The sequence below is a fragment of the Atractosteus spatula genome, chromosome 11 (genome assembly GCF_055471065.1).
Source record: "Atractosteus spatula isolate fAtrSpa1 chromosome 11, fAtrSpa1.hap1, whole genome shotgun sequence".
NCBI lineage: Eukaryota > Metazoa > Chordata > Actinopteri > Semionotiformes > Lepisosteidae > Atractosteus > Atractosteus spatula.
Genome location: NC_142716.1, coordinates 30025205 through 30087306, shown reverse-complemented (window position 1 = coordinate 30087306; position 62102 = coordinate 30025205). Strand labels below are relative to the sequence as shown.

Here is a 62102-nt window from a genome sequence, read left to right as displayed (position 1 = left end):
CCTCCAAATCAATCCTCATTGTAAATACCACAGAACTGCTTTCTCCATTTAAAGACATTTTTTTCCTTCAGCTCATCTTGTTAAAGTCTCTTGTTACTATTGCTCATGTGAATTGTATAGGCTCCTCACTCATTTAAAACCACTGATATACGTTAAATAGGCTATCAGTAGACTTTTTAAAACTGTCATTTTGTTTTTCTTAATGGAAATATCTTCAGCTGTTCAAATATGCTGATTATAACCTGTAATTAATTAAAATAAATATAAATCTTAAACAGAACTTGGTTCTTGTCTTATTGTGTGCAGGGTGCCTCAGACATAGATTTTGTATGTTTTATTCAACAAACCAGAATTGAAAGAACTTTCTAATGTGTAGGAGCTGCCCATGCCAAGATCCATTGATATTTATAGAGAAAAACGTGAAGGGATCAATTTCAGAGATGAAATGCAAAATGCTGGAACTGGATTGGTTCAGGTATTATTCGTTTCGGGACCCTTTTCTTCACAGGATGTGCTCATTCATGCAGCCAAAAAGCAGTGTCATGAAAGTGTAGTTTATTTCAGATTCTGAGGTTTTCATGCAAGTTTGCCATTGTATTTGACGTGTTACAATGGAGATGAGCTACTATTTATTCTCCATTTACTGCTACCTCCCCTGCCCAGCATTAGATTATTATTGTGAATTTTTAGTGTTGACTTCTGACTTGCCCACTGACCTTTAAAGCTGTAAATAACAGTTCTTGATGAAAAGTTTCTTTAAATCGCATCTGTGTACGGCCAGGCCTTAAAAAGTAGCAATGGCCAACCAACTTGGAACATTGCTGTGACCTTTATTCTGACATGGAAAGGATGAGGGCTTTCCAAGCTTTGTTCTACTTTCCCTGCAGGAGAAAGTTGTGTTTGAGTGCTGGAGAGTGATCTTTGTAATGAAAGCTGCATCATTCCTTCACTCAATGTCACATATGTCTAGCTAGTCACAGGCAAGGTGCCGATACTGTACTGTACCTTGATACAATCAAGGCTACCCTGCTTGATTAATTGTTTCCTTTGGCATAAGACTACAGATTCTTAAGACTTAAGACTCCAAGCGTGATTGTGAGTATGTTCTAAGAGACTTCCCAGCACTGAATGGGGAAAAAATATGACCGAGCGTAGCAATGCCAGATTTTCTAAAGCATTTTATCCGATAGAGGGTCGCAGGAGATCCACAACCTATCCTGGCAAACAACAGGCATGAGGTGGGATACACACTAAATGGGATGCCAGTCTATCATGGAGAGAAACACACAATCACATTGGGGCCAATTTTCCCAGAAACCAGTTAACCTACCAGTATGTCTATAGACTGAGGAAAAACAATGCTTCTGAAATGGTAAGGGTTACCCTTGTATAGAATACTGTAGTTAACCCTCAGTCTGCTCTGGATAAAAGCTTCTGCCTAATGACTTCTAAATATAAGCCAGGTCTCTGGAATCTGTGATATTTATTACTGTTTACCTTGAATTGTGTCACACATGGCTGTCAAAGCTGGGTGGTGAGGCTCTTGGGCACAGTGCAGGACTCGCAGAGTAAATCCCTTGGTGTTTGCGCAGTTTCTTTGCCATGTGTGTCTTCACTCAGACAAGAGTCAGGTACAGTATATGAAGTTTGTACAGTACATTCCAGTTTCAAAGAATGTCATCTGAAAACGTTTCTCTTTCTGTGTTAAAGAGTCACTCAGCCCCGTCATAATGTTTATAAATCTAAATAATAACCCTTGCCATTCTGTCTCTTTATTAGTATCAATATTGTGTGTTGCACCTGTAGGTTCTGCTTTGCCATGTTAAGGAACTCAGTTAATAATGATGCGAAGGACTGCGGTTTCAGTATAAATGAAATGTGTGTAATGTTTATACAGTATATTCCAGAACAACAGATAAAGGCAATAAAAGAGCATTGGAACCAACAGCATCTGCCAAAGTGTTTGATGCGAATGGAATTAATGATACAGGATTCCATGGGATGCTATTAGCCTTCAATGATCCTGGGTTTGTATTTACAGTATTGGGATTTCAGGGAATCGCATCAATATGTCCTGGGGCTTTACTTACAGTAAATGGACTACAGAAGTCTCTATTACAGTGCAGGGGTTTTATTAGCAGTTTAATGTCCCACGCAAAGCTATTTTTACAGATTTTTACTATTTAGTACAGGAACGGTCAGAAATCCATGAGGCTTTTTAAGGCAGGAGCTTAGGGGAAAAGGAAGAAGTCAAAATGTTGTTGTATATCTATGCCAGGGGTTTCATTAGGAACACTTCTATAAAATATTCTATAGGTTTATTTTCTAAATAATCACATCATGAACTCATGCAAAAAGGAAGCAAGTCAAGTCTAATGGATTCAGTCAAATGCAATAGGGTATATATAGATGGCAGTTATTTTAAGTCAAAGTATATTATACATGATTATTGGGTACTTGTCATATCTTTTACAGTAAATCATTATTCTGTTTCACACAGTGATATGCAACAAAAGCAAAGAGAATGTGAGGGAAAACACAGAAATGAAATCATTGCAAAGCTACTGTACGCATTGACAGACCTGACAAGTCTGTATGCTGTGGGTTTTTCACGTCTAAATTCCTGACAAGCTGAAAAACACGAAATATAAGGTTTCTCATATTGGCATTTACTTCTTAGAGTTACTAAACTTTTTATGTCACTCACACGAAAGACATCGTCATTAAAATTGTGTATTTTTAGCAAGAGGATGTACTGGTATTTAAAATGCTTTATGACACTCCCGCTCCCCGTTGTCCGCATTCCTCACAGCTCAGGTTAACCTACGTGTCAGGAATTTTGTGCTCTTATGCTTAAAGCTGAATATCTGGGACTCTGGAGCCTGTGGAAATACATGAAAATGATATGTAAATTATAATAAAACAGGGGTCAGTTTTAATTCGGAAGGCTTTAAGACCCAGAAAATAGCAGATACACATTCCACAGCTCACTTCTGAAAAAACAAAAACCCATTTACTGTACCACGGTGGAGTTCTACACACCTTTTCATTTCAGGAAGAGAGGAGGTTACCTGAGTATTGCATTTCTGGAATGCACAGGTCTTCGTCGCTGTTTAGTATACCTGAGCTCAGGTGAAACACGGATGTTTTGGACTTTACATTTTTAGACGCGGCACGAAACAGTCGCTGGAACCTGCAGTTGTGCCGTTGTCCTCTGGCTATTTAAATGAGTTTTGCAGCTTTGAGACGCACTTTGAAGAGGAATGCCAGCAAAAGGTAAGAGCTCTTTTCACTTTCAATGACGAGGCTCTACACAACTTTCTAAAATCTTTTAAAATGAACTTTACATGCACCACACTCTATCTGTGTCCCTTTGTTCCCCCCAGTATTGCCTATCTTTCTGCTTTGAAGTTTGCAACAAGCCCTATTTAGGTTCTGGGTGGACATCACTTTAGCCCAGGGCAATGTAACCAAGTGACGTTCTTGTGTTCCGTCTAAGCGAAAGGAAAAAAGTATTGGCGTTCAATAAAATTATTTTTATTTTGAAAGTAACATTTCACATTCCAACTGTCAGATAGTTATCAACACACTTCTACAGATTATTTATGGTTGTGTTGTGTCATAGAATTGTGGCTTTACAACTCTGCTTTGACAGGAAGTGTCTAATCCTCCTAAAGAGCCGCTGTCCTCCAGGTTTTAGAAATCACCATTAACATCATAATTACCAAAAACCATTATCAATTACCAAAGACCTCCATGGCCCATGATTTGTTAATTTAGTTGATTTAGTTAATTATCATCTACAGTTTAATGATTTACAGTAGAAATCATTATAAACAAATTTGAGTCCTCATGAATCGGTTTTCTTAAATGACCAGTGTATTTTCTTAATGAATCCATCATATACAGTACAAGTGGGCACAAAACATAGAAAATATTTATTTACAATGACATGGATTAGGAACCAGAACCTGGGTTGGAGCACTGCTTTGCTTTTCCTTCCTAGAGCTTTACAAAGAGAGAAACAGCTTGTTGCTATGTTTACTATTCTGAGGTCACTGAGACTGAGAAGTGAAGTTCTTCCTTCTCATTCACGTCTTCACCTAGTGTTTAATCAGAGGCAAACGATTAAATGCAAAGATGTCAGACACTGCTTCATTATGCTCTTGGGTTCTTCCCTTAAAAAGTGAAGAAAATTAATTTGTTTTGAGTGGCAGAAATGCGAAGGAAAATACTTCAAGAGCCATTATGAATTGACGCAGATGAATGCTTTTATTTACGTTTTGGATGCATTGATTAATTTATGAACAAGCATCACCAGGGCAGAATGGCTTTTTTAACAGCCCTTCATGAAAGAAATAAAAGTGTGGGGGGAAATGTATTTCTGCCTGGGATGAATTGAAACACTTAAAAAAAATAGGCTAATGAAAAAACAGGCTACTAGAAACATAAGGCAGAGGCTCAAGGTAAAGAGGTGTCGAAATAGGAAGTCACTTGTTGGAAAAAAAACTAGTGATGTGGCAGTGCAGGGGTGTCTGAGGACACGTCGTGACATCTAAATTGGTATGGACATTGAAGTAAACGAAAGGGTCAAGCCTGGTTTTCATCTGGCACTGACCAGCCTGTTTTCACCTTTGCATGTGGGCCTTAATCAACTGCTGCAAATTGACCTGTTTTCAGATTTTTGGCAAATGGAACAAGTAATGATTTATTCTGCCTTGGCAAAGCTCCCTTTTTGTCACCTCTTCAGAAATCCTGTGCCGCGATCTATGTCTGGGCCCCTGTTCCAAAAGAAATGGACTCTTCCATTACCTCTCGCATTTGGCCTGGGGTTCACTAAGTGAAGACCCTTATTTGTTAGCCAAAATTGCCAGGCTGATTTAGAATTATAGGCAATCACGATTTCAATTTCCAGTTAACCATTAAAAGCTTATGGGATTTTTATTTTACCTGTTATTATGTCTCTGTGAATGAAGAATAGTGGTTTCAACATAGATGTAGTTATAGAATATACTATCCTTTAAGGCCATCCCAGGAGAATATTACAAATAAAAGTCTGTTTTATCTTTATATTCCATTTTATTGGCTGCCTTGTCTGTTCATTTTCTGTTGTAAAATAAAATAATGTTGTACTCAGTTTAAATTGAACTTTTCTGTACCCTTGTTTTGTATATTGTTGACTAAAACAGCCATAAACAATTTTAGATAACCACAGAAAAAAAGAAAAATCAAATTAGTTGCTATTCAATGACAAATTGCCAGTATAACTTTTTACCACAAGACCTTAGAGGCACAAGGGGGAAATAGAACAGAATACTGTTTTGAGAGCTCAGACCTGGAATTCAAGTCACTACCACTTTTATACATGCAGATAAGAAGCCGGTAAAGTTAATTTCCTGCATTGCAAAGACAACCCTGATCTGAAGGTAAAAACATTTTAAAGTAATGTAAATTAAGCCATAGTTATTTTGATGTATGCCCTCAGATCTAAAACAAACAAACAAAAAAAAGTTTCTTTGAGATCCTTATGTGAATAATAAGCATTTTAGCGCTTGCACACTAACACACATCTAAAGCATTTTACATGATTGTTTTACAGAGAAATAGCCTGTTACATTATTTAGTGTTTTACATGATTAGCTAGCTTTCTGCTTAGGTTGTCCCAGGCTTAGCAAAAAGAGGTATACAGTAGCTGACATTATAAGAGATGACACAGGTGAGAGTGCCATTGTTTCACGCCATGATTTTCAATCCTTGTGCACTTCGAGGTGGCTGGTTTTGAGAATTATAGCACTATAATTAACATTGCAAATAACGTCCTAAACAAAAACTAATTCAGCATGTACTTCTATAATAGGATTAGCAAACTTATTGCCAATCTCAGCTTACAGTATATTTACTGCCCTATTGATTGTTTACTTATAAATGGATTTTTAAAATCCAATCGAAATTGAAAGTTTGTGAGGGAACTTTTGCATAATATACAAATATTTTAAACAAGCACAGAGATGTTGCCTTGTGTGGCATGGCAATTCATTTAAATTTTATATATACATGGTTTTAATCATGTTATTTCATCAGTGCTGTGAGAATGACACATGCACTTTGTCAAGCTTATCACTGACCATATAACTCTTAGAACCTGAACTCTTTTCTTTGCGAAGATGTTTTAAAGGTTTTCAATCTAACGTGATATGAGACCTTACATTTTCATTAGACAACCAATTCCTCACATACTCAGAACCCCTGACTAAAATTGGTCTTTAAATAGGTTTAGTCAGTCTCCTTCATTCTGCTGTAGCTACAGTATAGCACTGGGGGAGATTAACATTGCTTTTAAGCCTGGAGGAAAATATATTTTTTTAAGTTCTTGACAACTGGGTGTAGCGTGCCTTCTCACAAAACAAAATATGTGATCTGTGTAGCTGCAGCAGTCTATGACTTAAGAGGTTTAGCTGCCTCTACCAGAAGGGCTGGTTCTTCAGCATTTTGCACTGAAAACTGACTGATTGACATGGCTGTCAAATAAAGTAAGTTTTTCATCATTGGAAGTGATACGCCCCTGTTTCATGTAGATCTTTATTTTCGATCACAAGAAAGATAGTCACTAATCTGAACAGTACCCGGAGTTTAAGGAGAAGTGTCTGCTCCTTATTTAAATTATTTTTAATGTGCTGTAGGGCTCCAAAACAAGTATTCACACTCAGTGTATTATAGTGATTTAATTCCTTTAAACATTTAACTGTGATGAATGAATGTTCAATAAACTTGAAAATATTTGTCAGGTAAGTATGGAAAATAAAGAGGTGATTGATCTAGGACTTAAAACAGAAAGGAATTCTTTACACAATAAAGAAGGCTGTGGGGTTTAGCTGTTCAGCAATATTGTTGAAGCAGATGGACAGAGTCCATAAATGAATGAACTAGTAACAAGCAAATCAGTAAGGTAGCCTGAATAATATCCTGTCACTTGTCAGCCCTTTTGTGTTCTTACTATATCTTACACGTAATAAATTACTGCATAGTGTATTATTGATTGACGTGTGGTGTGCCATTGTTCAATATGTATTCAACTTTTTCAATTGATTTATATCAAGTCCAACTGGAAACCTATGACAATTCATGCCATATGCTCTAGTACGGCCAGAGCCTTGTTCAGCCTTGTTCAGCCTAGCATATTGAATGGATTTATATTTGCAGTGAAAATAACATATTCTTTTAAAGGGACTGATTTCCTTGGTGCTGATATTAAGTAGGCCAGGCTGCACATCTGAAACCAATGAATCTCTGTCTAGATGTCAGATAAATATAGTTCAACTATGCTAGTGGTTTCAGATTAAGCTGATCAGATGTGCATGCTATAAATATGGGTCACAATGGTCTACAGTCTCCTTTGATTAAGCTTTTCTCAGTGATTTTCTCAATAGACTTCAGATTTCTTGTTATACATAGACACAATCTTCACTAATAAGAGGAAGCAAATTAGCCCATCAAGCTCATTTGATTCAGTTTGCCTACAGTCCCATAGCCAACACAGATTGTACTGAAAACACTCTCCAAGCATTCAGTTCCATCTATTCATTCATTTCCTAACCACTTGACCCAATTCAGGGTCGTGGGGGAGCTGGAGACTGTCTGGCAAGCAACCTGGCAAAGTGCAAGGCAGTTTACAACCTGGATGGGACCCCAGTCCATCACAGGGTACTCATAGCCACACACATGCACACACTCACATTAGGAAACCAAAGCACCCAGAGGAATCCCACACAAACACAGGGAGAACATACAAACTCCATGCAGCGAGCGACTCAGGTCCAGAATTTAAGTCAGGGCCCCAGCGCTGCAATGCTAACCTCTTTGCCACCCACTGACAGGATCCTGGCCAGCTAATTCCAAGCCTCCTTTGGCAGTCTACCTACCAGTGCACCACTGCTTGGTGATTCCTTCTTACAAACCTCTTGTGAATTATATTGTTGTGTGTTGCTGAGGTCTTCTTTTGGAGTTGAAGTTGTTGAAACGATCAAAAGTTACTAGAATTAGGAATGGAGGAATTCCCCATGGGGAATGCTTTTAAACTGCACTGTATCTCAGCAGTTAGACAGCAGCGAGAGCTTATTAGTATGCTATTATCTATGTAAAGTGGTGTCTTGTAAACAGTCAAGGTTCAAATTGTGTTAAACACAGCTATTGAATGATGCTGTTGTGTGGGCACATTTGTCACTGCTGCTGCTTCCACACTGGTAAAACCTCATCCACATTAGTTCTTGTTGAGCCGTGGCCGTTGACACAGATACGATGTCAGTGAATGAGAGAGCCTGAGACGCCCTGTGTTGTGAAGATGACACATGATACTTGGCTGATCAAGTCAGACAGCAGTGCATTGTACGTTATAAGGGGACAGTGACGTTGTGTGTAAAGACAAAGCTAAGGGAAAAACCAAGGAAGATAATGTTTTAAGACTGGAATAAAAAAACGCCTTGTGAAAGAAAGTGACAATATGAGAGCTTTGAAACTGTGGAGACAGTGGGCTCTATTGCATTTCTGTTGTCTGTTATTTTTGTCATTCAGGAAACCTGAAATATTAGCTTGTTTCATGGCAGTAGAGACCTTTTGATCTTTATGAACTTTAATAAGTGTTGTGTGCCCTGTTGCTGGCAGTGATGGTGAAAAGATATGGCTGTTTATTAAATGTGCACCAAAAAAAGCAATGGACACCATGTTTTTGGAGAGATGAGCAGGCAAGGAGGGAGAGAAACTGAAGTAGCATTCATTGTATGAAATGACATGTGTTTACATGTATGCAGGTTTGTGATCAAATTAGTAGGACTAAAACAGAACTTAGCAGTCAGTGTAGTATGAGACTCACTTAAACCATTTACTCCTGTAGTTATTTGTCTCCATGTCGGATAAAACTCCAGATCAGGCCATAACATTAAGATACGAATGTCATGTGAGGGTAGTATGTCATGTCCATCCATCCAATTTCTAATACCCAGTACAGGGTTGCAGTGGAGCTGTGCCTATCCCAGCAGGCAAGGCAGGATGCACCTTGGATGTGATGCCAATCCATTGCACACATTGTTACAAACACACTTACTTATGCCAGGGCCAGTTTTCCCAGAAGCTGATTAACCAGCCAATATGTCTTTGGACTTTGGGAAGAAACCAAAGCACCCAAACCCACATGAACACAGGGAGAACATACAAGCTCCAAACAGATTGCTCCCCAGGAACTGGATCCAGGGCCCCAGTACTACAAGGCAGCAATGCTAACCACTGTGCTACTGTGCCACCCTGGGTAAAATTAATGTCTGTAGGAATTCAATGTTAGTACTTTTTCACAGTAGGAGAAATGGTATCATGATAAATTTTAATTTATTCTGAGAAATGTAAAAAGCAAATATTATATATTATATATATTGTGCTTTGATCTGTGTGAATGTTTGCAGTTTTTAAAGGTTGGGATAGACTATAGTCTACTGTATATACAATAATTCGTTCTCCACAGCAAGTGAGATTTCCTTTTGAAGTTAAGCAAGAGAATAACTACTTTTTGTTCAGGAATTCTCTTACTGTGCTTGCTTTACTTTTGGAAAAAGATGGTTGTTTAAAATAGGAAACTTTAAAACAGCATTCCCTCCCATTCTGTGGTTATTGATATTGATAATGAGCATGGATCTTGAGAAATTAGGCAAATTTAAATTTTTTCTCTTCATCAGATTACATTTTTTGTAGTTATCTGAAGTTTTGTTTGCTGAAAGACTCATAGGTACCCTATAAGAAAATGTGTTTATTTTTTTTTATAATGTCATGTCCTGTCAACAACAGGCCCACACTGTCATGCGTCACACTTTCTTGTTTTTTTAGGCTCTTCAATGCTATTATTTAGTTTTTGTTGTAACAATGCAGTAGGATGAGTCTGTGGAAACATCCGGTGTTAATCTGTGGGAAAGTGACATTATCTCTCCTTTTCTCTTTGCTGTCAAAAGACACATCCCTTCTACAGATTGTGTACTAAAGTATTGTGATATTGTAACATACATTGATGAATCACAAGGACATGCGAATGCAGTGAAACTGGTGGATTAAAATCGGGGCAGGTGTACAGGGAAGAACAGAGAAGCTGGTGCCTGGACTTTAGCCTCCTAGAGAAAACCTAAAACAAAGAGATATGTTAAAAGGCTGCTTTGTCTTGGTTCCCAACGAATAAAGTTCTTCATTTTATAGCTCAGGTTGAACCCTAGAGTTCAGACGACACTGATTTGAGTCTGAGATCTTAGTCCCCAAGCCACTGTGCACAATTGGCTGAGCATTGCTGGTATTGGAATGGCTTGTGTCAGCTAGGGTGTACTCAATACTACTGGACTTGCTGGGTTCTTGCATGCTTTGAATGTGGTACATCACTCCTGTAGCACAATTGTGCTGTGCCGGTTTTAGAGCATTAATATAATTGTGATTAGTATATTTTTCTAATTTTTTTCTTTCTTGTTTTATACTCACCCAGTTGGGATTCTCCGATTGTTTCTTTACATGCTGGCTGTTAGAAATGATTTCTCTACTCTACAGAGAGGATAAGAATGGGCAGACAAGCTCCTCTGAGCTGCTCACACATCTGGCCTCTTGTGTTTTCACACACTTCATGCTTTTCAGCACACTCCTGGAGGGTAAGCGCTACTAGAGAAGTGACACATCTCTCACTGACCTCACAACAAGCCTGCTGGTGCCCAGGAAATTACAGTGATTGCTGTTTGCTTGACATCTGAGAGCTCTGGGAGACTAATCCTAAACGTTTCTTTTGATTTTTGTGTCATTTGTCCTGTGTTGAAAACATACTGTAACGCCCTCGCCTGGTGGTGAGGAGGAAGCGCCCCTAGGCGCTCGTAGTACCGCGGGGCATGCTGGGAGTGGTAGCCAGGGAGAGTATGAGGGTCAGCACGATGACCAGCGGCTGACCCTACCTGTGTAAATAATGTCCTAGTAATTCGAGTGCCCTGTGTAGTCCTGTAAAAGTGTAGTGTGTTGTTAGGTAATTACCACCCTAAATATGTGTACGTGTTCCGTCAGTCTCCTCATGTGTGTGTAGATCCTGTGTTTGGTTTTTGTGTGGTTGTCAAATAAAGTCAGTGTTTTGGCTGGTTAATCGCGTCTCCACTGTTCTTTAGTTCTGAAAAGAACCTGCAACGCTACATTGGTGTCAGAAGCGGGCAGAATGAGCAACTCGTGGCAGACATTATCCGACTCTGTTAAGCGCCGGCTGACGCTGACAGACGCAGAACCCATCGGCAGCACTCATAGGGAGCTTGAGCAACTCCTGGGTGCGACAGGTGGCCACAGCCCTTACCAGGGCTACCCAGTAGTGGCCCCGCCAGTAGAATTGGGGCGGCTGCCCCGGAGAGAAGATGCCCTCCCTGCCGGAGCCGATCAGCGATTCCCACACCCATCGGCGCGGGTGCGACCAGGTCGCTACGATGGTGAAGCGCCTTGGGAAACCTATGAGGCGCAGTTCCAGCTCGCGGCCCGGACGAATGGCTGGAGCCGGGCGGAGATGGCCGGCCACCTGGCGGCGGCGCTGGAAGGAGCGGCCTGCCAGGTGCTCCTGGACGTCCCGGAGGAAGACAGAGGCGACTACGCGGCGCTGGCGGCAGCCCTCCAGCTGCGCTTCGGTGTAGAGGAGGCGCCGGACTTGATGCGGGAGAGGCTGGCCCTGCGGCGGCGCCGACCAGGGGAGCGACTGGGCCCGGTCGCCGCGGATGTCATGTTCCTTGCCCGCCGAGGATACCCAACTTTCCCCCGGGAGGCGCAGCGGGAGATGGCTCTCCAGGCCTTTCTCAAGGCCCTCTCGCCAGAGGAGCTGCGGCGCCACGTGCAGCTGGCCGCGCCAACATCGCTGGAGCAGGCCTTGGCCCTTGCTACACGGGCTGAGACCGTGTTCGGGGTGACTGGAAGCGCCAGCAGACGCAGTGCGCCCTGCCGGCTGAGCGAGACGGCGACGGAGGGATCCAGCGAGGGGGAAGAGGAGCCAGCCCGGGCAGCGACCCCCGCGGAACAGCCCCGCACGCTGATTTGCGACCGCTGCGGGAAGAAGAGGACACCGAGCCCGGTTCTGCCGGGCACCCGAGCCTCGTCCTCCCCGATCGGCGTCGGGAAACGGGAACGGGGCGGCTCAGCGCGGGGAAGGCCGCCCTTGAACACCTCAACCCCCGCTCCGGAGAGCGCTGTAAAAACCGGTGCCCCTCACGCCACCGTGGGGCGAGTCGGCTGTAGCCGAGGCCTGTACCTCCAATGCCGAATCGAGGACCAACCCTGCCTGGCCCTACTCGACACCGGTTCTTCGGTGACCCTACTCCGACCGGGCGTCCTCCCCGACACCGAGGGCACCAACCCCCCAGGATGGGAGGCCTCCAGCCTGCGGCTAAGGACTGTGACGGGACAGCTCGCTGCAGTCCGGGGGAAACAGGTGCTTGCCTTCCGTCTGGGTGCAGCGACGGTGCGCCACCCCTGCTACCTCGCACCCATCCAGGAGGACTGCATTCTGGGGCTGGACCTGCTGCAGCGAGTGGGGGCCAGTTTGGACTTGGACCGGCAGGAGTTGGTGTGGCAGGGGGAGCGACTGCACCTGGTGGAGGGCAGGCCCGGCGAAGGCCGAGAGACGCGGGCTTGCCGGAGCCGGGGGAACAAGAGGCGGCGGCGGCGGCGGCGGCGTCAGTCGCCGGGGCAGACCAGGCCTGTGAGCCGGGGAGCGAGCGTGCCGGATCCTGCTCCCGAGTCAGCCGAGGGGCCAGACAAGGCGGCGGCGGCGGGGGCCGAGCGTTGCGTGGAAGCGAGGCGCGCCGTGGAGGACCTCTTCCAGCGGAGCTGCGAAGGCCTCGATCAGGACCAGCGGCAGCGGCTCCAGGAGCTACTCGCCCAGAACGAAGACCTCTTTGCGGCGAGAGATGAGGACTGCACCCGCACTGCCCTGGTCCAACACGAGATCAACACCGGCGACGCTCGGCCCATCCGCATCCCACCGGGACGCATGATTCATGCCAAGCGGACCGCCGCCGAGGAAAAGATCCGGGAGATGGCCGCAGCGGGGGTGATTGAGCCCTCCGCGAGCCCGTGGTCGGCGCCAGCCGTACTGGTCAAAAAAAAAGACGGCTCGTGGAGGTTCTGCGTCAACTATCGCAAGCTGAACGAGGTCACCCGGAAAGATTCCTACCCCCTGCCGAGGATAGATGACGCCCTGGACTACATCACCGGGTCGACCTGGTTCAGCTCCCTGGACCTCCGCTGCGGCTACTGGCAGGTACCGCTTGCTCCCGATGCTCGCCCGAAGACGGCCTTTTCCATCGGCCAGGGCCTCTGGCAGTTTACTGTCATGCCTTTTGGCCTGTGCAATGCCCCGGCGACGTTCGAGAGGCTGATGGAGAGGGTGCTGGCATCGGTCCCGCGGAACCAGTGTGTGTTGTATCTGGACGATCTGCTGGTCCATGCCCGGAGTTTCGATCAGGCCTTGACGAACCTCCAGGCGGTGCTGGCCTGCATCCGCCGTGCTGGCCTGAGGCTCAACCCCCGCAAGTGCGAGCTCCTGCGGCGGGAGGTGACCTTCCTGGGACATGTTGTTGGACCGCGAGGGGTGGCTACGGACCCAGGTAAGGTCGCCGCAGTGAGGGGCTGGCCGACTCCACGCACCGTCGCGGAGCTGCGCAGCTTTCTGGGGTTGGCCTCATACTACCGGAGGTTCGTCCGGGATTTTGCCAGCATCGCTGCCCCGCTGCACCGCCTCACCGACAAGGGCCGCCGTTTTGACTGGGACTCGGGCTGTGAGACTGCCTTCGGCCGGTTGCGTGAAGCTCTGGTGGGGGCCCCCGTGCTGGCCTACCCCGACCCGCGGTTGCCGTATGTTCTCGATACCGACGCGAGTGACTCGGGGGTGGGCGCGGTGTTGGCGCAGGAGGGGCCGGATGGGGAGCGCGTAGTGGCCTACTATAGTCGGGCTTTGACTAGGCCTGAGCGGAACTACTGCGTGACCCGTCGCGAGCTGCTAGCGGTGATGGCGGCGGTCCACCACTTCAGGCCGTACCTGTTCGGGACCCGGTTCCGGCTGAGGACCGACCATGCGTCCCTCACCTGGCTGCTCCACTTTAAGGAGCCGGAGGGGCAGATGGCGCGATGGATAGAGATCCTGCAGGAGTACGACTTCACTGTCGTGCACCGTGCGGGGTCTCGCCATCTCAATGCCGACGCTCTCTCGCGGCGCCCCTGCGAGGCCGCGGACTGCCACCACTGCGCCCGGCGGGAGCAGCGTGAGGGGGCTGTCCGCCCCGTGGCGGGGGTGAGCACCGCGGCCACGGCCCGGGAGGGGCCGCTGGGGGTGGGCCTGCCAGACCTGGCGCAGCGTCAGGCAGCTGATCCTGACGTGGGGCCGGTGCTCCGCTGGAGGGCAGCAGGAGTGCGGCCTACGCGAGAGGAGCTCGCCCCGCACCCAAAGTCCGTCAAGGCCCTCTGCGCCCTGTGGGAGGCCTTGGAGGTAAAGGACGGGGTGCTGCGCCGGGGGTGGCGGGTACCCTCCAGTGGCGAGGTACGGTGGCAGCTGGTGGTGCCTCGGTCGCTCCGCGGGGCGGTGCTCCGAGCGGTGCACGGCCAGCCGGGCGTGGGGCACTTCGGCGGTAAAAAAACCCTGCAGCGTCTCCGAGGCCATTTTTATTGGGGTCTTTGCCACCGGGACGTGGAGCGGTACTGCCGAACGTGTGCGGTGTGCGTGGCACAGAAGGGCCCCCCCGAGCGCTCCCGGGCCCCCCTCCAACAACACCAGGTGGGGGCTCCTATGGAGCGGGTGGGAGTGGACGTTTTGGGCCCGTTTCCGCGCACTGAGGCCGGGAACCGCTACGTCTTGGTGGCCATGGATTATTTTACGAAGTGGCCGGAGGCCTACGCCCTCCCGGACCAGAGTGCCCCCACGGTGGCCGATGCACTGCTGGAGGGGATGTTTGTCAGGCTGGGGGTGCCGGAGGAGTTACACAGTGACCAGGGGCGTAACTTCGAGTCCCAGGTCTTCGCCAGAGTGTGCCAGCGCCTGGGGATCACTAAGACGCGGACCACACCGCTGCATCCCCAGAGCGACGGGTTGGTGGAGCGGTTTAATCGGACGCTCGCCACCCAGCTGGCCACCCTGGTGTCCCGGCACCAACGGGACTGGGACCGCCACCTCCCCCTTGCGCTCTGGGCGTACAGGACCGCGGTCCAGGAATCCACCGGGTGCACCCCGGCCTCGCTCATGCTGGGCCGGGAAATGCGAACACCGGTGGACCTGGTCTTCGGCCCGCCGCCCGGAGACGGGTCGGCACCGCCGGCTGGACCGGACTACGAGTGGGACCTGCGGCAGCGGATGCAGCGGGTGCACAGCTTTGCACGGACCCACCTGACACAGGCGGGGGTCCGGCAGAAGCGGTACTACGACCTGCGCTGCAGGGGGCCTGCCTTCCAGCCCGGGGACTCGGTTTGGGTGTACAACCCGCGGCGCCGCAAAGGCCTCAGCCCTAAGCTGGCGCCGTCGTGGGAGGGGCCCGCTGAGGTACTCGGGGTGGTGGGCGAGGTCTGCTACCGTGTCCGGTTGCGAACACGGGGGAGAGTGGTGGTCCTGCACCGAGACCGCCTGGCCCCCTACCGGGCCCGGGAGGAGGAGCCGTGTGGGGAGGCTCTGGAGGAGCAGCCGGGGCTGGAGCCGGCCGATAGTGGGGCGTCCGTGGGTCGCCAGCCGTCACCGCGGCGCAGCGGCCGCTCACGCAGGGTTCCGCAGCAGCTGGCCGAATACGAGTACAGCCTGAGGGGGGTGTTCGACGTCGGCGAGACGCCAGACGCTTCAGGTGGGGGCAGTGTAACGCCCTCGCCTGGTGGTGAGGAGGAAGCGCCCCTAGGCGCTCGTAGTACCGCGGGGCATGCTGGGAGTGGTAGCCAGGGAGAGTATGAGGGTCAGCACGATGACCAGCGGCTGACCCTACCTGTGTAAATAATGTCCTAGTAATTCGAGTGCCCTGTGTAGTCCTGTAAAAGTGTAGTGTGTTGTTAGGTAATTACCACCCTAAATATGTGTACGTGTTCCGTCAGTCTCCTCATGTGTGTGTAGATCCTGTGTTTGGTTTTTGTGTGGTTGTCAAATAAAGTCAGTGTTTTGGCTGGTTAATCGCGTCTCCACTGTTCTTTAGTTCTGAAAAGAACCTGCAACGCTACAATACATACAACATTCAGAACTTGCTGTAGTATATTCTAAGATTGATCCAAGACTCCAGCATAGTGCTGCTTCTTGAAAGATCACAGTGTTCTTGGGTGCAGATGCTTGCCTTGACAACACCGTTCCAAACATTTAGGACTCTGTTTATAAAAAGTGATTCCTCATGTCAGTATTTTACTACTGTGTTATGCTTTGTACAGTATTATAGTAATTTTAGTGAGTTTCTATCTCATTACGCTACCAGTTGCATTAACCTTGAAATAAGAACTATGGACTCTCTGAGAGTGACCAAAGTATTCAATGAGACAGAGTGACAGGTTATATACTTTACCAAGGCTATAGGTCAGTGGCACCAAGGAAATTTGCTTAAATTGCCATAGAAGTGCATACATTCAATAGACTGTTTTAATCTGTTTGAAACATGAATTGTCCTGTCCAGTTACCTTTTTATAGTTCTGTATTAGGTATGGGGATGAAAACTGGTTTTCATCTGGGAAACTAGGTTTAGCCAAGCTAAGGGCAGCAGTGCTCCTTAGCTCTTCACATACTGTAATTAATTTAATAGAAAATTAAGACCCAAATGCTCATCAGGTTTTGAACAGAGATGAAGGTTGCCCAAGCAATACTCCTTCTCCAGCTCCTAGCATAGGAGGATCTAGCACTATTTATAGACTTACTGGATAATGGTATGGGTGGGTCATGGTGGCAGTCTGTTGCAAAAGTTTCCTACACCTGAGTCTTTGCTTTCTAAAAAAGCCCCCTCTGCACCATCTTGTACATGTCAGATCTCATACAACACATACTGTACAGCCCCAGCATATCTGAGTTCCTAATGTCCAGGCCAGGCATGAGAACATTATAGTATTATATCATCAAGGTATAACAATATGCTTTTATATTTCTAACATCGGAAACCAATGAAATATTTAAATGATCTTGCCCAGCTAATCTGTTTTGAATTCATATAAGAAGAGCTAGAAAACAGATAACAAATGACACTTTGACAAGCCCTGTTCCTTATATCTGGATTACGTTGTTCACTTCACCACTAGCATTTTGACTGTTTTACAATAAGAAACTGATTTCTGATCTGCCTGCTTTTGTTCAAAACATCTGGGCCTGGCATCAGTGACATTTACCCACACTGGGAACTAATTAAATGCAAATTCAATTGTCTGGCCATTTGTCTGAACAAATACAGTTTAATAGGGAGAATATCACCAGCAGGCTAGCATTTCTGTTTCACTTTTAGACATTTGGTACAACTTGGTAAAAGACGGACCTGGTCTTCCAGGTACTTTTGTTTCGTAGCTTGCAATTACACTACAGTTAAAAGTGATAATAGAATTATGAATAATTTTGAAATATTTCGAGGTATTCACCCTTTTTGTATGTATTCATACATTACTGTAAATGTGAAATGTAAAGAAAATATAAAGAAAATAATGTTGGTATATTTATTTCATTTAATGATCAGATGCTTGTATTTCTGCTGTTTTTGCATGTGTAGTCCAACACTTAATCAGGTTAATCTTAAATTACTATTTTTTTCAGAGCTTTATGTGTTTACTATTGTATATTATTACTGTTGTTATTAAAAATAATGTGTGCAAAAAATATTTCCTATTATTTGGCAGTGAATAGGTTGTTCCAAAGATAAGATCACTTTATTGGCCATATACAGAACAATTTCTTGCATTAGGAATTTGTCTTTTCACATACCCCAGCTTGCTCTCCATGAGACACACACAGACAGGGAGAGAGAAGCTTGGGGTCAGAGTGCAGGGTCAGCCATTTATATGGCACCCCTGGAGCAGTTGGGGTTAAGGGCCTTGCTCAGGGGCCCAACTGAGTAGGATTCCTCTGCCAGCTGTGGGATTTGAACTGGCAACCTTCCAGCCACAGAGCCACTGCTCCACCCGGTGATGAGCTTCACTCTGAAGTGCTGAGTCATCACAGTTGCCTTTATGTACACATAAAGGTGACACACTATGTCACAGAAAACAGCCCAGATAATATATTGTCTTAATAATACAGCATGTAAATAATATAACATGGAAGATACACTTTTTCCATTGGGTCAAGTGAACAACATTTCACCAGCCTTCTCATCCTCCCATAGTATTGGATGAAAAAGTCCAAAGTAAGTTGCATAGGGTATATTTTAATTTGAGGGATGAAATTTGTCAATTGACAGTTCTTTTATATTTTAGGTCTCCAGCCCCTGATGGCAACAGTCCTAACACTGGAGCCCCCCATATCATGTAAGTTTGTCATTATGCACAGTAGATGTATTTCAGATAAAATGCACACCAACAATTTTTCTTTTTCTGTTGAATTCACAGATTACAGATGTCCCTCTGTGTGTCTTTTATTTTATTTACATCTTTGAGTGATCCTCTGTGGTTTTGTTGCCTAACCTACATATTTCTGTTAAGAGACTCCAACAGACAGCCTTAATTTCTTGCTTCTGTTTCAGGTTACATCTAACAAATGACAATGAGTCAGAAACAACTATTACTACAATGGAGTAGTACTCTCTGTTACATACAGTGTGTTTTGTTTTTCTTTCGTTAGCCTGGAAAGGACATTTATGCATTGATGTTTGTGCAACAGGTTTTCTGTCTTACATATGAATTGCTGGTCAGGAACAAGAATATTTTGTGCATGATAAGACCTGTCCATTTTCTGAAAACATCCAACTGACTAAATTACTGATGGAATAACTTACTGTATTTCAGACTCCCCAAACAAGTGTGACATGTGACGTTTTTTTGACGTCTTTTCTCTTTATTTGAAAGTACAAAAGACCCAGAAGATTTGGGGATCGCAGTCCTCTACTTCTGCAGACCTGTTTTTCTGCATCTCGATCTATGCTTGTTTTCATTGTTCTTTTTGAAGCCATTATGGTTTGGGAACAGTACACCACATTCAGGGAACTGCAGTGGCATTGGTTTTCTGACTGCTCCCTATCTCTCTTGTTGTTCTATTGTCTTATTTTCTGTATATTGTGTTAAACCTCAAAGCACGGAGATGCTAAGGTAGCATTTAAATGCAGCCTGGTGAAATGTGACCTCTATCCAGGAAATAGAGATGGATTTATTGGGGACCTTAGCCACCCTTTCGACAAAACTAAATGAAACCATGCTGTCTCTGCACTGATGTCTTGCTGTGCAAAGCAATTAAAACCCTAACAGTCAGGTAGGGAGCATTGCTTCTGCTTCAATAGTCTAGAATGCAGACAGTAAATTATTTACACCAAAACCCCATGTGCCCAGGTCTCAGCTTCTTTGAGTCTTGCAAATGAACGGAAAAGTCTTTCTCTCCTGGGCCTTGTGTACCTGGAGTCCACACGAGCTGGTCCGCAGATGGACTGATTGTTCAGGCAGGAATACCAATCCCTGACAGAATCTTGGGCTGGTCCATACACCCGTAAGATCCGCTGCAGAGAGACACCAGTAAGGCCTGTTAGGTTTCTAGGAATTTGCAGCCTGAAACCCCCTAAGTCCTTTACACTGGCCCTTAATTCCACATTAGGATTTAGAAATATACTGTACAAGATTGGACAAAAGTACTTGCCTACCCCTACAAACTCCGTCAAACGAGAAATGTTCAGCACCTTGTCTTACAGGTGTGTGTCTGTTAATGCGCTATATCAGTTTTTGCAATGTAGTTATCACTATAAAAATACCCCTATTTGTCTTTGAGTTTAACAAACTATGTTATAAGTTGACCCTTATTACACTCTTTTGTCTTTGTTTTGCTTAACATAGGGGCCAATTGCCCTTCTCTATGCATAGAGCAGAGACTTCCAGTATGGCTTTGTTAGATGATGAATCTGTAGCACAAGGCCAGGTCCTCTCACTGACTTTCAGTATGGCATATGTCCTGTGGTGATTTTTCTCTGCACCTATACAATTAGAGACGAAAAGAGCTCCTAATCAACAAGCCCCTTTGATCTAAGCTTGACGTCTGCAGCTCATTCTTGTTTAATTGAAACCCCACGAGCTTGACCCAGAGAAGAGACACACTTTGACAACCAGGAAAACAAGGTCAAACACAGGATGTCCTTCCTTGACAAATCACGGTAGTCCTAATGCTGATATTTTAAATTCTTAAAAACAGAGGATTAACTGAAGTGGAGAAATTTGACAATTTTCATCATTTCCAGTACCCTGATAAAAAGCTGCATCCTTTTAATAATAACTACACATCTTTCGGACAAGTAATTCTTTGTGAAATTCATTCACGTCCTCTATTAAACTACTATCTATATTGATGTGTAGGCATTCAATATATACTGTAGCTTGCATCTCTTTAATTTTACTTACTGTATATTTTCTCTGGTACTTGCTGAATGTCCTGTCTGATTTCTCTTGATTTTGCTTAAAATAGTACAGAATAGTAATACTGTATCTCTGAAAAGAATTGCAAAATAACCTTACTTACTACAGTTTATTAACCTAACCAACAGGATCCCAGTGAATTGGTTTCTTCTAAGCACCCACATCTCTCTCTCAATTTCTTTTTTATTCTTGCACTTATCTTGAACTGCACTTGAAGGAGTAAATAAATGAATATTAGAATTTTGTTTTTAGATTATAAATGGACAAATTCTTGTTTAAGGCAAATAAATACTTCATAGACATTTCCCAAATTTGTTGAAGCTGTAAGAGGACATAAACAGGTTGCAGGAAAATGCCCAGAAATAGAAGCCAAGTTCTCAGATTGACTTTTGACATAGTGATAAACATATGCCAGTAATAATAGGTTTTGAATGGCGGCGAATCTTGGCAGTTGTCTTTTTTTGTGGTTTTACAACTAGAAGGAACAAGACTGTGTGTTGCTGTTGCCCAGCACCTTTCCTGCAGAAATAAAAAATCTTCTATTCAGAATGTTGGAGAGGGCTTTGAGTGTTATGCAAGTGTGAGAGGAGAGCTGACATGTTATTCTTTATAGAAGGGATTTGGAAAAGTCCTTTGAGAGAGACTGCTTGATTGCTGAATCCACAATAAAGGTAACCGCAATTGGTTTAATAGCAGGTTTAATGCAAAAAACACTAATTATATTACCCATCAATAAAACATTTTGCAGCCTACAGTTTTACAAAGTAAACCTATTGAAAATTCAGAAGACTGGGAGTTGTCTATGACTGTGATGAAACCAGGAACTTTTAGAAGACTCGTAATGAGATCATGCACTGCGTTTTATTAAATGTCACATCATATTTTAAATAGTACACTTAAGTCCATGCAAATCTATACTGTTGCTAGTCTCTTTGTGGCTAACATATGGAAATGAAAGGTCAATGCACCAAAGACTATCTTTTTGAAAAATTTAAATTTTGCACACATGAATATAATACTGGATTTCACAACTATGTGATGCTGTCAGACCAGATACTCATCTAAAATATTCAAGAGCTTGGTTAGCCAGGCAGTGGCCTAGTATATGTCTGCATTTACTACCACATCCTGGCAATGGGGCAGAAGCACTAAACTGTAAACAGTCTCAGTCAGTTTAAGAACAAGTAAAGGTTTATTCCATGCTGAAAAGAGAAGAAAGGAAACACAATGTTTCGGCTGCTGTGGAGCCTTCTCCGGGTGTGAGAAAGACAGGGGAGTCAGCAGAGATTATATAGCATAGGAGAACAAAAAAAACGAGAGTGTAGAGGAGGCGGGAGGCCTGCGCATGCTGATGCAGCTACAGTACCTTCTTAAACTACTTCAGTTTAAGATCACCTTCAGTTTCATATGAAATTTTTTATTGGTTTCATGGGCTTTAATTTCAGATCCTCCAGAAGTGAATTCTTGCAACAGTTCTTTGTCTCTTATGTGATGCTAATAAAAAAGGGGATTTGCAAATATACAACTTAAGCCCAGCTTTGTTAACTCCTGTCAACATGCCTTAATGCTCCCATTGGTAACCACATTAAAGACAATGAAAATAATGAGACCGTCTCCATCGTAACATAATTGCTTCATCTCAGTTGTTTCCTGAAATAACACCTGCAGAGTCAGTGCTATTCAGTATACTGGAGATATTGTAAATATTTCAGCTGTTGGAGGTAAATGTGACTTCACTGAACACAGCAAAAAGCAGACAGATCTCTTGCAGCTGTTCTAAGCATGTAGGTTTGGTATAGTATTCAAATCTGCAAAAAATAATACTAACAGAAACAGAATTTTCCCTTTAAGATAATTTTTTATACAAATAAATTTCTTTTCATTCTGGTGAATACTGTTTTTTTCAGTTACAGTGAAAACAGGCTTGTTACCCAGTCTACTGTGACTTGCAGTTGCCATGGTTATACGTAACATGCATTATTTTAAAGAATCTGGTCCAAAGAAAAATAAGTTTAAGAATAAACCCACAGGCTCTTTCCCCTTTGCCTGATTTAGAAGGAAATGTACCTGCTATTTGTACAACGTTTTCTGATTACCCTTAACTACATTGTATTAAGAACATTTAATGTGGTGAAAATGGGAGTTTTGCTTTAATGCAGTTTAAAGAGCAAGATGATGATGATGATGTTGGGAATACATCATATTACAGTATATGCTCCCAGGATAACCAAACATTGGAAAACACAACACCAATTTATTTTCAGTTTTACAGACCTGCCTTGTTTTTATGTATCTTAAGATCAAAATCAAGATAATGAGAATGATGATGATTTGTGAAACAAATTTGTTTTCACACCTCTTTGGCGATGCCAGGAATGTTTTGAATGATTTGTTTGTGACCTGGCTTTGTACTTGACAGTCAAGCACAATAGGTTACTATTATGGCCCAACTAAGTAGATTCTGAAAACGCTTCTCTGAACTGATTTACAAAAAGTGTGTGGGGGACTATTGAAGAATCTGTGTTTCCCCATGAAATACATCTTCATCACATTGAATCTTGATTGATTCTGAAAAGTCTTTGCATTTTTGTTTCTGAAACTGTGAGAAGAAATAAAAATGTATTTTGAATGCATTTACCTGTTATACTGGTATTTCCCGGGATAGAGTTACAGTATATATACAATATATCAAGTAACAGCTGACTGACTTTGGACAGGAAGCAGAAAACAATTAGGTGAAAATTGGAGAAAAGGATTTAAAGAATGGGCAGTGTTGGTGCATTTCAGATATTTGTTGAGGTACTTTATCCCAAAATATAGGAATAGTTATATAGGGATTAAAATGGCATCTCCATCTTTACACCTTCATTAGCGTGGCTTGACAATTAAGCAGTGATGCTTAATATCTGTTTGGTCCCATGAATGTCCGCACTTTGGATTAAACTCTGAAATTTGACAGCGATTTGTCAGTGTAATGCATACTGTAAGACAGGTTACAAATAAAAGGAAGCTATTTGTACCTTTCTTGGAAATGAAAACATTTTAAGACATCCGTTTTATGCATTTAGGTATAAAGCAACACTCTGCGGAGGAATATACTGTATATCCTGCTGTATCACATGCATGCATTACGATCTGTTTTCCAGATTGGTAGCTACACTGTTCTAATGAGAAACAAACTGCAGAAGAGGCAACCTGGTAGAAAAATGTCATATCCAGCACTTTTCCTGCCTTTAAAATTGTTAAAAATTGATTAATCAAATCTCTTTAATTCTTTCAATACGCACACTGTGTCAGGAGTGTTTGTTGCTATATTGCCATGTGAAGATTTATTTAAACTCTACAGTGCTCAATACATTTCCTGTGAGTTTCTTTTAAGTCACTTTAAGTGACATTTTAGTTCAAAGAGGATTACATTTTTAAATTGCAACTGTACCTATCATCTCCTGAATAGTTTTAAATCAAAGTTCAACTGTTTCAAGCCAATAAATGATAACAGGGTATGTTTCATGCTGATGTGGTTTCACACGTGGCTTTGAAATCAATCCACAAATAGACAGCAAGGCTTGTACCCTTTTTGACATTTCTATTTGTGCTGCACACAAAGTACTGTATTAAAACACATTTTAGTCAAGCTAATTTTTTTTCCTGTAGCACTTTCAGAAAACCAAACAACACAACATACAGTATACAAACAAAGAAGGAAGATAAAAATAAAGTTTCTGACATGACTTAAAATAGCTCAGATTTGAGTATCTAATGGAAGGAAATTCCATAAACTGAGGACAGAACAAATAAGGCTCCAGTTCCAGGTCTGCCTGTTTTCCTGTGGTTTTTATTGGTACAACCAGTGAGTCCAAGTTTGCGGATTTCCAAGTGCATACTGGAATACTGAGTTCCTGGAGGTATAAGGCACCTTGACTGTGGAAGGCTTTATGTGTTAAAATAGCCCTTTTTAAAGTCCATTCCATTTTTCAAAATGTAATCATTTTACAAGTGGTGTAAGAATGTTACATATGTATTGTGAAAAGTATCAGATCTGCTTCCTGAACAAGCTGAAACCTAATTTTTAAGTTGTTTTAAGTTGTCTTTGACACCTACAGTAAATACTTTCTCAGTGTGGTCAGGGGTTGAGATGCTTATCTGTAAAGGGATGATTAGCTGTATTTGTTTGCATATGTGTATTTCAGAATGATTAATTCTGAAAATAAAGCTGATTCAGTCCACCTAAGAATTAATTTATCGTAGCTGGTTAGGGGTGAAGGATATATATTACATTTTTAACTGTTCAGGTTTGGAAAGTTAAACAGGTAATATTAATCAAATTAGCACATTAACACAATGACTATAAAATAAAATGTTGGGTGTTCTCTGAAGGTAGCTATAATTTTGCTCGAGGCAAAATTCTAAATGACAAAAACGAAGCCTAATTATAAAACGACTTTGAGGAGAAAATAAATCATATGAGCCTGTCCTTTTAGCTTGGTAATCAAGAAACATGCCTACCTTGGTGTGTCGAGTGCCTGCATTTTACAAAGAAGTCTTATTCCAACATTAGCCCAACATCACTGTATTAGAAACTATTGACATCAAATCGGGCCTATAAAAACAAGGAGCCTGATAAAATACTGAAAGACAGAATTAAGTTACTTGGTTTTCCTAACCATAGGGATATTTGGTTTCTGAAGAAAAATATTGCTTTAATTGGATCTGCTAATTTTATCCTAATCCATTTAGTGGCAATCAAAAAGAACCATGGATCAACTGAGAAATTATGTTGATGAAATGTAGATACAAACTGAGGCCTCTTATAACAAATTATTTTCCTTAAAGACCAAAAGGAATTTCTAAAATGCATTTAGCAGAAAGCAATATACTTCCTTTCAATTCTCAGATATTATCTCTGATGTCAAGTACTCGACTACTAATCACTCTTGTTAAGATCATTTGACCTCAGTTTCAAATTAAAGCACGTATAATTTTCAGGTTTTACAAACTACAGGGTCATGTGCAAAAGAGAAGTATACTATAAATTCATAGCATGTCTGCCTCTATGATTCGAAACAGAATAATCTTGTGTGTGACACCAGCAATTGCCTTATATTGCCTTATACTGTATATTGCCTTATATGAACACCTCTGTTCATTCATGATATCTTGAATTCATGACCATATCTTTTGATGAAGCTCCTTGACAAATAAAACAAATCTTTGGCTTCTGAAACTACTTAGAACAATGCTTTGCAGACCAAATGTATTAACCTTTGACTGATGCACTAGAATATGACTTTTATGGAGAGTGCCATAAACCCTTTAACAAACATAATGTTTACATACTGTATCGGCAATTCTTTCTCTTTAAGACAGTACCTAGCGGTAGCTTGTTTTTGTCCAGAGAGAAGAATTTCTCTCGTTTCCCCCTAGAAGTCTCCCAATCCTGCTTTACTGTAAGATCTGACGAGGTCAAGCAGCAAGCCCGTGCATCTGGTGATTAACTTAGAAGTGCAGAACTAAATCACCAGAAAACACTTCTAAATTAGCCTTTTGTGTCAGGCAGCTCTCGTGATAGAATTATGTTTTTCTGACTGTTCATTACACAGTAAGACTATAATAAGACTGATTATGTATATTATATACTGTTTCCCCTTAATGCTGCATGCACTGTTACAAAACTGTTGCAAAGTGCTGCTTTATCAGAAATCCCAATAGCAGTCCCACTGCAGAAAGAAAATGACAGCAATTGTTCTGATCAAAGTTCAGACTGTAAACTATCAAATTGCAAAGGTTTCCTTTAACAAATGCAGTTCAATAGTAATCCATTAATAAACTAGCTACCCCTAGGGATGGATATTAATCACTGCAACACATGGTGTCTGGCAAAACGAATGGGACAATTCTAGGTTTTTGACAGTAAATGCAAGGACTGCCTGTATCCCAGGAGAGAGAGTCATCGTGTGTCTAATTGGTTTCTCCTGATTCTGTACCACACATTAGAATTCAGAATTCTGGGATAATCATTATGTGCTACTGTTACAGAGCAGACTACTGTAAGCCACATTTTCACTAAACCTTCTTTATGAGCATCTGTGTTGAGCCCTTTTAGATACAAAAGGCCAAAGAACACCTGATACTTCTGGACTACATGTTGACTTTATGTCAAGGCTGCCTATATGAAGATGACTGGACCCTGTTTAGGGTTCTCTCATCATTTTGCATTTCCTTTCCCATTTCTTCCACAGAGATGAAAAAGCATGAAACATGCATATTGTTACTAAAAAGTGAAAAAACACATTGCTGGAATTCCAAGAAAATCATATAAAGAGCAAAATAATATAGAGGAGAACTGTTTTTTGTTACAGATTTTGGAACTTGTGTCTAAGGAAATGCATTTTTAGGTACTTTTCATACAGAAAAGGGTATTTTTGGGATCACTGTTTTGCAAACAGCAAATTTTGCAATGTGCAGCATATTCTTGAAGTACTGTATGTGTTTATGTCCATGGAATCAGTCTGTGAGCGAGTACGTGAATGTGACTGTTTCTAAATAAATCTAATAGTTCATACTTCCACAGAACTCCATTGAGGGAGGAGAGTAGCTTGGTTTTGTGACCTTTGTTTGCACACGTACTGTATATACAGTATATGGCAACGATTGATCGGAAGACTTAAGACTCAGATGGTATGTTTGTAATACAAATCACAGATCTCAAGGACATTTGTTTCCCCTTGGTTGCCTTTCACTCTAAGTGCAAAGGCAAGATGTGTATAAATAGATACAATATACGCCATCGTGACTGTACGTTAGTTGTGTTCTCAAATTTACAGAGAAGCTTTGAGAAAATAGCCTTATTCACATTTCAGTTTTCTTGCAGCTTTCTGGGAGTCGAGTTGCTGCAGTCAGTGAAGTGGAAATCTGCAATATTTAGTATTTATTTTTCCATCATAATTAAGAGGGCTTACAAAAATAAGCCTTGTTTGACTTCTACTCCAACAGCTCGCTGCCAGGGTTAATCAGAGTTACCAAAGGGATGTGCTGCCACAGGAGTCACTATCTCCAATGAATATCTGGCTCAGATTTTTATTTGACTCCAGTCCTACTGCCTACAGTCACTAGTGCAGCACCCAATCAGTAAGCACTATCCTCTGCAGTGAGCGCTGTGTAAGTGCAATGGTGGGGAGAGCACAGAGCAGACTGAGGGAAGGGGGGGGCGGCTGAGATTGCATATGCTTAGTTTCCCAGTGTGATAGTCATCCCAATCTTATTAGACTGTGTTCTTCCCCTCCTGCGTGTTTGCCTCTCAGGCCAACTGGGAAATCCTTCTCGTTTAGAAGGGCCTGCGATCTTCTGCGAGCTGTAGAAAACTGCCTGTTGTGAAAGGGGCAGACTCCGCTCTCTCCAGCTCTGCCAGATGAAAATGTCAGGGGAAGCAGAGACTCTCTCCAACGGGTAAGAGTGCAGGTACCACTGGATCCATCTGTGGGAAAACGTGCACGGATGTTTCTGTGCCCTTGTGTCTCGTTAATGCTCTCTCTGGATAAAAAAAAAAATCAACTTAAACGTATTCTTTTTCGGGTTTAGTTTGGCTTCGGAGGGGTTAGTGCAGCGATGCAGTGATCTTTATCGTGTGCATGTGCTTAAAAAAGTGCGCCAGTCTATTGCGTGGCTTTTTCGTGTTTCCTTCATTCAAAAAATGTTCTGATGACAATAACATGATTACACAGTACCACTGCCGAAGCCGGGATAAAGAAGGCTGTGTGTCAGAGGAATGATCTTACTGTTTCTGCAAATTGCCCTTTAGAGATTTAAAAATTTCAGAGAACTGCTGACATTTGTTTTGCAATGTAACATGATATACAGTATGGTGCTGCTCAGTACAAAGAAGTCTGTTGTGGGCATCATTGTAGCATTATTTTCAAAACCTACTTAAGCCCCTTGGATTTATTCCGCCTGGCAGTTAATTCAGAATGACCCTCCCTATATTCTAAAATGATTGTAACAGCACAACTACTGCGAATGATGTGACCACATTCACTACACTCATAACCAGTGTTACACTGAATACGTTAAAAATGCATTGTGCTGGACTGAAATAAAATGATAGAACATGCAGCCTTTCTTTCAGCAAAGAAAATATTTTTTCATTTGAGATCTGGTTCGGTTTATACTGGTCAAATTCTGTGGAAAAGGTACCCATTTAGAAAAGTTGGAAGCTGGCTGAGAAGGAATAAAGAAGTTAAAAAATCAAAGCAGCAAGAAAGATTGTCTCATCTCTGTGAAGCTCCCTGAGGAGGACCTTGTCAGAAAATCGCTGGATTTCTTCTGGGAGAAATGGGCTAATGCAAAAGGACGAAGCTGATTTTTAAACCACAGCACCAAGAAGCGTCATTTCTTTGTTCAGTGGCCCTCAATAGAATTAGGATTTGTTGGTTTGTAAAATAATGTTCTCGTTGTGCACACAGCTTGTATGAATGATATGTATTTGGTGAAATATGGATTCTGTATGCACCAGGGACTGTGCTGGGTACTCTGCCCAGTGTCGTTGTCTTTAGTGATCTTCTGATGAACTGTCCAGGCCTTCTCTGTACACGGTCTGTATTCTCCCTTACAACCAGCTGCTAGTAATTGAGCTAATTTGAAGCCAATGTGACGCAGCTGCTGAACTCATAGTGATCGTTAATCACTTTGAAGGCTGCACAATAATTGAGCATTTGTGACATCCATGCTTTACACCTCACAGAAGCTGCAGTTTATTTATCAGTGTAATAATTCCATGCAATGCTCAAGTCCTCCCATGATAGTTATAGATCATAGCAATGAGCCAGAGAAGCAGAAATGTTATGTTGAAGAAAAGGTTTCAACTTCCTTCAGAGAAAAGGCCTGTTTATATGAAACATAGGCTTTGTCTGTTGTCCGACTATGGTTATAAACTGATTTAATTTGGCATTTTTGTCAAAAACTGTATGGTTTAGTCAAATTATACCAAGTGTGCATCATTTAGTCATTTTGTGAGACAGACAGCCAGGAGATAGTGGAGAAAAAGCTGCTTATCTCTTTATTTCATTACGTTTTCAATTCAGGTACATGGTATACATGGAGTCTTTGGGTATCGAAATACAACTCTAAAATCTTATGTTCTGACATATAGTACTTATAAGAAGATAATAGAGCATTAAAAGTGAAATTGAGGACTAGACTCTGTAACAAGAAAAAAATCTCACTGACACTTGTGACATTAGAAGTGCAGTGACAACCAGTTGCAATACCAGCACATGTTATTGCAAGGTTTTGCAAGCATGTTAATTCTGATCTCAGCTGGCCTGAGCTTCTTTGCTATTGTAAAGATGTACAAATTGTGATCTATGGTGAAGTAGTACCTAGCACACTTTCATGCTGAGTTCATACATACAGTAACTGACTCAAAAGCTGCCCAGATTGCCCTACTATCTTCCATCAAAGCTTTTAATTGTGGGGAGAGCAAAATGAGTGAATAACTGAATACCTACTGTGTTCATGTAGACATTGGTGTGTACTGTACCATGGTGTGTGCTGAGCATTAAAAATTCCTTGAGACTTGTGTGCAGGAACTTTAATCCTCCATTTTATATTCAAACAAGAGTTGTCTTTGCTATTGCTGGTGTCCTTAATGCAGCAAATGACTACGAATGCTGTGCTAGGACTGTAAAAGATGGAGGAGAATATATCCTAATCACATGCATTAAATACCTCCACGCTGATAACGTTCTCGTTTTCCAGGTCACAGAAGTCGGACCTGTCAGTTGCACTGGAAGACTGTATGGGTGCTCTGGACCTTTTCCTAAGAAACGACTTTGAGGAGGCATTAACTCGGCTTCAGTCCAAGTAAGGGGGGCGGGGGGGAGGGGGCATCATGTGTTTTTTATCATTTGCATGAAATCTTCATCTTTGGATTGGTCCTCACAAATTCCCTTACATGTTTTGTCAAATTTCAGGATTGTGGCAGTGTTTTTGTTATGTTTTGTTATGAAACAGAAACTCTAGGCACATCGATGAAATTCCATCCATCTATTGTCTAACTGCTTCAGTCAATACAGGGCTGCATGGAAGCCATAGCAACCAACGGGAGCAAGGCAGGATACACCCTGGGCGGGATACCAGTCCATCACAGGGCAGACATACCGACACAAATATGCACACACTCACACCAGGGCCAGTTTTCCCAGAATACAATTAATATACCAGTATGTCCTTGGACTTTGGGAGAAAATCAGAGCAGCCAGAGGAAATCCCCCCAAACAAAGGGAGTACATACAGATCCACGCAGATACAGTAGCCTCCCAGGAATTGAATCCAGGGACCCAGGTCTGCAGGACATTAATGCTAACCACTGTGCCACTGTGCCGCCCGCCTTGATGAAACTCTTGTGCTTAATAGCTCCTAATGCTGGCAGGATACACCCTGGAAGGGATGCCAGTCCATCGCAGGACAGACACAAACAAGCACACACCCAGTTAGGGCCGATTTTCCCAGAAGCCAATTAACCTAGCAGTATGTCTTAAGACTGTGAGGGGAATCCCCATGCAAATACAGGGAGAACATACAAACTCCAGCAGATAGTACCCCAGATCTGGAACTGAACCCAGGAACCCAACTCTGCAGGGCATCAATGCTAACCACTGTGCCACTGTGCCTCGCACCTTGATGAAAATCTTGTGCTTAATAGTTCTTAATGCTGCCACCCTTTTTCAGTTTTAATAAAAAACCCCAAGGCATCTCTGAGTAAAGCATGAGCCCCGTGTTTATACTGAATTAGTTGTGAGGTTTAGAACATGTAGATCTTCCACAACTCCAGTACAACACTTTTGTTTGTAGCCCAAAGAAAGAGCCCAAGCTCATAAAATGTGTTAAATTCTATTTGTCTTAAATTCCATCTGTGAGTTTTTTACAAGGAACAATACTATGATTAGTGCCTTAAAATAGTTTTTGTTGTGCCGAGATTGGCTAAGCAGAGAATTTTGTCTACATGGCCCAATATGCACATTTCCCCAGTTTGCTTCCTTTTCCAGCCCGCACAGTGGCAGATCTACGATGTTATTGGTCATTCCTCATTCTTACACAATGACTGCCCAAGAGGACTGTCTGTCAGGAATCACATTACACCAAGTTACATTTCATTATGCCCAATATACTGTATCAAATCTGAGTTTTTCCAAAAGCTGCAGCAATAATAGTGTCCATTTCTTTTTTTGTCTCTCTGTTTTTTTGCTTCATTTGCTTACTGACACACATTCACACTCATTACCAGCAGAAAAGTAAAGATTTTATTTAAAACTCTCTCAGGTCGGTTTATATACTTGCAGCGGAATAAGTAGGATTTGTCACGCTCTGGGAGAGTTTGGAATGTGTTGAAATTGTTTCTTGTTTAGTGGTTAAGTTACACAGTAAATCAAGCGAGAAACAAAATCAGATTTTTGTATATTTCTGAGCCCCTAACAATAACTGTATTGTACAGCACATTGAATTAATTATATGTGACTCACATTTAGTTATAATATCACACATGTATGTGTCTACCTGGTAGTTATAGTTAGCTATACAGTGTAATAAAGTAATACTGTACATAGTCAAGGACAGAGGACCAAGGATTAAGTTTATGAATATACTGCGTGTAGCTTTACAAGACTGTTTTTTGCCTATATTGTTTCCAGCATAAAATGTTTCTTCATTGATGTTTGGAGTGTTTTCACAGATGCTAGAAGGTGCATAATCTATCAGTACAGTCCCTTTCCTTTCTTGTGCTACAGCTTCTTTAAGGCATCTTTAGTGACTCCGAAGGCTATATTGAGAGGACAGAGTTTGGGGAATTTGGCGGTATGGTGATATTTTGGTGTATAAAATGATCATACAATGATATATCACGTTCTGAACTGCAGTGTGGTAGAGATTGTTATAGGTTGGTTCCCTTTAGACTTACAATTTTTGGTTTAAGCTGAAAATCACTAGATGATGAAACACTTAGAAAGTTTTTTTTTTAGACCTGTGCTTTAATTTGTTGTTTGCTTGTAGTGTATGGGTAAAAAAGGATAAAATACATATCAATGTGGCTAGAATTTTCTGCTCGATAAAAGTACAAAGAAACCCCTAATTTCTATAAGTTAGAGCAAAATGATGTAGTCTTTAGGGGACTAGCTATTTTAGGTAGCTGATATTAGAATGGTGGAGTTCTGTCTGGTTATTTTTATATAGGACATATAGCTCATATAGGACATACAGTATACCTGTATGTAAACACAAGTTGCACAAATTCTGGCAACAAGATAGATGAGACACAGCTTGTGCAGTGAGTGGGTATTGCCTTACTGCTGACTGTTCAGACTTGCAGCTTGACAGCCCGTGACTTTGCTTATTTTTTTGTTCTAAATTACAGTGTGGCCCCACCCCATTCCCAGCATTGCTGCATAGACAGGGTGGGGAGCTGTTCTCGAGGGCTGTATTATGTAAGGAGAGGGGCTGTCTGTAAAGCTGAATGAGGTTGACTGAGAAGCTGTTCAGACACCTGGGATGGCTGGGGGCTGTGTTTGTCCTGATGTTCAGTTCTCAAGGAGAATAAAGTTGATATGACACGGTTCATTTTCATAACCAGATGATATAGGAATCTGAAGATGGACTGCAGTGAGGTGTATGTACAATGAGTCTAGAAAATAGCCACTTGTTTTAACTGTTTAATTTGTCTCTCAGGATGTTACATTAATGCCAAATGTATTTCCAATGTGTATTCTGAGCAGGTTAATGCACCGCTTATGTATTTGTTGTTTAAAGGCGGCAATTATTTATATACTTCTCCAGAGGTTACTTATCCTAAATTCTTTTTCTAGAATGGATATAAAATTTTAATTTCAAAAGGTTTTCATAAAGCAAACGAACTATTATGTACAATTTCATATGTGTGTATCTTATCCTGAATCACGAAGCAAATAATGGCTTAATAATAATGATAGTTTTTTTTCAATATTAAAAAGTTACTAACAAGAAGGAGCTGTTCACAAAAATTTATTTTGCATTAATTCAAGAACTTTCCCTGGCTGTTTCTTAAAGCTGTTCAGTAAAACACGTTCTAGAGCTGAGATGTGACATACGCCCGAGTGCTAGTGTCACAAATTGTCTGTCTTCTTGCTTTTTATTTTACTTTCTTGTTCTCTTGTGTTCTGAATTGAGAGTGAAAACATCTACTTGGACTTGACTTTCACTAGTTCTTTTCAAAGAAGTTGAAAACCTCCATTGACAGGCCCTACAAGTTATTGCAAAAAAATAATTATCATGCCTCACTAAGTTAGTAAAGGTAGTTGGATATGCAATCAAACCAAGAGGCCAAGGATTTATTGTGATCAATTTTTTTTTTTTGCTTTGCACAACTGAAAACAAAATATATAGCTATTCATCTCCATGGCCATGATCAGTGAGTCATGTGATCTTGCTGTGGTTCCATACCGTGCAGAGAAAAAATGTGTGACCCTTAAATACTGTATAATTATGGCAATTTTATCATTCTGCCATGGTTTGAATCTATGTGTCTTGCTGTAGATTCTCAGTGTCGCTAAGAGAGCACTTTCAAAGCCATATGGATGCCACTGGCAGTCCAGAAGAACCTCCTTTACTTTTCTGTTTGTTCCCTTCTCACGTACTCATCCAGCCTGAGCTGGCAGTGCCACAGCATACCGTCATGTGGAACAATAGTGTCTCCAGAGCAACTATCAGATGTTCCTCCACACAAAGAGCTATGTTTCCTTTATAAGCGATAATCAAAGTATTGCTGGGCAAACAAAAGGAAAAGATGAAACCCCCCCCTTGCCTGCACACAGTTCATGGAAAAGTATCATTTTGCATGCAGATGGAGCAATACCTATTGAGAAAGAAGAAACAACTAGAATTAATTTTCTTTCACCCTGCATGTACTGTACAGTATTTAGAAGGATCGTTCTATATAGAAATAGTAATTAGCATTGCTGCTCTGCAGCACTGTTTCCCTGGGCACAGTTCTGGACCTGTTGTGCTATCTACATAGGATATGTTCTCCTTGTGTTTATGTGGGCTTTCTCTAGATGCTCCAGTTGCCTCCCATAGTCCAAAAATATACAGGTAGACTAACTGGCTTCTGGGAAAATTGGCCATGTAGTGTCTGTGTATGCCCTATGATAAACTGGTATCCTCTCCAGTGTATATCCTGCCTTGCACCAGTTGCTGGCTGGGATAGGATCTGGCTCCTCTGCAAACCAGAATTGAATGAAGCAGTTAGAAAATGGATGGATGGTCTGTATAGAAACTTATCATTCTAATACATGCTTTCAGAGTGATTGCTGACTCATTTACAGGACTCATGCTCTTGGCTACAGGGTTTGAATTCTGGCTTGGAATACCTTCTGTTTGGGTTTTGCTCTGTTAGTCAGACAAACATTTCCACATATGTTTTGTCTTGTTGCTCTAGTTTCCTCCCATGACCCAAAGACTTGCTGGCTAGATTCACTGGGATCTTTAAAGACTCCCAGCATGTATGTATGCCCTGTGATTGATTGGCATCTTGTACAGAGTGTAGGCACTCCTTCAGCCCTGTGATGGATTACTGCTACCTTTGCCAAAAAGAGTGACTTTCCAATAATAGTTAAATGGATGGGCACACACATACAGTATATAAAGTCTGGATATGGATTCCCATTGCAATAAATACATATGGTTAGTAATATCATAGTATAAACAAAACAACTTCCCCTACATTTTGTTTTGCCATCATCATAAATTTGACTCTGATGACAAATAAACATGCTGTAATCACTGTACATTCCATGTAGCCTTGCGCTTTGTTTAAATACACAAAAGTCGATGTTTTCAATGTTGATAATAATTTGAAAATCACTAAGTTTTTGTCAGAGTAATTATTAGCTACTGAAGATTCCACATGACCTAGCTCGTCTTCTAGGTGTGTCTTCTGCCAACTCTGTCTTCAGAATACAAATTTCAAACTTGTAGTTGGTTAAAAATATATTCATGTAGATTCTTCCATCTTACTAGCTCTGCATTTAGCCTAATAGACAAAAGTATACAAAGTGCAATAGAGATCTAAAAGCCAACAAGAGGGGAACTGACAAGGAGTAAAGGAAGGTGGATTCAGATGAACCCTAGAGCGAGAACAGCAAGTTTCCTTTAAAATGGGTGTTAAGTTACTGAGAAAACCCATGTAAGTTTAAAAATCAAACTTTGTTACTACTTTGACATTTTGAAATATCATCAAACCTGGAAACACATTTTTATTTTCACTTGGAAGACCATGAAATCTTCTTGTCTGCTGTTATCATGTGCTTTTTGAATTGCTCCTCCAGTACATACAGAAAATGTAAGTTGCTTTCTCAAAGTATCATTCAGGTTTGTTTAGGTGTGTTCAGGTAAAGGTTCTGAAGATCTTCTGGAAGTACTAGGATGAACAGAAGCTGAAGCTTTTCTAGCTGATAAGAATGAAGAGATTTGAGTGGCAGCACTTCTCAAAACATTCCATGATTCTTAATGTTTTTGTCTCATCCTAAACTTGTAATTGTTATTCACATTCTCAAACTGATAAAACTCACATTTTAAAATGATTTTTTTCAACAGACTTCCTTCTTTCCTTACTGACACAAGCAAGAAATGATGTGAATACATTTTCAATCAAACAAAATCCGTGTGCATACCCACTGAGTTTATTAATGGATGAGAGAGGTCAACTTCAAGTCTGGAATTTTTTAAGACTGTTTGTTTCTAAGAGACAAACAAAATCTAATGTAACCAAGTGGTGCTGAAATTGAAAAATTCAATCATAAAAACAAAAATAGCCCATTTTCATAATAATCTTGTTTGCATATCTTATTTATAAACTGCTGGCTTTGACTTCATATTCTACTGGTCTATACTTTTTTGACTGGCAGGATAAATACGAGAGTGAAAAAAGTTTGGAATTGATTATAATTTTGATTACTAACAGTTCTGAAACTGTTACTTTAGCACTTGTAGCAAGGCCATTTTAAACTGTTTTCCTCATGTACAGCTGGAGTGCAAACCACAAAACATAAACATTAGTGCTTTGCTTAAACATCACTTTCAGCTCTGCTACAGACTGTTCCACTCGTATAAACCTGCTAAAGACTAGTGCTGCCGGCAGCTGTTGTTGAATGTTATGTATGATTGTTTAATTCTCTTACAGTAATATGTAGAACTAGTTCAGCACCTATGAGCTGTGCTTAACCCAAACATATTTTAAGAACACCTATTTGTTATCACTGCAAACTGTTTTATTAAAGCTGATTTACATTTCCATATGGTTTCTGTTTCACTTTGTAAGCAGTTTGTTTTACCTATGCAGCAATTCTGACAGACCACACAAAAACTAAATACATCTCATGCAGCTACCAAACAACAATTGTAGAAGTAAGAGTTGCCATAGCAACCTCACAAGATTCAATGAGCATTGTACACCTGTTTCAAAAGAATCATGAGTATGTGGGTCATGATCTGTCTTAGCAGCAACTGCATTAATGCTAATGTGATGCCTTACTACTCTGAATTGTCAGATTGAGGGATTATTTAATGACTAATCCATAACCTGAAAAATAAGACTGAGTAGAGTTGTGGTTTAGTTCAAATTAGGAATTTTACCTCCATATTCTGCAACTTAATCCAAAGCTCTCTGAACAACTCAAATATGTTACTTCCATACCTCACAGATTTTGTGTGGAATCAGTGGAATAATTTAGTTAAGAATGTTTTTAGCAACGGTTCATTTATTTTCCTTGCTTCCTCAACAAAAGACATGTGATCGACCCGAATACATAAAGACAGGTTGAAATGTTACAGAGATTGATATTGCACACTGGTCTGGTTCAAGATCGACCATATTGACCATTAAAATTTATTGCTGTGCATTCAAGGCACTAGAGCTGGATTCGTCAGGGTACTTACGAACTAGGAAATGAGAGTTTTTACTAGTTCACTAAATAATTAACTGCTGATTATCAAGACATCAGCTAGATAAATAAAATTGAGAGGTTCTATGGCTCATATGAGCAAAATGTTAACATGTAGTGTTGACACTGTGTCAAACTGTCAATAGTATTATTTTTGCTGGGACACCCAGACACTGCATGAAATAGGAAATTTAATCTGAATTTTGCTCACAGAATAGGATATATCTGTAAGACTGATATACGCACAAACTACAAGGATAGCATGTGACATTGTTGTAGAAATTTATTTAATTTGCTTTTAATTTGCTTGATTCAGCAGCAGTTTCCACAAGTGCCCTGGTTAATATACAGTACAGTAAGTGACAGCGGGGGTAGTAATTTTATTTGTTATTGAGTGCAATTCAATGGAGATTTTCAACCCAACACAACAGAATCTTAAAATAGGAAAGGAGTAGAATGTAATATAGCAGCATAGTTCACAAGTTCTGTATATCCCCTCCAATTTCAGTTTCTCTGAGCCATGTGATCTGAGATTGAAATATTATTGCTTCTACAAGCTTGTCGCATGATTGGGAATAGGCTGTTCAAATCTCACCAACAAAAAATGACAAGTCAGACAGCCCCATACAGGACCAAAGAAGTGCCTTTTATTGTATTTGTTTGTCAGTTTGCGTTATAAAATGTGTTTTTGTCAATTTCATTGTGATGAGAGTAACTCCCAGAGAAACTGACTCAACAAAAGCTTGTTTTTTTTTCTGGATATAGACACTGCAGAGACAGGCCTCTCAAAAAGGTACAAAGAGGTGATTCCAAAATAGCTGTTCTCGATAATGGATCAGAAAAGGATGACTTTATACTTCAGTAAAAAAAACTTTAACATGCTTTTTTCTTCCCTTTTCTCTTTCAGAACCAAAGAAAGCATGTACCATTCCCTCACATATGCCACAATATTAGAGATGCAGGCCATGATGACTTTTGATCCTCAGAACATACTAGAAGCAGGAAACACCATGAAAGATGCCCAGGCAGTGTGCCAAAGGTATGAAGGTATCACATGTGTACAGGAGTTTACATTATTCTGTTGATTGGATTTTTAATCACATTGACTTGTGTAAACAATTCCAGGTAAGATGCTAAACACTCCATATCAGAACTGTCTTCTTTTTCAAATTTGATTATTTTCATTTGAAATTTTCAGTCATTTTTGCGTATATAATTACCTAATTTGTAATTGAAATTTGTTGATCAGGTAGGCATTCCACTGTGACCCAAGTGGACCAATTTATGGAGGCTTTTTGAAATGAGGATCTGCACACACTTTACTCCCCAGCTGTCAGAGCCATTCACTGTTTGACACTGTGAGCTCTGAAGCACCTTACAGGTTGGCGCAGTGGCAGAAGTTGGCAGGACCAGCTGGTAAATGTCAGGATGAAGACAGCATGACTGAATCAGGTTCATCCAATCGCTGTAGCACTCATGATGCTTGTAGGATCTTGGTTAAATGGATAATAAAATGGGACAACACTGTCATTACTGTAGGGCTCAGCCTGAGCTTCTAGCTAGCACCTCAACTGATTGAACTACTCAAGACCGAATCTTATATAATGCTAAGCTAGTATTATTTATAGAGGGATCTTGTCAAACTACTTTCTGAAGAAGCCCAATTGAGTAAGCTTCTACAGCATTGTTAGACAGATTACTCTAAAAGTCCACAGTACAGACAGGTGAGTCACTGCTACTACACATATCTAGTGAATCAACACCCCATAATGCATAATGACATGTCTCCCTTTCTCCTGGCATCCTATGAGGTGCATTTTGCCAGGTTTACAGTATGTATCCCAGTGGATGGGGCTGAGCCATTTTTATCCTCAGGAATTGTCATGGGCTCCACCTCTATCATATCCCTGTCTTTCTCATGGGAACTTGAAGGAAAACTGTGGTTGCTATTTAATCCCTCTGTCTATGACAAGCAGTGCTCTAAATGCTGATTTCCAGGTATAATCACAATACTTGTCAGCTTGGGCATAGATGGAAAGACCTGGTAAGCATCAGACGATGGAGGTGCAATGAAAATAACTGTATAGAGGGGAGACAGTATAGATGTGAATAGGCTGTGGCAGGCTCTGTTTCAGGGGCTTGTAGTAGGGAGCAGATGAGCATCAGAGACAAAGCAGGAGCTGACATGAGGCAGACAGTAGGAGGGGGTGGACTTAGCAGCAGTTTGGGGGAGGTTGTGTGTGGGTGTGTAAGCAGAGAGGAGTGGAACAGGGTAGGATGAAATAAAGTTAGATACTGTATACCATATAAACCAGACCTGTGTACTGTAAATGTAATCATTCGTAAAGTCAGCCTACTGGTCTGCTACAAAGCATAGTCAGACTGTAAACTATTGAACTGTTGCTTAAATTAAAAGATAAGATCACTTTATTAGCAATATACAATTTCTTGCATTAGGAATTTGACTTTTTGCATACCCCAGCTTGCTCTCCATGAGACACACAGACACACAGATGGGGAGAGAGAAGCTTGGGGTCAGAGCGCAGGATCATCCATTTATACGGCTCCCCTGGAGTGTAAAAGAATATGAACTACAGGAATTAAATTAGAATTGTCCAGAAAAGCACTATATAAGTGTAAAGCTTATTATTAGTAGTAGTAGTAGTAGTAGTAGTAGTAGTAGTAGTAGTAGTAGTAGTAGTAGTAGTAGTAGTAGTAGTAGTAGTACAGCCGGGCTTCCTATACCATATCAGGATGAAGCATCTTTTACAAACCAAATGTTTTTCTGCAACCAAATAATTTTAAAATACCAGAACTACTATTCAAAGAAATAACATTGATTTTGAACTGAGCCATAGATACTACATACTAATGATAGCAGGTTTATGCATATTGATATATTTAGTTTAACAGTTTGATATTTGGATCAGTCCTGGAAAAAGCTACACAAAGCTCCAGATCGACACTTTTAAACCACAGTCTCTTGCGATTCTGTGGCACACCTGACACTTTACAAATGGGAACAATTGTGTTGTTGCACTACTTTAATATAACCACTACCAAAATTGTGTCTGCAAGTTTTCTAGGGCTCTTTAAAGCAGCAGCACCTGAAGAGCTATGAGAAGGTTACATTTGTCCAGTTAAGCCAATAACAAGCAGATGTATGAGCTGGAATGAACAACTGCAAACACATCAACCTTCTAGGGCTAAGATGGGATAGCCATGCCCAAGCCTGATACACAATTTTGGTCAAAAACCAGTAGGTATCTACATTTACAGTAAATGAGAAAGTCTGCAGGGACCCAGGTTTTAAAGTAAGAATGGTTACAAATAAGAGGAGGCCAATCAGCCCATCCCTTATATAGCACTTTTCTGGACACTCCACTCAAGGCACTTTACAGTTAATGGGAACTTCCCTGTGCTGCATCCACCTAATGATGCAACGGCAGCTATTGTGTGCACAGTACGCTCACCACACATCAGCTGTCAGTGAGGAGGAGAACAGAGTGACGAAGCCAATTGACAGATGGGGATTATTAGGAGACCATGATTTTTAAAGGCCAATGAGAAATTTGGCCAGGATGCCAGAGTAATACCCCTGCTCCTTTTGAGAAACTCCCTGGGATTTAAAATGAACGCAGAGAGTCAGGACCTTGGTTTTACATCTCATCTGAAGGACAGTACCTTTTTACAGTATAGTGTCCCCGTCACTATACTGGGGCATTAGGACCCCCACAGACCGCAGGGAGAGGGTCCCCTACTGGCTCCACTAACGCCACTTCCAGCAGCAGCCTTAGCTTTCCCAGGAGGTCTCCTATCCAGTTACAGTACTAGCCAGGTTCACATCTGCTAAGCTTCAGTGGGTTCCCAGCTGTGAATTGCAGGGTGATATAGCTACTGGCAAATATGAGTTTGAAATAGTACCCTTCAAACATCCAACAACAACTTTAATAGAACTTCAGTATATAGGAAAATTTTGCAACAATGTTACTAATCAGAACAAAACATGTAAGTCAATCAGAAATGTCACCATACTACTGAAGGTCCAGCTGAAACTTAAGGCTTATGTAATTTTACTCAGATCCTTAATTTGCACCCATACGTAGTTATTAATTAGTCAAATTAACTGTTAATTTCCAGTTGCAAATACTGTACATGTTTGTTTACTGAGTACTGTCAACCATGTTCCAATTTCACCTTGACTTCAAGAAAAAGATGTGACAAGCTATGCCAAGCTATGCATTTATTCAGTGTTTGCCTTAGGGAGAAGAGACAGTCAAGGGGTAGTATTGTAACATTAAGTCACATGTTTTGTTGTGATGTCTGTTCACATGACCTTTTTTAAATCAATTAGACTTTTTCTGCCTCATTTCCTGCTCTGCTTAATGTAGGCTGGGCTAGATTGCAGTGAAAAAGGCTTCAATTGTATCTCCAGGGGAATTGTATAAGAGAAAGCTGCAGCACTGTACTATTCCAGAGCCATGCTTTTCTTATTTCAGCGCCACTCAGCAATAGAGTGTAGAAGGTGTTCTTATTAGGTCCAGTACAAGACACTATTGCCCCCCCCCCCAAAAAAAAAACTTTGCCCTCCCATCATAAAATGAGGGTGGACATACTGAGAATCCAGAAATTAAAAAGAGGGACAAGACAGCAAAAAAGTGAAGATATACTCTTTCTTTGTACCTCCCATCAAAAGGCTGTCAGACACATAATCTAGCACTGACCCTGGTTTTCAAACTCTGTTATACATCACTTTCTGTTGCCCCACCAGTATTTTAGAATACTATAACCTGTACAGAATGCTTATAGCTCTTTAAAAAACAGAGCTGAAACATTCATGTAAATGAAAGCCAATCTATTTATTTAGTGTAATTGTATTTAGGCCTTCTTGGGGTGAATGTGTGCTTGGATTCCTGACTATCTGTGAAGGCTCTCCCAGATACAGTATCCCCACGTACCAGTGGGTAAACCCATGCATTGTGCTGCCAATGATGGTTGCTTCCTTACTATTTCAGATATGCAGGGACAGGGGTCAGTGGGATGGTTTATGTCGCAAAGGCCCTTACTTTGTGTCCACTGTGTCTTATAGCATTGAAGTCATAGTATCAGACCTGCTGACTGCTTCAGTCCAAACTCCTTGCTCAATGTGCAGGTTTTCCAAAATATTTTCATGTTTTCAGCATCTCCAGGTTAATTAAAAAAGGTCCATTGGTATGCTGGGATGAAAATGAACTGCTGACATTGAAGTGTAGAAGTATTTTTTAAATACAGAGAAGTAGTGTTTCAGAAAGCACTCATTCATTTTTTTTCTTCTGAGAGGGATTTGAGATTGAAGCTTGCTGAGATGATTACATCTTTAAAAAATAAAGTTCTGTCCAGTGGGAGGAAATGAAACTAATTCACCTGGCAAGTGAGATGAAAGAAATTCTACTACCGTGCCTGTTTCAAATATTCTTTACTCACATATACTTTTTTTAAATTAAAATATAATTTATCACCTGACTTCTTCATTGAAAAATATAGCAAGTAATACACAGAATTATCATTACTTCAGTTTCTCCACAATCCATCATTTACTTGAGCTTTACAGAGAAACTACATTTACAGCTGTATATCACTCAGATGGTTTGCTGCTCTAATGGTTTTATAAGGCGAGGCTTATAAAACCCTAACCCTAATGGTTTTATAAGGCGAGGACAGAAGCCCTCTGAATCCGGCTTTTCCTGATCAGTTTTTATACTGAATCTTACTGCTTTCTGTTATTTCAATGTGTGCCATTCACACTGAGTCTGAGTGCTTGAGTCTGTCTCAGGATTCACTTGGTTTTACCCCTTGAACCAAAAGCAGACTAACTTTGAGAAGAACACGGGTGCTACGCAGTCCTTGAGCTTGCTGTACAGTGCCTGTGGCTGAACTCACAGCTTTATTATACAGTGGAAATCCCACATTGATAAAGAGAATTCCCCTGTCTCTGCCACATACAATGCTCAGTTTGTTGAAGAATCAGCGAGTTTCCTCAGGAAATTTCCCCTAACCCTAATAACAGCATATTTGAATTAGTCTTAGTGCAAGGACAAAATGTACTCTTATCCAGAAATTCTGAGAGTCATTCTTGTTGGATTCATTAAAATTCCACTTACGACATCAGTGTTAAGATGATAGTGTTAAAATCATCCACCCTGGACAGGGATGATCTCATGGAATACTAGGGCCGAACAATAAAGGTCAAATTCTCATTTAAAAAAATAAAAATGTTTTCTGGAAAAGAGTCAGCATTTTATATTTTTAAATATTTTGTAACATTTTAGATATCAATTTAATTAATTATACGTTTTAGTGACGTAAAGGGAAAAAAGCCAAACAGAAAACAGTAGCCCTTCGGTGTTTGGGAAATTGGAGGGTTTTTTTTACATTTAGTCATTTACATTTAATCACAATTATGGAGGAGAGAAAGGAACGAAACTGGATTTGAGGATTTTGAAGAAAAGTTTTAAGATTATTCAACATCAAAGACGTGCTTTTTTTCAACTCACTCACTCTGCTGTGAATGCTGTGAAACATTCTAGACAGAATAAAGGACAAACAGTGTAAACTGCTAACTGATACTGTCTGAGAAGGACAAAAGGCAGTTTAGTTTTTTATCACAAAACCCTTTCTTCAGGATGTTTTTTTCTTGATTCTCTCAGGCACCTGTAGGGATTAGAAATAGGGAAGTGGAATGATTATTTGAAAGCTGACAGAAAATCAATTTTAACTGGTGTGAAATTCAGTACAAGGCCTTAACCTTAAAGATAATGTTACTCAAAGGGTTGCTTGTTTCTTTCGAGAACATTAAGGGGACCTTCTCAATATTTTCTTTGTGTCCACTGGCATGTTTTTCACTTTCTAGTAATCATCACATCCATCCATTTTCTAACCTCTTCTTCCAATTCAGGGTCACAGGGGAGCTAGCAAGCAACAGGCGCAAAGTGGAATACACTCTGGTTGGGCTGCCAGTCCATCACAGGGCAAACACACATACACACACTCACTCCTAGCAGGGCCAATTTACATACCAGCATGTCTTTGGACTGTGGGAGGAAATCAGAGCACCTAGAGGAAACCCACACAAACACAGAGAGAACTTACAAACTCCATTTAGATAGCAACCCGGGTTCAATGTTGAACCCAGGACCCCAGCGCTATGAGGCAGTAATGCTAAATATTATACCACCATGCCACCCTTAAGCATCACAATGACGTCAGATATGACTGCAAGGCACAACCCGTTTGTATAGTACGGAGGCTTTGAGTTTTAATTTATGTTGCTAGGTGGGTGTAAACGTTTTGTTAATGCATGTAATGTATTTTCCACTGCAGTAGGTGGTTGTCAGATTGCAGATCCCAATGTCCACTTGCACTTCTGAGAGAAGAAACCTTTTGTGAATGTGTTGCTGGTTAAGCACAAGGAGTGGTGTGGTTAATTATGAGACAAATTAGTTGTCAACATGTTTGAGAAATCATAAATTAGCATACCGCATGCTTCTTCTAGGCATGGTGAGTATTCTTTTCTTGTGGCTCAGAGTTATACTGTAGATTCATTGGAATTAGAATTTAGTGTATGTTTGTGTTTATTTCTTCTCAGTCTTTGCATGCCTGAAGCAAATGTTGGTTGGTAAAAAGAATCAAGGCATACAAGATCTGTTTCTTCAAGCAGACAGTGTAATTGTGTACGGCGGGATTTTGACATACTCTTTTTCTAACCCATTGGATTCACATTTGGAAAGGAGCTTTACATTCGTCACACTAAAATAGGCTCTCTCTCCTCTTTTACTTGTGCAGCTTAGCACAGATCAGCCTACTTTCCACAAAAATCTGTTAAGATTGTTGCATTGTTAATTGGGAGTGAAAATGACAATTTTAAAGACTCTTCCTGTATTCATAGTCCGTGTCGGGTTTTGTTGTAGATCCTATGCGATGCGGTAAGTTGGAGAAAACAGGAGGCGTGGTATGGGAGAACACACAGGGGTTTAATGGTGCACAGAATAACAGTGACAGTCCATGAGACAGTGAGCAGGGGTGACAAAGAATTGCATTCAAATCCGAGCAGGTCCAAAGGCAGGTCAGGGCACAGTCCATGAGTCCATCAACAATAAATCCATCCTCTGTCACGACAAGGTTAAAATCCCTGGGAAGGAGGAAAACTTGAAGACATGGAAAACATGGAGGTCCTAGGATGACAGGGAGAGTTCCTCCAGACCCCGGGCTCAGGAAATGGGAGGTGTCCGTGATGAGACCTATGCCCTCAAGAGACGGATGTAGGGTATCCTGGTGCTAGGCGGGCCTCGCAACATCCGTACCCTAATGTTGAGCCCCCGAGGACTGGAGAAACTGGACTTTAAATAACATTACACATAACAGGGTAAACCTGGGGAACATAGCAACAATCACTGGACTAATGACAGGAGTAGTGGAGCGCCCTCTAGGGGAGGACTGTCGGCGTGACAGTCCTTAAGACAAGGTGTAAACCTGAGGTTGAATTTTAATAAACTTCAACAAGAGTAGCTGATGCATAGCTCATTCACAAGAGACTGCAAGTCACTTTAGATGGCAGCTTGTGCTCACCTACTTAATATTATTGATCAGAGTCTATAGCTTGGATAAATATACCCCTTACATTAAAACAGTCAATCACAAAAATTGCTTTCAGCTCTCTCAGGAGGGGGAGATGGCTTCCCAGAAATATTACCTGTCTTGCCACATTAAGCAGATCAGCCACTCGTAGGAGAATCCAGTTCTTTGTCATGTGGGAGTGAGAGAAGTGACACATTTGTGTGAACAGTGCCAGGACTTCAACAGTTCTCTCAGGCTTGTAGATAGCATTTTCTGACACATTGTGTTTCTATTTCAGATTCCGAAAAAAACCTTCCTTCAACAGCCTCATGAACAAGCAGTTCACCGAAGGTCAGTGGATGAAGGACATTTTTCTAAAATTATTTATTATTGAGATGATACACAAGTGCGATGATACACCTGCCTGCCACTCTTAATCTCCTGTTTAATGAGACTCTGTTTTCTCTTTTTAATATTTCATGAAACTCTCAAAACATTTTTTGATAAATTAAAAGTAATTTGTGAAGTTTTTTTTTATTTGATTTACATTAACTGAAGTTGACACCGCCCAGCCAACACAATCCTTGATTACCATGAAGAGAAAGCTTTGAATTCCCAAAAAAGGCTTATCATACATACATACTATATACGACTATCAAAGCTTTTGCACCCGATTTAAAAGTGTATTTTCTTTCTCAATTTATCAAGTAGAATCCAGGGAAAAATCCTCACCTTTTTTAAAGTGGTGTTTCCCACAGCTATTCTGTCCTTTCATAGAGCTTCAGCTGGAAGCTTATAATTCAGGAGCCAGTTTTGACTGGGAAAGAAATGTCTTCAGTCATTCAGCAGGACAGAGCAAAAAGTGATATGCTTGCATTGTCTTCAGCCCTTGAGCTTTTTCTATCTCTTTTTGTCCAATGCTAAGACTCTACAGAAAAATGTGATTGGATTTGTCTGTGCGTGGGAAGACATTAAGAGCACATTGTTTAATCAGTAGCTCTCAAGGGCTTTTTATATACATAATTTATTTGATTCCTGTAAAAAAAAACACAGAAAAGCCACAGAAGAGCACACTTCTCAGTGTGTTTCTGTGAAGTGCGCTTTTTAAACATGTTATCTGTGGCTGTTGACTGTTTTGTTTTTCAGCTTTTAAGTGTCTGCATGACATTATGTGACCTCAGTCAAAAGCAATGAATCAGTGTTCAGTGTAACAAAACCTTATTTTTGAAATATGTAAGGAACTAAATTGATGTAGATGTAAATTTGGCATTGTAGTAATTGTTAACAAATGCTTTTTTCTGTGATTTATTGTACGTTACCTTTGGCAGAACAAGCTTAGGCCCTGATTAAATCAAAACTTCAGTCCACCCAACAGCTGCAAATTGCAAACCTGGCAGGGGATATAGATTCAAACTTTATTTAAACCTTTATTTTAGTACCAGGCTATTCCATTTTACTGTGCTCATTTTGTTTATGCAAAAACCCAAAAAGGTTTTGTATAAAGAATTACAAGTATAGCATTGAATATGGTAACCAGCTGCCAATTAGTGAACAGCATAATGATGTGAAGAATGTCATAAAGAATGTAAGGTTGTATTAAAGAGCCAAATACGAGTAGGGGAGGTAATAGTGTTCTCCATGTGTCCCAGAGGAGATCCATGCAGAGCTGTGCTATGCAGAGTGTCTCCTGCAGAGAGCAGCACTCACTTTCCTTCAGGTAAGCAGCCTGTGTTTTCTCTGTCTCTGATGTCTTCTTTGTTTTTTACGCTTTGTCACTTCTTTTTAGACAGACATTCCCCACCACAAGCCAAGCTTACTTTCCTTTCTGTCTATAAGATTGAAATGGTATTAAATTTCAGAAAACATGTGGAATAAGCAAGCATGCAAGTCAAGCATTGTGTAATCATATGCTTTTGTCAATTTATTTCATTTCATTTTTCTCATGCACAAAAGATTTCTTGAAATAATGATGCTTGATTGTCTGATTATTTTCCTTACAGAACCAACTAGAATACTAGAACTGAACTAGAATATTGACTTGCCTGTTTGCTTACATGCAACATGGACTATGAATAACTTTACCAGCAGTGTCTCCTGCTGTTTTCGTCTCTCTTAGGATCAGAGTCTTTCCATCACATTATCCTTGTTTACGGTTAGTCCTTATACACCCATATCAAGAATGAAAGATCAGTGCACATACGTGCAGAGACAAACCCAATTGGAAAACAAATTTGAAGCCTGTTAAATGAATCTCAGAAGCCTTCTGTCTTGCAAATTTGCATCTGTTTAATGACAGGTGCACTACATCAGGAAAGCTACATGCATTTAAAAAAGTACGTGTTCCTGATTGGAAATCAGTCTCGGAATTAGAATCCAACTTAGGCCTGTGTGTCTTTCAGGATGAAAACATGATCAGTTTCATCAAAGGTGGAATCAAAGTGAGGAGCAGTTACCAGACCTATAAGTAAGAGCTTCTTCTCTCTGTTTCACAACATTTAAAGTACTTTTCCAGAACGGTGCTTTAGTGGCCAATTGTGTAAACTCTTAAATGCGAATGACACTTTTAATCTCGCTTCTTTTTCGTGCCTTAGACTATGCAATAAAGTCATTATCTGGTTATCTGCACAGACATAGATTTATCAAAAAGATGGGGCATGGGAGGAGATCACTCTCTTTAAGCCAATGGTAAATATAAAATTACCACTTCAGTTTTAAAAAATCCTGATGGTTACAGAGGGCAGCACGGTGGTTAGTATTGCTGCCCTACAGTGCTGGGGCCCTGGAATCAGTTCTGGACCTGGGGTGCTATCAGTATGGAGTTTGTACTGTATGTTCTCCCTGTGTTCACATGATTTTCATCAAGGTGCTCTGATTTCCTCCCACAGTCTAAAAACATAGCTTAAGTTAACTGGCGTCTGGGAAAATTGTCCCTGGCGTGAGAGTGTGTGTTTGTGTCTGTGTGTGCCCTGTCATGGATGCCTTGCTCCCAAGATCCTAAATTGAATGAAGCAGCTCAAAAATGGATGGATGAATGATGGTTACGATAATTATTCTGCACTATTGCTAATACCTGTGTTTATCCAGTCTGTTTGTGATGCAGATCCCTTTGTCTTTCAAAAAACCATCTGTATTAGATACTTGGGATCAATAACTTGTGTACAACCAAATGAGCAACAGCCAAATGAGCAAATGGATTGAATGATCAATTTACTCTTCTTTTTGGGTTACTGGAATGTAAAAGATATTAGATTTATCTAAAGGGGAAAAGTGCCATTATATTTGTAAAAAACACATTTGTTTGTTTGAATCAGCTGTTTGAATCATTTGACATATTGTAATATCCCTTATCAGTAGGAGAGTGAAAGGTCCTAGATCAGTAAGTTGATCCTATTCTGTGTTTCAGGGAACTTCACACCATTTTACAGTCATCTAACTATGCTCAGGGGGAGAATCATAGTCACTTTGAAGCTGGTGCCAAACTTGGGGTTGGAGCCTTTAATCTGGTGAGCAGAGTATTCGTTGTTAATCTTGATACACCTATGTATTTACTTTTTACACTTTATATTGAGGAGATCCTAAAAGGTCTGCTACTACTGTTACATTTCAGTAATTTTCCATTGATGTCATGAACCTCAAATTTAATTTTAAAATATTGCTTTATTGCCAAGAGCCGAATAATATTACTTCAACTTCAAAAACATTAAAAAGGTTATTTTCTTAGTTATCAATAAAGTATGAACCGCTTTGCCAGACGACCAAATGCAGATATTAATTCTAATTCAACATTGTGAGAAGAAATTAAGAACATATGTGTAAAAAACAATTGATTTTCATGGGAGACTTCATTTTTCTTCACATAAAAGCCTGGGAAAAAACAGTTGGCATGTCAGCAGCCAAAACTGAAATAGTAGATATGCTTAATTCAATACAAGCTTTATTGTCCCCTGGGAGAAATTTGTTGAGACCAACACAACAATACAACAAAAATACAATCACCAACACAGAGCTCAGGACAGTAGTATTTCAGAAAAGCGATTGTATATTGTTTTAGAATTAAATTGTCAACAAAAAAGATTTTGCTGTCATAGAAGTAAAGCAACCAGATACATCCCTGGGCTTGTCCTACACTGACAGGCTAAAATAAGTAAACCTTGAATGCAGAAGATTAGGTGTCTTGATTCAAGTATTCAGAATCCTTGAATTCAGATCCACCCATTGGACTTATTCAACTTAACAATGAAATACAAATGGTACCATTCAATTACAGTGAAAAACATTTTAAACTGAGAGAATTCTGGCATTTTGTACACAGAGGAATGTGGGAGTATAGCCTGATCTCTTTCAAGACAAGGCTGGAAGGTACAGTGTCTGCGGTTCGATTAGCAATCAAAAAAGCTCAATAGTCAGAATGGCCTCCACTCATTTCTCATCTTTCTTGTGTAACACTCTTCTTTCCATTGTTTTCCCTTCTTACCATTTAGACTCTCTCATTGCTACCCACAAGGATACTAAGGCTGCTAGAGTTTGTGGGATTTTCTGGCAACAAGGTAAATTTTTTTCAGCGTGATTTCACAGATAAATATAGTTCCAGTTTTCTTTCCTGCTGCTTTTGCTGTCACATTCGTTTACTGAAGTGAATATGGTGGGTTTGTGAAATAACATGACAGAGTGCCATGGCGGCTGTTGTATTTTTCACAGTTTTAGAGTGAAAATTCAATACAGTCTGGTCTCCCGGCACGCACCTCTCCTGATGCCGTTTCAGTGTCTCGCGTAAGAGTTGACACAGGGCACGCCTAGGGAAGCCCTTGTCAGAGTGGTTATCTTGGTCTCATTTTAAATGCACTTACAAATGCACTGCTTATTTTTCAATATCAAGATACACTCACCTTTTTCTATTTTAAATGAACCAGTAATTTGTTAAAAAACCAAAGTTAGACAATTAGTGCATGGATATTTTACCCAGCCATTTTATAACAAGGATCTGTTATCCCTATGTGGCCGTGTGTGGTTAGTGTTCGAAGGGCAATGACGGGTGTAGAGGAAGCAGTGTTTTCAGGAAGTGAGCTTCAAGTTGGAACCTCACTGCTGCATGTTGTGTTCTGTTCTGTTTTCAGGAGCATGGGTTACAGCAGCTCCAGGAGGGAGCCTCCACTAACACCTTTAGGGCCTTTTTGTGCACTATGCTGCTGCTCTGCTACCACACCTTCATGAGCTTCATTCTTGGTGAGACCCTCTGTATGCTGTATCACACTATTCTGTTCTGGACTGCACACTGTGCACTGTACTGTTCTGTTCTGTTCTCAGCTGCACACTATCCCCTGCTCTGTTCTAATCTGGACTGCACACTGACCATCTCTCCTTGGCTACAGTAGTGTAGCAGCACTCAAATGAGATTTTTCCATAATATATTAAAAAATATTATGTATGTAAAAAAAATTCCCTGTAACAAATTTTGACGTCAATCTAACTCTGTCTCCAACGTCTGTATTTGTATTAACAGGGACAGGGGACGGAGATGTAGAGGATGCAGAAAAGCTTTTGCAACCATACCTCAGGCAGTATCCTAAGGTGAGAAAAGTACAGAACTTATTAAATTTTTATTTAAATAAATTCACTAATATTAACCGTTGCTAAACCACGTTTCCTAATAATTCGTTTGTAAAAAATACAATCCTAACAGCTCCCTTGTGTTGTCTTTCTTCGTTGTAGGGAGCTATCTTCCTGTTTTTTGCTGGACGAATTGAGGAGTTAAAAGGAAACTTGGACACTGTAAGTATCAAGTGCACTGCAGACTGGGTTTTGCATTTGCATTGCATTTGACTTAGCAAATTCATGTGCTATGTACAGAAGTCCATACCTGTATCTCACTTTATAATTGTAAATACAAAATAGAATACACTATGTAGATAAAATTATTAAATCAGCATTATTACATTTTTGAACTTTCTACTTTGTTACCTTTCTGCCTGATGGGTTTGCCAGTCCATGTGTGATTATTGTCACTGGAAGAATTTTAGACACACTTTCACACATTTTGTACAAAATATTACCAAGACAAGCTGACTGTGAACAGACAAATCCATATTTAGGAAAGGTGGGTTTATAGTTAAGTGTAAAAAAAAAGTTTACTAGGAAAACATGTGCTTTTATTTATATATAGCACTATTATTTCCTTTACAGCTTTCACAGATTAGCCATCTGAATAGAAAACACAATTGTCGTCCACTAGATTTCATTCCATGAGAGACAGACACATCCAGAAACCTTGAATAACCTTAACCCTTTGTCCTTTTAGCAAATCCTGCCAGTTGATTATAATGTCATGTGTGTCTACTGTAAGTCTCATGTGGTTGTCTTTCTGCCTCTTAGGCTATAAAACGGTTTGAGGAATGCTGCGAAGCCCAGCAGCTTTGGAAGCAGTTTCACCACATGTGTTACTGGGAGCTGATGTGGTGCTTCACCTACAAGAAGCAGTGGAAGATGGCCTACTTCTACGCAGACCTGCTGAGCAAAGAGAGTGCCTGGTCCAAAGTGAGAATCCATAGGACATACCACTGGTCAGCACTGAGCCTTGAGTCCTGAGCACCAGGCATAGAAGGCACATTTTCTAATCTCCACCATTTCATCAATCCCTGCCTTTTTTGCTGTATTTAAGAATTTAGCAATTACTGTTCTATTACTCACTCTGAATTGTTTAACTGAGAAAATGTGGGAATAAACTTCTATTTACAAGAGCAATGTTCAAATGGAGGTAATACGATTGTGACAAAATACCAAGCGGAAAATAGAGCAGGCACCAACACCACAGTAGTTGTTACCATGGCTTCTTGGGGCCTGCAGCAGGCAGACCTACTGGAATATTCTGGTTTTGTTAGGGGTGTGCTCATTTTAATTTCTGTGTATATAGTCCTGAACCAAGATGAAGCCAAATTTTAAGTAAGAAAGAGACAAGTCACCTAGATATAGTCTTCAGGTTGGCTTGGGCGGGGTCGGTTTTTTGTCTGTATGAGAAACAGTCCTAAGGATATAACATTATGTTTGTTTTTTAAACAGGCCACATATGCTTACATGAAGGGTGCGTACCTCAGCATGCTGAGCAAAGAGGAGTGCAAACCTTTTGGTGAGAGTGAGGTGGAGCTTTTCAGGTAGGACTTTGCGATGTGCAGATAAACATTAATAAAATTAACAATAGAATCCATTTCCATGTTTCAATAAATATCCTGCACAAATTTACTTTACAGTTTAACACACAGCTTTTATACTATACAGTACATAAACATTGCTCTATTGAATTCCACATTTTTCAAATGTTCAGAAGGCTACACATGGTATTTCACCAGAAAATATGATAATATAGAATTTCAACATTTACACAAGGAAAATAAAGATTTCTGTGCTTTTGTTATTTAATCAGATGTCTTCTTAGACTAATGTTAAACTGATCATTACTGTTTAATTCTCAATTGTTTATTTATTTAATGTTAAAATGATCAAAACAATCAGTTTTGACAAATACCATCTAAACCTAAAAATGGGGTTTTTCATTAATATTTCCTTTTTGTGTTCCTCCTTTTCCAGACAAGTCCCAGGACTGAAACAGAAAATAGCAGGGAAATCTTTACCCACTGAGAAATTTGCAATCCGTAAAGCCAGACGGTACCTCGCTGAGAACCACACTCCTCTGCCTGCCCCTCCCTTGGTCAGTCCCTTACCCAAACTGTCTGGCTTCAACAACACCTCCACAGACCATACTCTGCTAGGAGTCTGTTGCAGGAGTGCCCCTGTGCCAGATGTACAGTACATAAAAAGGGTTTCAGTTTGCTATCAGTGATTATACTTCCTGGACCACTAACCTGGCATGGACTAGGTTATTGAGAATTTTAGGGAATTTTCCATTAAGTACATGCTGTGATGTTTACAGCTTTCTCTAATAAGTACAATATATTATATACTTCAATCTTTCTGAAGGCTATCTAAAGGGGCCCTAATAGGCTTTATATGTCTTTATGTGTATTTGTTGCTGTAGGAGCCCTTGCTGTCCTCCCTCAAAATTTCCCCTTTCTATGCAGGAAATGATGTACATCTGGAATGGGTTCACGGTTATTGGAAAGCACCGAGATCTGACAGAAGGGATGTTAAAGACTCTGGACGAAGCACAGAAGAAGATGGAACCTAACTCAAGTAATGCCCTGCATTACAATAAATGCACTGCTTGTCTGAGAAGCATTGTTTAAAAACTCCTGACAAATTGTTACTAATAGGGGGCTAAGAAAATAGAGAATTACGGATTTAGACCAAGCGGGATAATCAGTAAATAATTAAATAATTATAGCCACTAAATTGTAATGATATGCTAAAAATGTACCTGAGCTGTTGTTATAATTAGAGGCACCTAACTGTGTTTTCTGTCACAGCTTTGTAGAAGGAGTAATAAATTACAGGCAAGCTGGGATAAACACCTATTTATTAATAATGACAATGACAGAACACAACATGCAACACACAGGTTACTCTATTTACAAACAAGGAGTCGCAGAAGCTTACATCCTCACTACCTAGAAAAACCTAGACTGCTGTCAAGTATTCAAAAACCCTATATAACATCTAAACAGGCCAACAAGAGAGCTAAACCTGCCTTCTAAATAAAACAGTATGCAAGCTAGAATTGAATCTCTCTCTCTGTAAATCCAAATGCTACAAATGAATGAAAATCTCTTCCTATTCTAAAAAATGCAGTCACTAACCAGGTGATACCATTTTATTAACCTAGGGATTCTTTATACAGGAAATTAGTTTCCTCAAGAACAACAGAATGAAAATTTTGTTTTCCTAGACCTTTGATAATGCTTAGTTATTTACCCAGAGCTTAATATTTTCTAAAGTAAACCAAGGTAAACCTTACTTTTTTTTGTCTCAGGCCCCCTATTTTTTTTCTTGTTTTGAAACTTCTGATAAATGAAGATGTTGACACTAGAGCTGAATCTAGTGTTTGACCATGACAATTTTGACTCGTGTTTGACCATTATTTCTAAATCCAGGAGTCACCTCAGATAGCCACTTCCATCGCTGTAACACGATGATTGTCTTCCCCTTAAGTTGTCCCAGTACTGAATAGAGAGTTGTCAATCAAACCACTTTTCCTCTGTAACCAAGCTCTCCTGCCTCTGCTCTATGGGTTGACTGAACTGAAAAAGCAATCCAGGAGCTTAGCTCAGTGAATGGTGTCACAGGAAAAGCTACTGCTCTTACTGGAAAAGCTTAGTACCAGAAGAAGAAAGCAGCACAATGATATGGTCCCACAGACATGTACTGTACAGTAGGTCTAATCATCTTTAATTGACTCTAAGCAGTCCCTTCCTTTACCAGTATTGTCTATGAAACCACAGACAAATAGATCCAACTTAACACAATGGGCTGAAAAGCCTCCTCTCATTTGTGGCCATCCTGATGTCTTGATGCAGTGGTGTGTGATAAGCTGAGGAATGTTCCGGATGACTTCACAAGGCACAGCCAGGAATATGAATAGTGCAAAGTGTTTTTTTCAGGGTGGATCTGCCTTGGCTGAACTTGAGTCTCAATCTTGTCCTTGTAGCATCAGATTACACAATAGATGACCAGTGTCTGGTGAGCCTTCTGAAAGGCCTGTGTCTGAAGCACCTTGGCTACCATGAGGAAGCAGAACATTACTTTACCCTTGTCCTCTGCAAGTATGTATTTCTGATTGCACTTCCTTTGTGCTGATTCAAGTACTTCTTTTGTAAGTTGACTCTTTAAATTTTGTCAGTATCAGTTTCAACCCGTAATATATTAACACTTTAAACCTTGTAATTTCATCCCCTTGCAGTGAAACACAAATCAGATATGACCATTATTTAGTGCCAAATGCCCTGCTGGAACACGGGCTTTTGTGCATGGAGCTGGGGAGGAAGGAAGAGGGGATCAAACTCCTGGAAACAGCAAAGTAAGTCTGGATATGATAATGAGTATATCCCCTCCTGTATGAAAGACTTCTGATGAATTGCAGAAATTAACTATGGGAATGGAGTTTGTTCACCCTACAGATTCAAAGGACAATACCTGAATGGGCAAACTAAACATTTTTATGGGTGAAAAATGTTATTTGTCAGCAAAAATGAAAAATTAAAACACTAAAATTACCCTCTCCTGAGGTTAAATAAGAGTTTGTTTTCTCAAATCTTTACATGACCTGAATCTTACGTACGTCAAAAGCAACCTTTTCTCAGTCTTTGTGTGTATCCATATAGAAAAGCACCATTCACAACATTGCAGCGATCCGTCCTTATTTGCCCTAGCTGTGTCTGCCAGCGAGGAAGGGAGCAGAGTAGAATTGAAAGCTCACCAGGATGTATTGTCCTTTAATGGTTAACAGCTGTGTGTGCTGATCACAGAGAGGGTAGAGAGCAAGAGAGAGAAAATGTAGCAGCAGCTAGCAGTCGATGAGGTGGAGAGAAAAAGAAACTACCCTGTTTACAAAGTTGGAGAGGAAAGTGAATGAAAACAAATACAACTGAATAAACTGCAAATATAGTGTACACTTAAAATACACAATAAAGTTAAGAAGTCAGAATTGCCTTTTAATGAGTTTATTAAAACTGTACATTTCTTTACCATACACTACTCTTAAATAATTCAACACAAAATAAAATAAAATGTAAATAATAAAAATAATAAAATCACTTAGGTGTTCCCCTGACGTGATTGCAGTTTGAATTACTCATAATTTTCCATGAAAAATCAGTTACCACACACCTGAAGGAAGGTGAGACTTGACCTGGTGAAGATGAAAATTGTATTGTGCAACCCACAAAAGATTTTGTACATATTTTCTTTACATATTTGCATAAATATTCAGCCCCTTTGCTATGGCAAACCAAGATTCAGGTATACAAATCTGATTAGATACTGTATGTCACACAATGTTTTTTAGTATGGCTTTTGGCTGTGTGTAATAGTGGGTCAGCTAATTTCAGGATAAATATACATATCTCTGTAAGGCTCTTCACTCATATAGTGAATTTCAGGAATAGTTTCAACTGTGAAGCTTTCCAAACAACTCAGGGATAAAGTTGTAGAAAGGTACATACAGTATAAGGAAAAGGATATGAGATCATTTCACAGACCATTAATAAGGAAGTTGATCATTAAGAAGTCAGATCTGTATTACTCAGACACTGTCTGGATCATGTGGTCCCTGTGACCCGAGCAGTAGGGCAAGGAAGAAACTGGTTAGTAATACTACCATTAGGCTAACACTGACTTTGAAAGAGATAGAGAGTTCAGTGGCTAAGATGGGAGAAAATGTCCATGTGCCAACAATATTCTGACTACTCCACAATGCTGAACCACAGTATTGTTGACCATTTAAAAAATTCAGGTCAGATCATTTTATTACCCATATACAATTTCTTGCATTAGGAATTTGTCTTTGCGCATACCCCTGCTTGCTCTCTACGAGACACACAGGCACACAGACAGGGAGAAAGAAGCTTGGGGTCAGAGTGCAGGGTCAGTCATTTATATGGCACCCCTGGAGCAGTTGGGGTTAAGGGCCTTGCTCAGGGGCCCAACAGAGTAGGATTTCTCTGCCAGCCATGGGATTTGAACTGGAAACCTTCCAGCCACAGGTGCAGATCCTTAGCCACAGTGGCACCACTCTGCCCCCTTTTTTTGCCACAAACATGGGGTGAAAAAGAGACTCAAACCTTGGTGTCATGAGAGTCAAAATTGGAGCTGTTTAATGTTAATGCAAACACAGCACATCTCCCACCATCCTTAGTGTCAAGCATGGTGGTGATCAAATTATGTTACCAGGTTACTTCTCATCAGCAGTGACTGGTAAATTGGAAAAAGCAACGTTTGGTGGAAAACCTCCCTCAGTCTTCTAAAAGACCTAAAACTGACACAAAAAGTAACCTTTCAGCTGGACAATGACCTCAGTCACGCCAATAAGGCCAAAGATAGATTTAACGAGATGACGTTTAAAGTCCTTGAGTGCCTGAGTCTAAGTCCAGACTTGAATTCAATAGAAAATCTATGGTGAGGCTTACTGAAATTACTGTTCGTCAGTAAAGAAAGGGTAAAAATTATACCATTCAGATTAACAAAGTTGATAGAGACCGAAAAAGACTTACAGCTGTAATTGATGCTAAAGGGGCTTCCATGAAGAATTAACTCTGGAAGGTGAGTTCTTGCAGCCCACTCGACATTAAAGTTTTTAATTTTTCTTTGCAGTTTTTGCTGACACCCATAATAGTTTTTTTTTTCACCCATAATAGTTGAATTTTAGCTTTCCAGTTTTAATTAAACATACTCGCGTTATATGCGTGTATAACATACTTGTAAATCAACAAAATGGGATGTCATTGGAAAGGGGGTACACTCCCTACACAAGGCGCTGAATTTTCTGTTTAAGCTCAAGTGGAACACAGTACTAGAGGGAAATGCGTGTTTTTTTACAGTCTGCAGTCTGCGCCACTGAGAATAACAATCTTACTCTTATTAGTAGCACATAACTTTGAAAACTTTATTGTCCAAAGAGTCACACAGAGAATGTGTACATTACACAGCAAATGTCATTGTATTGAAAAACTGTCTTCTGGCAGTTCAAAAGAATGAACATAGGGTTCTAATTTGTTATTTATGCCCCGATCTATGCATTCAAATGTGGCCCTTGTTTTTCTTAGTGGCCTATTCACCTGTCTAATTCACATAATATTGAATGGGACCTGTGTTCAGGGAATTCCCCTTTTTTGTATGTGTTGCAGGCAGAATTACAAGAATTACTCAATGGAGTCCAGGACGCATTTCCGAATCCAGGCTGCACTACAGAAGGCGAGGTTGACGGTGGAAAACGGAGTCCATTCTGTGCCTTCCACTCCATAGTTATAGGAATGAAGTAGGGCTGGGGTCTGCCTGCCCTAAGGATAGAGTCCGGAGCACTGGAGTGTCATCAAAGGAGCAGGAACGAAAACAGCAACTTTTAGACCAGGAAGGCCTAGGTTCCAGCATCACCAGTTCTCAGAGCACTCCTGCTGAAGGCCTGTCTGGGTTAATTCCCATTGGTTTGCTTTAATTCTGCAGAGTTAACGGCAGAAAATACTGCACAACCTCTGAAAATATCACACTACGAGCAATCCCATGCCAAATTAAAACATGGCTCTTGTATTATTTGCTTCTATAGCTTAGTAGTCATATTTTAAAGCTAGGTCAAAACCCTCTCAAAAGTAACACTAGTACCAGTGTTAACCTTTTGAAAAGTGCAGTGCAAGTTGTGATTATTTCCTTTCCCACTGCTGTTTCAGCAGTGAAGCACCAAACCTTTGTTCTTCTGATGATTCGACATCACAACCTACTGTAGTTTTCAGTCACCTTCCTATTCTAAATTATTTGTCTTATTTCAGTGACCAAAACTGAGAAATGTCCAAATTTTAATACCCAAGTCCCAGCAAGCCTCGGACCAATTACAATTCATAATTGTTATGAAGACTGTAAAGTTGGTTCTATATGAATCATCTTTTCCCAGGCAACTGGTCATTGAGTCCCACTGGATGATTTGGGAGGTTTCACAGAGTTCCTGGGCCTTTGGAAATGGTTAATACTGGCACTGATCGATGGTGAAAGAGCTACACAAGCATTGTGAAAACACATTTGTTAGTGTTATCGTGGTTCTCATTTCTTATTTATTCCCCAATGTATAATGTCCTCTAGATGTTTCACAAGCATAATTTATGATGTTTTGATAAAATAGTGTCCTTCTTAGTTTATATTTTGTCAGTGTATTTGAGGGGAAATCTAAAATCTCGAGACGGGTTTTTAAAATCTATTCATATGCCTAAACTCCAGGTGCGGTAAAAATCAATAGATCGGGGATGTCCACTCCTGGTTCTAGTGACCTCCAAATCCAGAAAGAGTTAACCGTCACCCTAAGTCTCTTGCTCTTAAGGTGTAGAAACACTTGTACGTTATTGATCAAATAAGCAAGTCACTTAGTCAAGACCTTTAATCCTTGAACAATGTATTGCGTTCAGGTTTTGTTTTAAATGCTAAAATAATCTCTTGCTAAATTTCACGTAGTTCAATTACTACCTTTCTTTTGCAATTGACAGTTTAATAGTTACCAGCAATGCATGCTAGACTGTAACTCTCCAGGACCAGACGTGGATATCCCTGCTCTTCAATGCCTTGCTTCATGGTTTATAACAGGTCTTTCTAATCCTATTTTATGTGCAAAGGAACACTTCAGTTCTTGTGATATTACAGTCTTTTATGGCCAGTAAAAAAATAGTAACATTCTTAAAGGCAGGGCTACAGCACTTGCAGTCATTACGATACATCACTGTTAAGACATTTGCTATAATCGTCTTCTTAATTATGTAATTAATTGTTGGAGGGGGGGGATCGATATAACAATTACTGTTTTGGCTATAAGGAGGTCCACTAACAGAACAGATTGAAAGGGCTCCAAATGAAAAACTACTCCTGTAACTTGGCAGGATTAATCAATGCCACTTGTGTTATCACAAATGTTAACATAACAAATGCTACATAACAAGATATTACTAAGGAGCAAAATGTTCCTAACTTAATATTTTTGAATACAGTATGTTTCATGTTACATGAATAACTTTATTTAGGATTTATACATACATGATGAATGAACCTCATTTTTTAATATGCAGTAAAATTGACAGTACATGAACATGAGGTATAATGCATAGAGCTCACATCTGTTGTTAGAACAGACAATATTTCCTCATGTGTAGTGTGGCTGATTTCCATGCATAGCCATTGACTGAAATACACAAGAGATCTAACCTAGTGTAGGCATCCTGCTAGAATGTTTGAACTTATTCCAGTCAGTTTATTCTAATTTACATGGATGAGCTTTGAGAAAAAGCAAATGTTCAGTCCAGAATATAAGTAATTTATTTGTGTGTATATATATATAACGTATACACAAACATAAGTTATATACAATGTCCTGTAAGAGGTTTCACAGAAAGTATCTGTTAATTGGCTGAAGTAGTTCGAGTACAGTAGGTGCTATAGCTGTGTCAGCATGCGTAGGCTGCAAAGGAACAAGTAAAAGGTTTATTCCATGCTGAAAAGAAACACAACACAAAGAAACACAAAGGAAACACAACGTTTCGGCTCACACTCGAAGAAGGCTCCACAGCCGAAATGTTGTGTTTCCTTTCTTCTCTTTTCAGCATGGAATAAACCTTTTACTTGTTCTGTTAATTGGTGTTTGTTTTAATTTAGGGAATGACAGAATCCTCCCTATATAATATATAGCAAGCATGTTAGTTCCCTAATGCATAATTGATTCATGGAAATAAGTAGCCTACCCACAAAATGAGAGCAGGATACCATAAAATCATATTTGCTTCTATTTAGACTTCGTGATTATGTTCCTAAGAGTGAAAGAAAGGTGCCAAAATGTTCTACACTTGCAAAAGAACAGGAGAGGGAGCAATGCAAATGCCGTGTGTTTTAGTTTAGTTTCTAATAAGGAGCAGAAAAGACATTTTTGCACAGACTTTGTTAATGAGGGAGATACTGCACATACTGTATCTATGTACCCATTGCCTTTATCAAATTAGTGTATGTTACCATCGTAACCCCAGCGTCCTGGCCAAATTTCCCTCTGGCCTTTACCAATCATGGCCTCCTAATAATCCATATCTATGAATTGGCTTCATTACTCTGCTCTCCTCCCCACTGATAGTTGATGTGTGGTGAGCGTACTGGAGCACTATGGCTGCCATCGCATCATCCAGGTGGGGCTCCACATTTGTGGTGGTGGAGGGGAGTCCCCATTACCTATAAAGCGCTTTGAGTGGAGTGTCCAGAAAAGCGCTATATACATGTAAGTGTAAGCAATTATTATTATTATTATTATTATTATTATTATTATTAATTAACTATTGTATCATAGTGCTTAGCTTTGTGGCTCTTGATTTAAGAGAA

The 62102-nt window shown here is 40.6% G+C and overlaps 1 protein-coding gene and 1 pseudogene across 1 annotated transcript; one reads left to right on the top strand and one right to left on the bottom strand.

Moving 5' to 3' along the window:
- Positions 1-2978: 2978 nt before the first annotated feature.
- Positions 2979-60950, top strand: ttc39a (tetratricopeptide repeat domain 39A). The gene is made up of 19 exons (XM_088928282.1): positions 2979-3276; positions 18427-18477; positions 30313-30417; positions 38428-38559; positions 46411-46463; positions 47762-47829; positions 48512-48576; positions 49516-49615; positions 50594-50659; positions 51227-51335; positions 51613-51680; positions 51822-51881; positions 52482-52643; positions 53166-53257; positions 53691-53811; positions 54182-54293; positions 55705-55819; positions 55957-56073; positions 58898-60950. The coding sequence occupies exons 1-19, from the start codon at positions 3227-3229 to the stop codon at positions 59013-59015; spliced, it is 1764 nt and encodes a 587-aa protein (XP_088784408.1). The 5' UTR covers positions 2979-3226; the 3' UTR covers positions 59016-60950.
- Positions 13024-14684, bottom strand: LOC148823817 (uncharacterized; annotated as a pseudogene).
- Positions 60951-62102: the final 1152 nt, after the last annotated feature.

Excerpts from the sequence above, each read along its gene's own strand:
- ttc39a (XM_088928282.1), top strand. The coding sequence starts at position 3,227 with ATGAGTTTTGCAGCTTTGAGACGCACTTTGAAGAGGAATGCCAGCAAA. Across the intron at positions 53,258-53,690 it reads AGTGAGGTGGAGCTTTTCAG|ACAAGTCCCAGGACTGAAAC; the intron begins GTAGGACTTTGC and ends CTCCTTTTCCAG. Across the intron at positions 56,074-58,897 it reads AAACTCCTGGAAACAGCAAA|GCAGAATTACAAGAATTACT; the intron begins GTAAGTCTGGAT and ends TATGTGTTGCAG.